Consider the following 72,089-nt stretch of genomic DNA (forward strand, 5'->3'; position numbering starts at 1 on the left):
ACGCCCCTACCTAACGTGGTGCACCACTCCTTGCGCCTGCTTCAAGCAGGCGTAAGGTTTTGTTGCAGCTGCCTCGGAAAAGTGACTCAGTGAAATCTTGTATATTTCACTGCATCACTTTTACAAGGCGTTCCTGCGACAGAACGCCCACCCTGCGACAGAACACCCACATGAAACCTAACGCAGGTTTCATGTGGCACAGGGCATTACAACGTGACGCATCTCCCCAGATGCTTCACGTTGTAAATAAGGCACAACGTGGCTCATGGTTTACACCGCCGTTGTGTCACAGAAGTGACGCAACGGCAGCGTAAATCTGTCACAAGGGGCATGTAAACCTGCCCCACCAAGTCCTGCTGGGGTCTACCCGCGCACTGGCCAGAGGCGGCTGTCAGGGTTTCGTTATCTGGCAACTAGGTGGCGCTTATTAGGCCCTGTGGTCTCTTCTGTTGCCAACCCTTGCTCCGATCCTGTCCTGTGGTGGTACTCAGTTTTGTATCAAGGTTCCTGACTCCTACATGTTCATACATGCCAACATTTTAAAGGAAAGAAAGTGGGAGATTTAAAAATAATAATTGGGGGAATGTATTTCCCCATTGACTTCTATTGAAGCGAACGCAATTTCAGCCGGGAGACAGACAAAATAAGACAATTTTTAGCTTTACAAATCTGGAGACTCCCGTCTGAATCGGGTCTATTGACATGTGTGCATATTTACTGACTCTTTGCAGGCTTTCAGCCTCTACTTGTCCTACTCTCATATCCATTCTGCACTCCATTTCCATGTTCTCTGTTTCCATCTTTGTGCTTGCTGGCCAGTGCTTAATTTGAGCCAGTGGTTTTCGGTGCTCAGCACCGACACTTAGGGCCCGATTTACAGAACTAACTTAAGACAAAATCCTAAACTTACTACCATTTTGCTATTCACAGAAGGCACTTACTCATTTTGGTATTCACAGAAGGCACTTACTCATTTCGGTATTCACAGAAGTTAGGAGTCCTAACTTTAGGACTCCTAAATTCCTTCTGTGAATACCGAAAGTCTTACAGTTAGGATTTTTCTCAATTTAGTAGTAGTACAGTTAGGACTCCTAACTTTCGGACTCCTAAATGCCTTCTGTGAATACCGAAAGTCTTAAAATTAGAATTTTTCTCAGTTTAGTAGTAGTAAAGTTAGGACTCCTAACTTTAGGACTCCTAAATGCCTTATGTGAATACAGAAAGTCTTAAAATTAGGATTTTTCTCAACTTTACTACTACTAAACTGAGAAAAATCCTAATTTTAAGACTTTCGGTATTCACATAAGGCATTTAGGAGTCCTAAAGTTAGGAGTCCTAACTTTACTACTACTAAATTGAGAAAAATCCTAATTTTAAGACTTTCGGTATTCACAGAAGGCATTTAGGAGTCCTAAAGTTAGGAGTCCTAACTTCTGTGAATACTGAAATGAATAAGTGCCTTCTGAGAATACGAAAATGGTAGTAAGTTTAGGATTTTGTCTTAAGTTAGTTCTGTGAATCGGGCCCTTAATCATCAACACCAGTGCTTTTCATGAGCATCAGTTGAGGACACTTTCATTTACGGGGAGACAAAGTGATTTGCCGAAAATCACAAGATATTGAGCTGATGCCAAGACTTGAATCTTGTTCCCCAGCTACGAAGTCGGCATCCTCTCTCCACTTTCCTGGTGAGTATTTGGTTCTGTTTTAAGCAGCACTAACAGGAGGAATGGGCTTGTGCGAGCAGCCTTCGGACAAGAACCCCAGCACTTATTTTTGTATAAATTAACCACTGCTGCTGGCACCCATTGCCTTCCATTCCTAAAGTTGCTGTGTAGCATTCCAGTGAAGCTGTAACAATTTTAGGAGAGAGGGTGGTAACACCAATGTTACAGCAGTGATATAGTGCATGTGAAAAATCCAAGCATCACACAAAAAACAAATGTAGCAAATCATTATTGCCATTCAGCAAGAGAATGGAAAGGGTGTAGTTTGTCGCCAGTGCGGACTTTTGGAGCGCACTAACACAAATATATTATTCAAGTATGGTGTGGTAGCACACTGTAATTTACAGACAGCTCATTCCCATTGAAATTACCACTAAATTTGCACAGACCTGCAATTTTACTGACAAAGCTATATAGCCCCCCTCAATGATAATGTGTGAAAATTGTGTTTTAGTGAATGTTTATCCTTTGTGCATCATCAAGTAAAGTGTCTTGGAGGCATATCATTAAGGAGGTGCAATAAAATTATTGCCGATTTTGTGTCCGTTTTCAGGCGAAAAGCAGCGATAATTTTATCGCCTTATCAGCAAAGACACGCTATCGCGTGTTTTGCTGTCTTAGCGCCAATTACATCAACGCCCAGCTTTGCATCGTTACTCCTATTATCAACCTGCATTCTAACCTGTGCAGCGATGATAAAAGGAGTGTGAACAGCGCTCTTCGCAGGTTTCTTTACGCCTGCTTTTCCTTTGACTACGCAATGTTAGCCAATGGGTGGTGGATTATAGGGTTGAGACCACCCAGCCTTGTCAACAAGATATTGCCTGTCCCTGTGCGTTTATCGCTGGATTTCCAGGTATAATCACACCTTTTTGCAACTATGGCTGGTTTATTTATCGCAATCGAGATAAGCGCTGCGGATAGCACGCTATCTCGGCGTTATATAAGCCAGCGATAGCCGGCGATAATTATCCTTGCACTAAGTGCGCTTAGCGATAATTATCGCCGGCTGTTGCAGATATGCCCCTTGGTTTGTTTGGATCCTATTCAAATCTCTGGGCCTGATTCGTCAAGAGTACGCTAATTGCATTACTTTGGTGGTGGTGACATGTAACATTCGCTTTTTTAGTATTTTACACTCACATTTTGTCAATATTTACAATAATAAACTTACTACAAAGTGTAAACGGGCTCAAAAGTGTAACTTACCTTTATGAATCAGGCTCTTTGTTTCCATCACACTTCAGATTTACAAAGTAAAGTGCTGCTGTACTGCTGATATATTCATAAATATTTGTACATTTCATTTACAGGTATCTAAATGTAGTTAAAAAAAGTACTTCATGCAGCCTTTCCTTTCGCATTGTCTGTACCCCAGCAACATTGTCACATATCTCACTTCACAAAATCCTCTCAATTTGCAGTCAGAGAAAGAAAAATAATCATGAAGCTTCGTTTTAAAAGAATACGCAGCATTTTGTCGGGACATAGTCTATTTGACACCTATCTTTGAGGGTACAGCAAATGTGACAAAATACAAACAAAATGTAAAGGCATGTTTGTTGTTCATTCACCTTTGAACTGAAGCATGAATATTTTGGGGGTACCACAGTACCACCCGCACACCAACTTCCAGCACATATGTAGCATTCCTTTCATTGGTGGTTCCTGGATTTCCTGCACCTGGTTGATGACTCACTCTCTCCTCTCTCTCCAGGTCTCACCTGTTCCGTTTCCTTGGTGTTGTTGTCTGTCTGTCCCTCCTTTTCCCACTGGTTTTAGTTGTGTCTGCACACTCCCTGTCCTGCCCTTGTTGGTGTGCAGAATATTTACCTTGTTTTTTACCATCTGTTCCTTCTTCTAGTTCAGGCCCTTTTTAAAGCTTCCCTTTCTTGGATTTCAGTGTTCCTACTTCTGCAGTCTGTGTGATCAGACCTGTTCTTAGAATCTGGTGCAGCCTGGTTCCTGTTTTCAGTGGGTTTTTTTTTTGCTCTAGTCCCTTTTATACTCTCTTGTGGCTGTGTTGTTATCTTGATTATTAATGCAAAGGGTGCCAGTTGGATACTGAGGCTTGGCACCGCTTGCACAGTGACACACCCAGCTCTCTCCTTCCATAACAGCAGCTGGGTGTCACGCCAGACTGTGTTAGAGTAATTGCTCCTTGTCTTTTCTATGATATTTTCCACTAACAGAGAGATTCCTTTACGAAGGCCAAACAACTATTATGTATGACAGTTTGTGCATCTTGCCACTGTTTGCACCATCATCTTCCCTTCCCATTGTTTATAGTTCTGTATATATCTTGTCTGCATGGTTTTCTCTTTGCAGGCTTTACACAGTTCTGTTCCACGGTCCAAACCTTTTCTAATCCACAGATGCTGTCTTGTTCTTTTCTTTCCAAACCTTCAGCTATTGTCTTGTTTACTGAACCCCTCCTCCAGAATTGCATTATTCTTCCTGCGGTCAGACTCGCCCCATTTGTCAAGTTTAGCCCCAATCTCCGCAGAGTCTCTGACAGATTGCGAGCCCCACCCGATCAATTCTCAAGGAGATGTTGAGTGCACTAAGATCCAAGAAGCCTATGCATGTGGTCAAGAGTTGACCGATAAAGCATAGCAGTAGTTTATAGACTGACAGAACGACACATGATGGGAAAGAATTTAAATTTATGCGCTGAATATTTTTTTCCGCAGGTGACTGACCCTTCCATGCTAGACTTAGATTTTGTTTGTAACCCTGATCCACACTTGACGTCAACTACTGAAGTACGAGATGAAAAGGAACTTTTGCAAACTCTGTTAGCAGCAGCAAGGGAGAATGGTTGTCCATACAGTGGTGCAGTCAAGTTTGGCCCTCCGAAAAAAAACAGGATAAAGCTATTGAATTCCCTAAAGACTATCATCAGTCAGTTCATATAGGGTCATGGAATCAATCCTGTACATCCCCCCCAGTTGTGGAAACTGCTGTCACTATACCTTTGTTGTAAACTCATGATCATCAGGACCTGTCTCCTAGCTGAACATTTTCCCTTTGGCTCAGCAAGGTTGGTTAGGGCCTTCAGTCATCAGGCTTATCTATTTGCCAGCTCCTTCAATTCAAGGGCAAGCAATAATAAGGCTCCCAATCTCCTAGGGGTTATTCAGTCATGTCTGGGGTCCAGTTCAAAGATGATTCCATTTTAAAAGAGTCATGGGATACATTTCCTCTGACTGATTCCTGTTTCTCTGAACCAGAGATTCTCACCTTGAACATTAGTGCTCAGGGGTGTAGCTTGGCTAGTTAGACGGGGTGAAGGGAGCAACGGGGGGATGATGGGGGAGGGCGAGCTTCCGATTTTCCAACAATCACGCTGGCAGATCATGTTAATCATTTTTGAGATGCAGCGCAAGAGGACGGCTTTAGGGTCAGTGGTAAGGGAAAGGAGTGTGGCTTGTGAGGAGTGCTTAAAACATAATGGGGCATATTAGCAAGAACCTCTTTAACCTAGACATCTAACCTGGGCTTCTATTGGAATTCTGTAACGCATATTAGCAAGCCCATTATTGCCATTTTAGCAGCAGTTCCCTGCCGCTAAAACAGCGATAATTGTATCGGGGTTCTTGCTAATATGCCCCCGTATTTTGTAAAATAATCATGTTTTAAGACATTTAAACAGAGATGAGAGAGTGCGTGTATGTTTTTGTCCGAGTGGGTATTTCAAACTCCCGGGTTAAATCCGACAAACACTTAACCATACCCGACTGAAAACTCATGTACTGACCTATGTATCAAAAAATACATTTATTAGGGTGGTGTAACACCCCAAACACGCCTCACCCGAAGTTACGCCCCTGTTTGTACTATTATCACTTCAGCTGAGCTCGACAAGCTGAAGCGAGAATTCATCAAACAGGAAAAAGAGCTTGCCTGTCAGTTTCAGAATGAGTTGGAACCCTCTTCTATCCTTGCTCTGGACCAGCAGGCAGTCTTGTTTTGAAGAAGCTCCAGAGACAAGATACAAAAATCCTGAATCCATAAAAGCTGATGAACCAAGAAACCACAGCTTCACATACTCTGCCATAATCTTGGATGTGAGGCTAAACAAAGCAAGATGTCAAGGGAAAAACTGTGTCAGAGAGTGAAACTGATAAAAACTATTAAAAACTAACAACATCAAAAAGTGTCAGAGAGGGCACTCCTGAGTCTACTAAAACTATTCCTGTTGCCAGTGCCCTAGCTACTGTTTCAATAACAGCTCAGCAGTCTGATGGAGACAATATAAGCCCCTTGGTCAAGTCAGATTGTGAGCACAAAGGCGTGTCTCCGATGCCAAAGCATCAAGAAGCCAGTGATAAAGCCCTGCCTCTTGCTGACCCAGATAACAGGGACATTTACACCACATATGCTCCAGACAGTATGTCCTAGACTAGCCAGTAAACCCATGTTGACATGACTCTAGGTCATTCCTGTCAAGAATCAACCATGCATCTTCGTAAAATAAGAACCCTGAGACTGAAAGCAGTTGCATGTCTTCCTTCAAGGAAGACCTGGGGGGGGGGGATATTTACAATAAGATGTCAGAGAGCGGTGTTACTCCAAAATTTGTTAAATACGGTGCACTCCTGCGTGAACTCTAGTGCTGGCTCAAAAGAAGCTTGTTATTGTGCAGGAAGGGACAGCTTCCCGCTCATAAACAATCTTTAAAGGCTATTTGCTGTTTTCATGTGTGCTGCAGAAAGCAGCAAAACAAAAAAATAGCAAAATAGGTGGAGAAATTAACAATTTCTCCTCATATCGCCATCCTAAGACCAGATTTTACCAAGCCTTCGTTTTTTTGCGCTGCCCTATCCTAGTAAATATGGGGCAGCATCAAAAAGCAATGGGCGTTGCACTAAAACGCCCACTGCAACACCCATTGCACTCCCCTCTCATGCTAAGTGAAGTGTGAAAGAGGGCTTTCTTTACAAGGCGGCGTTAAGCCACGCTAAGTGGCTTAACTTTGCTTTGTCAAAAAGTAGAAGGGGATATCGCCACCAGAACGTCACTAAAAGTGACATTCTGGTAGCGATATCCCCTTAAGTGACATTCTGGTAGCGATATCCCCTTAAGTGACATTCTGGTGGCGATATCCCCTTTTAAATATGCCCCCTGCTCTCTAACTCTGTGCGGCAGGACTTGGGGATGAGCACTGTACTTAGCATCATGCTGCTTGAAATAGGGGATCTGCCTATGGATGTTCCTGATTAAACCACTGAAGAAGTGACATCTGCCAATGGTGGTGAAGAAACGTATCTATTGTTTAATTGAAAATTGTAAAAGAGTCACCTGTAGGGTGTTTACATGAGATGATTTCTGCTATGGAACCCTCCCAAGTGCTAGCAAATTAAAGTGCTGAGCACAGAGACCCTGTAACCACGAGAGAGCCTTGCAGATGCAGAAGCAAAAGAGACTAGGAAGAATAAAGAAACTGCCTCTTGATAGAGACTGGACCATCTGTGCCATCTGATATGATAGAAAGCAGTACTAATCTCAAAGAAAATCATCTTGCTCTATCTTGTCTTTCAGACTTCCCAGCTAAGTTGGGAGAGGAGTTGGCCTAACGACTAGCCCCCAGATGCATCAAGCATCCATTTTGCGATTCCTTATTAGCGAAAAATAAGGTATCGCTAATAAGGAATAGCAAAACGCTATGCAAGAAGAACTCGCTCAAAAAATAGCGATTTCTTAAAATTCCTTAATTGCGACTGGCAAATTAAGGAATACCTCCCCATTCATTCCTATGGGCCTAGAGACCCATAGGAATGAATGGGAAGACATTCTCAATTTGCAAATCGCAATTTGCGAATCGCAAATTGAGAATGCAATCCAAAGGACACCCTGTTGCACCCCTGAAATTGATCTGTGCACATATGTTGCGCACACACATGCCCTTAGGGCATGTGTGTGCGCAACATGAAACTTTGAAAAATACATAAAAGTGCATTTCTCAAAGTTTTTGCAAATTACCATGAAGTTGAACTTCATGGTAATTTGCTACTCCTATTAGCGAAATCGCTAATTTTTTAACTTTGATGCATTGCATTTAAGGAATCTCAATTTGAGATTCCTTAAATGCAAGTAATCGCAACGTAGCGAATTCTTAATTTGCGATTTTTGCATTTGGGATGATGCATCTCAAATGCAAAAATACCGGTCGCAAAGGACAGATTGTGAGAATCTGCCCCTTTGCGAGCAGATTTTACCTTGATGCATCTGGGCCTAGGGCAGTTGACCTCAAATCTGGGAACCGGGTTCGAGTCTCGGCAATGACACTGAACATCCTGTGATTCTGGGCAAATCAGTTAATCTCCCCGTGCCTAACAAAAATGAATGTGTCCTCATGTAACACAACTGGTGCTATGTAAAGCGCTCTGATACCCGATACCGGCTTAAGTTTGCGCTATATAAAACTCCATAAAATAAAATAACTAGGAGGCAGTCCTCGCTATTTTGCAGGGGAATTCGTTACGAGTCGAGCAGGGTAACCAATCAATCAATCAATGACAGCTGAAGGAGAGGTGGTCTTGGGTCAGGCGCAGGTCGGTCGGCAGGGAGTTCCAGGTCTTGGCAGCCAGGTAGGAGAAGGACCTTCCTCCTGTAGTCGCTCTTCGGATGCGGGGGACGGCGGCGAGGGCGTGGTTGGCTGATCGGAGGTGGCGTTTGGGAGCGTAGAAGTTGACTCGGCTGTTGAGGTAGCTCGGGCCTTGGTCGTGTAGGGCTTTGTGTGCGTGGGTGAGGAGGCGGAAGGTGATTCTTTTGTTGACGGGGAGCCAGTGAAGGTCTCTCAGATGTCCGGAGATGTGATTGGTTCGTGGGATGTCGAGGATGAGTCTGGCTGAGGCGTTCTGGATCCGCTGGAGTCTCTTCTGGAGCTTGGCGGTGGTACCGGCGTAGAGGGCGTTGCCGTAGTCCAGTCGGCTGGTGACGAGGGCCTGGGTGACGATCTTCCTGGTCTCGGTGGGGATCCACCAGAAGATCTTCCGTAGCATGCGTAGGATGTTGAAGCACGCCGAGGAGACGTTGTTGACTTGCCTGGTCATGGAGAGGGAGGAGTCCAGGATGAAGCCCAGGTTGCGTGCATGGTCTGTCGGTTTGGGTGCGGTGCCCAGGGCGGGAGGCCACCAGGAGTCGTCCCAGGCGGAGGGTGAGGGGCCCAGGATGAGGACCTCCGTCTTGTCCGAGTTCAGTTTCAGGCGGCTGGTCGTCATCCACTCGGCTACCTCTTTCATCCCTTCGTGCAGGTTGGCTCTGGCGGCGGTGGGGTCGTTGGTCAGGGAGAGGATCAGCTGGGTGTCGTCGGCGTAGGAGATTATGCTGAGGTTGTGTTTGCGTACGATGGCCGCGAGGGGGCTCATGTAGACGTTGAAGAGGGTGGGGCTCAGAGATGATCCTTGAGGGACGCCACAGATGACTTCGGAGGCCTCTGACTTGTACGGTGGTAGGCGGACTCTCTGTGTTCTTCCGTCGAGGAAGGAGATGATCCATTCCAGCGCCTTGTCCTGGATTCCGATGTTGCTGAGGCGCCGTACTAGGGTGCGGTGGCAGACCGTGTCGAATGCCGCGGAGAGGTCTAGGAGGATGAGGGCCGCTGTTTCTCCATTGTCCATCAGGGCTCGGATGTCATCGGTGGCGGCGATGAGGGCGGTCTCGGTGCTGTGATTGGCTCGGAAGCCGGACTGTGAGGGGTCGAGGGATCCGTTCGTCTCGAGGAAGGCGGCCATCTGCTTGTTGACGGTCTTCTCGATGACTTTGGCTGGAAACGGGAGGAGTGAGATGGGGCGGTAGTTCTTGAGGTCGGTGGGGTCCGCTGTTGGTTTCTTGAGTAGAGCGCTGAGTTCGGCGTGTTTCCAGCTCTCAGGGAAGATGGTGGTGTCGAAGGATGTGTTGATGATGTCTCGCAGGTGGGGTGCGATGACAGCGTCGGCCTTGTTGAAGACGTGGTGCGGGCAGGGGTCGGTCGGTGATCCGGAGTGGATGGAGTTCATCGTGCGGATGGTGTCTTCGGTGCTGATCGGGGTCCAGGCGTGGAGGGTGGTGGTGGGGGGTGGTTGTTCGGTCATGGTGTGCGTTGGTTGGTTGTTGAAGCTGTTGTGTATGTCCGCGATCTTGTTGTGGAAGTATGAAGCCAGGGAGTTGCAGAGGTCTTGCGATGGGGTGATGTCGTTGTTTCCTGCGCTGGGGTTGGAAAGCTCTTTCACGATGTTGAAGAGTTCCTTGCAGTTGTGTGCGTTGTTGTCCAACCTGTCCTTGAATGCTGTTTTCTTGGCGGCGGCGGATCAGCAACAAGGAGGTAAGCGCACTAGGACCTGTCACCATCACTGAAGTCAGTATGGGCAACCAGAAGAAACGCCCTACCTTTAGGGCCCTTTTCTGAAGAAAGCCTGGAGATCGAGAGTTTACTTGAGGTGAAGCCTGTGAGCACAAAGAAAAGGCTCAGTTCAACTTCAGTGCTATCTTCCCAAGATCAGCTGATGCTGGTGCAAGGTTCCTTGCCTGCAGAGAGCCTAAGTACCATGGGCCTTATTTATGAAGGCCTTGCGCCGCCGGTGCGTCACTTTTAACATGGGAAAAAGTGACGCACCGGTGGCGCAAGGCCTTCATAAATAAGGCCCCATGTGGTCTCCAACTTCAAGGTCGGTACTCTTTCCAGAGCACAGTCTTGGCACAGACACACCCGCAAATCATGCTGAGAACAATCTGCTAGCCAGCCAGCTAGTCTTTCAAGACTCAGCACCAGATGTTCCAAGAAACAAAATCACCCAAGACATCTGAAAACCTAGCAACATCTGGGCATGCTGAAAAGAAAATAAGTCGATCATTCAGCCAACATTGCGTCCATGTTGCTGGCTCAAAGAATCTTTGCTGCGTTCCACTGAGTCCTTCAGAGTTGTGAAAAAGTGTGGATTGTACCTTCTGTTTAGACTCTGCTTTTGGGCTCCTATTTGGGTTGTTTTAAGAGGTGAATACTGTCAGGATTACATATTTTGGGCAGTAGATGGTGCTCATCTAGGCCTTCGGAGGTCCTGCCTTTATAAGTGTTCATGACAGCACTTTCCAAAGTACGCATTGCTCTCCATTACTTTTCAATCCATGTTTCCACTTCAGCATCCTGGTACATTGAGGTACATGCAGTCTCTTCTGTTGTCAAACCTTTCACGGATTATGTCCTGGTGGTGGTACTCAGTTTTGCATCCTGGTTCCTGACTTCCACAGATTCAATGATGCTTTCAGACATGCTTTCTTGACTTGTGTTGTTCTCAACTCCATTCTGCGCTCTTTTTCAGGTTTCCCTCTTTGTGTCTACTGGATTCCAAAGTCTTCCCTTCACCAAGTTCCTGTGTAGCATTCCCTTCATTGGTGGTTTCTGGATTCCCTGCACCTAATTCATGGCTCACACCTGGCACATGCTTGCAACTGCGTCCCTCCCCTGACCTATTTCATCCCAGTGAGTTCAGTGTGCATTGGCTCACAGCAGTCTTTTCTGCTGCAATCTCACAAGTTCACGTTTTGCCTTTCTGCTTTGATTCCAAGCGTGTTCCTTCATTCTAGGTACCTTGGTTTCCATTTGGTTCTTAATCCCTGCCCAGTGCTCTTCTCCCATAAAAGCTGTCGAGTGTCACCCTACAATGCCAGTAACTGCTTGCAGCTTTTTGTATACTCTTTTCCTCACAAGGAGCATGCAAAGCATCACTTATGGTGTTTGTCTCTCATGTTCATGTTCATATTGTTATCTTTCCTTCCTATTGCTCATTGTTCAGTTTATACCTTGGCCCAGATGGATGGAACCCTTGCGTTGCCGTTCCATCACGCAAGGCAGCGGAAGGCAATGCAAGGGCTTCAGTGAGATTTACAAAAGCCACCTTGGTGGCCCTGCGTGGCTCAGTAAATGTAGAGTAACACCATGCAGCGCACGTGGCTGCTTTAAGTTACTCTGCATTGGGAAGGCGTTCCATGGGTGGAGCGTGAGTGTTCCTCTTCCTCCACCCATGGACTTTGGTGCATTATCAGATTTACCAAGACTAGTAAACCTGGGAATGCGTAAAAATGTTACGCCTTCCCAACAGACGTGTAAGAAGAAGAAATACCTTTATTTATCCTCCTTTTTTCCTTAGTCCTTGTGTGCCGCATTCTGCAGCACAAATAGAGAGAGGATAATGCCTCTAAGGATTGTTTTTGTGCAGGAAGGTGTCCCTTTCTGTGCAAAATGAATCCTGTCTGTAATGTAGGCACCCTTGCATTACAGTGCAAGGATATCTGCTTTGGCTCTAAGCTGCACTGTTTGCGCCAGTGCAGAAAGAGAGCAGGAATGGGCCACATATTAGTAAATATGGCGCAACCCTGCTCTCTTCATTTGAATTGTGTTGTGTTGTATTGTGTTGTATGTTGTGCCAAATAATAGTAAATCTGGGCCTTTTAGTCAATACAGTTTTGTCTTTGCAGGCTTTATACAGTTCAGTTCCATGGTCCTGATTCCAGCCTGTTTCAGTCCACAGGTTCTGTGTTGTCCTTTTCCTTTCAAGCCTTCAAGTATAGTCCTGTATGCTGAACTTGTTTATGGTTTAATCCCGATCCCCGCTGAGTACGTCACGGTGGCAACACTCTTCAAAAATGCCAAACCCTGCTGGGATCTGTCCACTCCTTGGCAAGGTGTGCCATCCCCTCCTCAAACATACCAGGCCCTACTGGGATCTGTCCACTCCTTGGCAAGGTGTGCCATCCCCTCCTCAAACATACCAGGCCCTGCTGGGATCTGTCCACTCCTTGGCAAGGTGTGCCATCCCCTCCTCAAACATAATAGGCCCTGCTGGGATCTGTCCACGCCTTGGCAAGGTGTGCCCCCCTCCTCAAACATACCAGGCCCTGCTGGGATCTGTCGACTCCTTGGCAAGGTGTGCCATCCCCTCCTCAAACATACCAGGCCCTGCTGGGATCTGTCCACTCCTTGGCAAGGTGTGGCCCCCTCCTTAAACATACCAGGCCCTGCTGGGATCTGTCCACTCCTTGGCAAGGTGTGGCCCCCTCCTCAAACATACCAGGCCCTGCTGGGATCTGTCCACTCCTTAGCAAGGTGTGCCATCCCCTCCTCAAACATACCAGACCCTGCTGGGATCTGTCCACTCCTTGGCAAGGTGTGCCATCCCCTCCTCAAACATACCAGGCCCTGCTGGGATCTGTCCACTCCTTGGCAAGGTGTGGCCCCCTCCTTAAACATACCAGGCCCTGCTGGGATCTGTCCACTCATTGGCAAGGTGTGGCCCCCTCCTCAAACATACCAGGCCCTGCTGGGATCTGTCCACTCCTTGACAAGGTGTGCCATCCCCTCCTCAAACATACCAGGCCCTGCTGGGATCTGTCCACTCCTTGGCAAGGTGTGGCCCCCTCCTCAAACATACCAGGCCCTGCTGGGATCTGTCCACTCCTTGGCAAGGTGTGCCATCCCCTCCTCAAACATACCAGGCCCTGTTGGGATCTATCCACTCCTTGGCAAGGTGTGCCCTCCCCTCCTCAAACATACCAGGCCCTGCTGGGATCTGTCCACTCCTTGGCAAGGTGTGCCCTCCCCTCCTCAAACATTCCAGGCCCTGCTGGGATCTGTCCACTCCTTGGCAAGGTGTGGCCCCCTCCTCAAACATACCAGGCCCTGCTGGGATCTGTCCACTCCTTGGCAAGGTGTGCCCTCCCCTCCTCAAACATTCCAGGCCCTGCTGGGATCTGTCCACTCCTTGGCAAGGTGTGGCCCCCTCCTCAAACATACCAGGCCCTGCTGGGATCTGTCAACTCCTTGGCAAGGTGTGGCCCCCTCCTTAAACATACCAGGCCCTGCTGGGATCTGTCCACTCCTTGGCAAGGTGTGGCCCCCTCCTCAAACATTCCAGGCCCTGCTGGGATCTGTCCACTCCTTGGCAAGCTGTGCCATCCCCTCCTCAAACATACCAGGCCCTGCTGGGATCTGTCCACTCCTTGGCAAGGTGTGGCCCCCTCCTTAAACATACCAGGCCCTGCTGGGATCTGTCCACTCCTTGGCAAGGTGTGGCCCCCTCCTCAAACATACCAGGCCCTGCTGGGGTCTGTCCACTCCTTGGCAAGGTGTGCCATCCCCTCCTCAAACATACCAGGCCCTGCTGGGATCTGTCCACTCCTTGGCAAGGTGTGGCCCCCTCCTCAAACATACCAGGCCCTGCTGGGATCTGTCCACTCCTTGGCAAGGTGTGCCATCCCCTCCTCAAACATACCAGGCCCTGTTGGGATCTATCCACTCCTTGGCAAGGTGTGCCCTCCCCTCCTCAAACATACCAGGCCCTGCTGGGATCTGTCCACTCCTTGGCAAGGTGTGCCCTCCCCTCCTCAAACATACCAGGCCCTGCTGGGATCTGTCCACTCCTTGGCAAGGTGTGGCCCCCTCCTCAAACATACCAGGCCCTGCTGGGATCTGTCCACTCCTTGGCAAGGTGTGCCCTCCCCTCCTCAAACATTCCAGGCCCTGCTGGGATCTGTCCACTCCTTGGCAAGGTGTGGCCCCCTCCTCAAACATACCAGGCCCTGCTGGGATCTGTCCACTCCTTGGCAAGGTGTGCCCTCCCCTCCTCAAACATACCAGGCCCTGCTGGGATCTATCCACTCCTTGGCAAGGTGTGCCCTCCCCTCCTCAAACATACCAGGCCCTGCTGGGATCTGTCCACTCCTTGGCAAGGTGTGGCCCCCTCCTCAAACATACCAGGCCCTGCTGGGATCTGTCCACTCCTTGGCAAGGTGTGCCATCCCCTCCTCAAACATACCAGGCCCTGCTGGGATCTGTCCACTCCTTGGCAAGGTGTGCCCTCCCCTCCTCAAACATACCAGGCCCTGCTGGGATCTGTCCACTCCTTGGCAAGGTGTGGCCCCCTCCTTAAACATACCAGGCCCTGCTGGGATCTGTCCACTCATTGGCAAGGTGTGGCCCCCTCCTCAAACATACCAGGCCCTGCTGGGATCTGTCCACTCCTTGGCAAGGTGTGGCCCCCTCCTTAAACATACCAGGCCCTGCTGGGATGTATCCACTCCGTAGCAAGATGTGACAACAGTTTCAACAATGTCAAGCCCTGCTGGGATCTATCCACTCCTTGGCAAGGTGTGCCCTCCCCTCCTCAAACATACCAGGCCCTGCTGGGATCTGTCCACTCCTTGGCAAGGTGTGGCCCCCTCCTCAAACATACCAGGCCCTGCTGGGATCTGTCCACTCCTTGGCAAGGTGTGCCATCCCCTCCTCAAACATACCAGGCCCTGCTGGGATCTGTCCACTCCTTGGCAAGGTGTGCCCTCCCCTCCTCAAACATACCAGGCCCTGCTGGGATCTGTCCACTCCTTGGCAAGGTGTGGCCCCCTCCTTAAACATACCAGGCCCTGCTGGGATGTATCCACTCCGTAGCAAGATGTGGCAACAGTTTCAACAATGTCAAGCCCTGCTGGGATCCATCTACTCCTTGGTGAGAGGTGGCAACAATCTTCAAAAATACTAAGGGGCAAAAGTCACATTTGCGCCACGCAAAGGGGTGCAAAAGCAATACAACACAAATTCTTTTAGGCATCAGGGTTTACAAGCGAGTATTACAGTACAGATTAGTACTTTTGACATTGTACAGATAATGGATAAATGTTCTGACATGGTAACGTAAACAGCTGAAAACAATTTTGTCAGTACATACATATTCTTGCCAACAATGATGGCATTTGTGCTCTTACAAACGAACTTCCGTCTAATCGATTAACATCAACATATTTTAAAATACACTTTTAATCCCTCCTGTTAAACCCCATCCCACTATACGTCCCACCCAAAAACATCCCCATTAACTTTGCCGCTGTGTTCTAATATGTCATGTCCTACAGTATTGCCAGTTGGGGTAATAGTTCCGGCACAGGGGAGGGTGAGAGGGGGGTGTTGGGAGGGGGGATGGGATGGGACAAACACATATTCGTGCTTCGTGGTATAGTTATGAATCAAGCACTACATATAGGGTCATGTGGTGTGTTCTGATATTCCTCGGCCTCTTCGCCCGCCTCTGATCTAAATTGTTTTATCAGTTGGACCCAGTCCAAGGAGATCGGCTTTTTCCCCAGTCCTCTATATTCCTCGTGCTGTAGCGCCTCCCTTTCAGCAGGGGCCCATTTAATTACTTCCTCCCTCCACCTACCCTCACGTGGGGCTGTGCGGGATTTCCAACATTGTATGATTAGTCTTTTAGCAAGCATCAGGGCTAGTCCCGCAAAACGGCGCAGCAGGGCTGCCTTCCTTGGAAGAGGAAAAAGGCCCAAAAGACAGGCTTCTATGATGGCTCAAGGGGAGCATTCAGTAAATTGGGTGAGACCCCGGGTGACCTCAGACCAAGACATTCTCAAGGAGGGGCAAGCCCACAACATGTGAATAAAGTCAGCATCCGGACGAGAACATCTTGGACAGTCCGAAGAAGCAGTATGGTACAATTTCTGTATTGTCAACGGCGTGAGGTAGGCCCTATATAATATCAACAGCTGTATTGTTTTTTGTCAGAAATTACGGGAGACCCGCTTAGGATGTTCTTATACACTTACGCCCTTATGGACAGTCTGAGCTGAGGAAAGATATGTATGGCTAATCCAAGAAGGGACACAAAAGGATTTCTTGGATTAATTGTGTTTCTTGGAAAAAGATAACTTGAGGCCTGCATTCTGTTAGCCACATCATTGACTCTTTACTTTTCTGTGTGTTCCTCAGACCATGTACATTACATCATGTAATAGTAAAGAACCATTTTCAACATAAATTAGTCTTACATGTTTTAATTTGTTTTTCCTTGACATGTTTACCTTGAGTGAGCCCCTTTTAAATCCTTTTTTCATTGCATTTCTCACCTCTAGACCTGCCATTGCTACCCTCTAAGACCTCCCTATCAAAACCGCCTGCCTGCATCTGAGGGACTGCCTGTTCTGGTCCTCCAACAGATTTCCTCTTTGGATGCCAATAAATGGCACCTAGCTCATCCAACCCCTTCCGATAGATGTACGCACCCTATTTTCATATAATCTGCGTTTCACTACCCTGTGTTGTTTGAGTTCTCCAAAAACGTCTGTGCTGAGCCATGGTCTGCAAAAACTTGAGATTTGCCTCTGACTGGCACTTCTCAATTTAGTTTACTGGATGACAGTTACTTCAGCAACTTCTTTCTGGAGTAGTGAAATCAATATTTTCAAATGTATAGTTTGCTCGATAGTCATGTCAGAGAAGACTCGAAAGTCAAATCTGTCATTCTCTTTGAATACTCAAGATATGAATGCTTTATTCTGTAAACCACAAAATTCGCCTAAATTATGCGGGTATACTTATAATATTCAGGAACATAAGAGAATATACGATCTGCCAGCAGAATCATAAGGTTGCTAGTAACTTCCGGCCAAACATACTTCATAGGAGCCTCAAAAACTGTTATTGTATTTGAGTCATCTTCCTTATGTTCGGGAATCCCCACAACACGTAAATTAGTTCACCTCGATAGTTTTCAAAGTCAAGTAATTAGTCTAACTGTTGCATTGCTTTCTTTTTGCTTCAATTGGTTGCTTTTTACTTAGAGATTCTTCTTTGCACTACTTAGCCAGGGTTTCAGTCAATCAAGCAATACCAAAAAACCAAAATAGGCAAGAAGGGGCACATATGGCTGCCTTTTAACATAGGTTATGGTGACCAAGTTTGATGGGAGTGACTGAAATCAGGCAACTGCTTCTTTAGTGGTGGCAGTTCCTTCTACGGCTATGACCTTGACCTTTGAACTGTTTTTACACCCAGTGATTTCCTTTTGAAGTAGTGAAAATATACTCAGGGGTACGCACGTGTAGGGTGTCCTATGACCCTAATAGATTTCCCCACGATTGGCCATCTGGTCCAAGAATGCCACCTGGGTGTATCTGTGTCGTGCTTCCTCTCGAAAGTGTACTGCTCATAGCATACACTCATTCAATCTATCAAGTAATCATTTACACCACTCCCTCCAAAGCACCACGTGGCGGGAAACAGTGGGGATAAGTAACATGCACTGTGGCCGGATAGCTCTGTAACCAGCTGAAGCCCAAAAAGCTTTGACATATTAAAAGCTTGATTCTCTCTTATTTGTGCCAAGGGATATATTTATTTCAGTGCTTTTGGCATCAATGCTTTTCACACACGTAAAAAAAATACAGAGAATCGCAGTGGAAAATGAAAGAAAAGTATGTAGACTATAACAAAAATGCTAAATAGAGTGACAGAGTGAAATCCATATGGTACCATGTAGTATAAGTCACGTCATAGGATTGTCTTTGTGTGTACTTGCCAGGCAATCCTCATCTGGTGTCCATGCTGGTCAGTTCTTATTTCTGGTGTCCAGTACCTTTTCTCTGAAACTTTAGCTTTTTGTCAAAAATCTGCTCCTTTGTCTGGCCATTGTCTCTGAAATGTTGCTCAGTAGGCAGGAAGAACAATGGGGCATATTATGAAGGGATTTATCTCCGTTTTTTTGCTTTAAAAGCAAAGAAAGCGGAGACAAAATGATCTCCCTATCAGCAACAGGGTGCTAACATGCAAATTCGCATGTTAGCACCCTTTTTCACTACGTTTCCCCTTGCATCTCTAATGAGATGCAAAGGGGGCGTTCCAGAGAAAAATAATAGGAGAAATGTTGTTAAGCGACATTTCTCCTATTATCAAGGATTTCGCTAACCCTGTTAGTGATTAAAAAAAAAGCAGCGCTAACCGCGGTTAGCACTGCTTTTTTTACACCTGGTATTTTCCTGACTTAGCCATGATATCCTATGGAAGGTGGATATCATGGCTAAGTTTGTGAGCCCCTATCATCAAGCTAACTCCAAACTTCGAGAGACTATCGCTGGTTTTCCAGCGATAATCTCTCATTTGGCAGTTAGCGCGAGGATTTTTATCACTTCTGAGATAAACCTTGCTAATAGCAAGTTATCTCTGCGATAATTTCCGGCGATGCTTAGCGTTAAAAATTTTGTTGCTAAGCCTCGTTAGCGATAAATATCGCTAATCGTTGGTAATATGCCCCAATGTCTCTTCGTCCATCTCAGGCAACGCTTTGCAAAGACAGCTGGCAGAAGTGGCCTGTTTTCTTTAGGAGTTTACCTACCTGGAGAGCACCACTTCTCGCCATGGTCTCCTCTCTCTGGGATTGGTTAGAAGCATGAGATGTGACTGTGCATGATGGGAGGCGTCTGGTCGGGCCTGCTCGCGAGTGACAAGTCTTGCTTCATATTGGTGTTTGTCAAGTTAGGGGCACATAAATGAGGAAACTTGTGTCCCTCTTACACCAGGCAATGTGGTGCAAGCGTGATGCAATCCCAAAATGTGTTTTGTGAAGCCATGCAAGTATACCTTGTGTGGCCCTGAGTGGCTTCATGAATCTGGAGCAACGCAACGCAGCGCAAACCGCTGTGTTCCATCACTCTGGCCTGGAAAGGCGTTCCAAGGGCATTGAGTGGGTATTTCCTGCACAAAAACAATCCTGCATGCAACACAAGCACCCTCGCACCACAGTGCAAGGTGCCTGCGTTGGCGCTAGGCAGCCAAAACATCGCCAGCCCAGGAATGCACCGTATTCTTTGAAATACTTTGGAGCATATTTACAAGCCCCTTGTGCCATCGGTGCGTCATAAAAAGTGACGCACCAGCGCATTCCGTCCCTTTCCCTGTCAAGCAGCGCAGCAAGGTTAACCTTGCTGGGCTGCATGACTTTCACATAAATATGTCCCATGCTTTCTGATAATCATATTAATTCTTAAGGCCATAAAGATTGCTGAAATCCAGAATGAGCCAAACACTGCTTCAGAATGAGTACCAGAGTGAATTTTTATTTGATGCTCCTTGGAAAGAACCTCCGGGGCACGAACTGCCAAAATACCTTTTGTGAATGGAAAATGAAGAGAAGGAGAAAAAACAAGTCCCGTTATGCATTCAGTTTATTTTTTTTGTGAAGGGAAGGGCGGTGGAGTGGGAGAGGAGGACAAAAGCAGACATCATCCCTCATTATATATTTATGTTTTATAGCAGGAAGTTCGGAATGTGCTTAGAGCCTTCCATATTTCTGTTCCTACTTTCCAGCTGTTCCTCTTTAGCATGACAACTCTGACCCATATTTGGCAGATGTTTATAGATTTTACTTTGTTTTCTTCATTGGACCTTAGAACCTGCAGACTTAAATTCTAATCCAAGTTTTGTCATGTGAGCAAAGACCATGCACTTGAGGGCAGCCTACTGCATCTCCCCCTTCCTCAAATTGTACATTTGTGTAATTTAAAAAATATGTACCATATAAAAACTAACTGTAATCTGTGCAACTAACTGTACTCTTCTTTCAAATAATGTTGCAAAATCAAGTTACTGCCTCTCCCTTCCACTTGTTATTCAGTTTTTGGTTTTTGTAGTGAACTATCAACTTAATCACACAGACAGTAGCACCTCAATTTTGACATGCTTCTGCTGACATAAAATGCAAAGTACCTTGCTTTTCCTTGGAGTTTCTTTAATGCTATACTAAATACATAACATACAAATTCTTTTAGGGACAAACAAGCACACATTTGTGCAGTAGGTGCATTCACCCAACAAGCAACATTACAGGCTTAGGAGCCTGTAACCTGCTGGCATGCACTGCAGCACAGACTCAAGCTCCTGTGCTCTCTCACTTGGATAGGAGCCTGTAACTTACATGTAGCAATATCTATGTCACATGCCCCGCTCACCGATCAGTTTAGTGACAGTTTTTCTCATCCTCCACCTTTGCACCTGCCCTTCGCTTCAAGAATTCGGGAAAACTCTCAAGACATGGCTCTTCGACCAACGACGTTAGGACCTAGCGCCGGGATACCTCCCAGGGTGACAAGTCGCACTTGGCAAGAACCCTGTGATTGATTGATTGATTGATTGATTGATACAGAGCCTTCAATGACACTTCAGAGACTTGAAGAACTTCATGAAAATTCTTTACTTTTCAGAATATGGCCCACCCTTCCTCCAGTGCTGCTAACACCCTCCCAACTTTCCACTCTTCAAATACTGGCATCCACGCCCAATGCATATTTCTATTCTTCTTGGGTACATTAAAGTTAGGCTATCCTGTTTTAGGTTTAAACGTATATTAACTGATAAAACCCCACCAAAAGGAAAAATAGCCCTCAACAGTGTAAACATATAAACACTGAATGAAACACCTTTGCAACCACAAATTGAATGCCATTGAAAGAAAGGAAAAGATGAGTAAAAGAGTCATTTTTATCTCTTCCTAAAGGGGCCAATACAACGTAACATTGCTAGACAAGGCAACAGCATGAAAGACTGGGCTAACATTATTCTGCTTGAGTTTTGTTGTTTAGGAGTGTCACTAAAATATTGTTTCTTTTTTCTTTAGCTTTTTTCACTTTTGTGGTCTTTGGTCTAAAGATGCAGGGTTTAGAAGCATGTTTTAGATCTTATTTAATCATGTTATAGACTATAGAGAATCAGGAAATATCAAAATCATATTTAATATTTTGGCTATGTTTGATTCTTTCACTGATAGGTAAAATGTCTGGTTTCATAAGAATCTTTCCCAGTATGTACCATCACATTTACCCACAGACAGAGAATGGGTGAAACTCTTTGAAACATCAGCCCCCTATAGTGAGTCAGTATTGATAGTAGGTGAATTGCCAAACACCTCAGGCTTTAAACATTCAATGCAAGGTGTAGTGACTACTATATGTGAAAAGAGTGCTGTCACCAAGCATCTGGGATAGTGGTGAAAACATGACACCAGACGTTTGGAACACCCGGAACACAGTGTCACTTGGAATGCTGCTGCAAAATGTTTTTACCAAGTTCCACAAAGATTGGAGTGATATTGTTTGTATTTGCAGTAATTCAGCTACATATATGAAAAAGTTGTGAGGTTACCTGTCAAAATCAATACCTGAGCTAAAGTGATTCCTACTTGCTAGATGGTTTGCTGAAAGCATCTTTACAATCGTCAGAGTTAATGAAGAATACTATTGACTTTGTAGTCTGTTCTGATGCGCTGCTGCTTTATGCGCTGGAACTAAAACGCAAATATTTCTAATTTTCTGCTTTGTGTGGCATCAGAGAAAGAGTCTTCAAAACTGTGTCATGTAGCCGGAGATTCTCATTCCTAGAGGCTGTGAATGCTATATTATTATTGTGGTGACCGTTTACAGAATTTTTTCTTAGTGATGATGCCAAAGGCAAGAAATGTGAGGATTTTTGGAGGTCAACATGACTGCTGTAGTGGATATAATAAAAAAAACTACAGTCTGAAAACACCCGTCTACCAAGTGTTCCGCGTAATTGGTGTAGATGTGAAACATTTCCTTGAGGCTGACCAACAGTGTTAGAATTCTTGCCACTTGGTAAGCAAAGAAATGTTGAGGAGCAATTCATGACATTTTATTTTAAAGTGCATGAGAAATGGCTTGCAATGATGCATAGAAATGTCCCTTCACCAACCATGGCACTTGAAGTCAATTAAGCTTCACTGAGATACGCTGCACAAGCTCTAGATCCCTTCTGTAAAGGGAAATTTTCTCCAGACGTTAAAAAGTATTGCTTCCCTTTTGACCGTGTCAATAACTGAGAGCATATGCTCCCAGTTCAACACATGTTGCAGGACCTGTCCCAGAAAATCTCAGTTTTCAGGTGCACCAGTATTGGCATGGAAAGCTATGCAGGTGGCTAGAGTAAGCAAATTGTGCACTGAATGTTTAGTGTTGCCCATCTCAAGTGGCAATGCTGAGAGGGCCTTTTCCCAGATAAGTGTTTACATGGGAAGGAAAGAACGAGCACACATGACCAAAGACTCACTAAAAAAGTATTGTATGCTGCACTACAGTAAGATTGATTTGTAAAAATTTATTTGGACCTCATATATCCTGTAGGCACACTGTCTATACACATGCACTATCATTGCAGAAAGCAAGCAATAATAAAAGCAAAATATTCCTTACACACCGGAAAAACACAGGTTTTGTTGTTTATAATGGCACGAAAATGTGTAACTACTGATAACTACTGTTTTTTTAAAGTATTGAAAACACTGAAAAAACACCACCAGAATTTAACAAAAATGGAAACTAAACAGGAAAGCCTAATCATAGTGCTTGGCAGGGACGACTGGTGTTCATGGGCAAAAGGAGTGTTGCCCTGCCACCCTCCAGGGAGAGGCAAGAACAGGGGAATAAATACAGAGCAGCTGAAAATAAATCTCTTGGGTGAACTCTACTGAACATTGAAAGTATCTTACTGTGCAAGCGCCAGCCAGGCGAGATTTCCTTTGACCTGCAGTCACAAGCTACAGCAGTGACATCACAGGTAATTGAATAATGAATTAGAAAGCAAGTGATCAGGTTGCTTTTGGGGCACATAAACAGAGGCCCTGAGAGGAGGTATAAAACTCCATCCACTTAAATGGCTGGAGGGGAGCAGGCAGATGAGACAAGGAGGGAATAGGTGGCTACAATTTGTTGATCACTACAGAGGTGAAGGGTGCAGGGGACTGCTATCCTGGCAGTAACCCGTGTTTAGTACTGCATTTGGTTTCACTTTGGAAAAAAACTTATGGAGCTGAGAACGACAGAGTGCTCCTTTTCTCGACTATAGAGGCCCAAGAGAGGGAAGTAACCAGCTGCGGACAACAATTGCACTAGTGGACCAAGAAGTAAGTGTGCAGTTAAGCTTTTGCCTGAATCAACTTGGGCAGCTAGAGGGGGGGGGGTCTTGATGTGCCTCTTCTGTCTGCAGCTCGGCAGTCAAAGACTCATAATTATCTTGGGAGTGTGAGTGAGTGAAAGGAAGGATGGATGGATGGATGGGTGGATGGATGGATGGATGGATGGATGGATGAAATGGTGGATGGATAGATGCATGGATGATGAGTTAAAGGATGGATGTAAGAATGGAAGGCAGAGAGGGTGTATGAGTGGAAGAGAGGGTGGCTGGATGGATGGAGGTAAAATGGATTGATGGATGGAGTGAAAGTACTGATGGATGAGCAAAAGGAAGGATGCATGTAAAGATGGATGAGTAAAACAATGGATTGATGAGTGAAAGGCAGGGTGGATGGATGGATGGATGAGTGGAAGGGTAAATCAATGGATGAGTGAATACATGGATGGATGGAATGAAAGTACTGATGGATGAGCAAAAGGATGGATGAGTGAAAGGATGTATGTAAATATGGATGAATAAAACAATTGGTTGATGAGTGAAATGCAGGGTGGATGGATGGATGGATGGATGGATGAGTGGAAGGGTGAATTGTTGGATGGATAAATAGATGGCTAGATAGATGAGTGAGTGAAAGGATGGATGGATGGCTGGGTGAAAGGGTAAATGGATGGATGGATGGGACAAAGGGTGAATGGGTGTAATGCTGGGTGGCTGAGTAAAATGGTGGATAGATGGATGAGCCAAAGAGCGGATGATGGATGGATAGAGTGAAAGGATGGATAGAAGAGCAAAAGTATGGATGGATGATTGAATAAATGAATGAAAGGGGTGGATAAGTGAAAGGATGGATGTTTGAGTGGATTGATTGGTTCGATGGCTAGGTGCCCCTAGACCAGTGGCAGCTCTCTTTTATGGGCTCCAGAGCTAAACTACACCCTCCTTGTTTTGTGGTGCATTTTTATTATATCAAGGGTGAATAACTATTCACTGTTGATACAATAAAAATAAAATGCAGACATGCTTTGAGTCCAGCGACAAATTGAGACAACTAGTGACATTGTTTGATTGCTGACACAGGTGCATGAAGGTGCCTGTTCCATTCCAGCACTGTGAGCATGTATGTGCAGCTATGTGTGTGAGTTAAGTGAGAGAGAGCCAGTGAAGGAAAGAATCAGAGTGAGTGCAACTGAGTGACAGTAAGGACCAGTATGTGTGAGAATGAATGTGAGCGAGTTAGGGAGAATGACAGTGAGTGTAACTGAGTGTTACTGTGTGTGAGACTGAGTCAAAATAAGACTGAGTAATTCAGAATGAGTGGGACAGAGTGGGCCAGAGTGGAATGAGTGAGACTGTTTGAATCAGTGAGACCAAGTGAGACTGAGTGAGTCAGAGTGAGACAGTAAACGTAGTGAAAGAAAGTGTGAGAGAATCCTTCAGGAAAAAGCTCTTTGAAATTCAAGCCAAGGTTTACATCCACCACTTTTAAAGGTCACTGGCCGCCACTGGTGCTTGTCAGGAAATCTCAGATTCATGGCCTCCGATTCTCACTGACAAAAATAATCCGTTCTACTGATCCTACAGAAGTGGGATTCAAAGGCCTGTTTCGTTAAGCTGTTTACATGTTTAAAAAAGAAGAAAATACATATAGCTTTACAAAATGTATTAATGAATAAAAATAAATGTTAAAAGATAAAGTATAATACATTTGTTACACAAATGAAAATAAATCTTACATAAAACATATATTAATAGCATTTTATAATAAAGAAAAATGCAACATAAACATGTAATTATTAAAAACATATTTTACAATAATTAAACAATTATAAATAATATTTGAAAGTAACAAAAAAATTATTATTTTTCATACCTTAAAAAAGTAAATAGTAAATAACTTATAAAAGAAAAACAATTATAACAAAACAGATTAAAAAAATTCAGACAGATACACTATTCCAATTACAGTCTTATAAACACTGGGAAAAATGTATATAGCGTGGGGACTGGGAATCAAATTTACAACTCTAACTCCAGTCTAACAAAGATTGGGGAAAGTGCGTACACTGGGGTAGGGTTTTTTTATTAATCTAAATCTAATCTAACAAACATTTGGGAAGTGCATACTTTGGGGTGGGGGGCTTAGGAAAAATTGAAGTATTTGAAACACGGTTGCAAATACTTATAGTATTTCTTAATACATATTTATAATGATGCTTGTTTCTCTCTTCTTGTTTTGTCTCTCCTCTTCACTTGTATATAATGTTCATCTGCATTGATCTTATGCTTCTACTTAAATTATTTTCTTTATGTGACATATATATGTACATGAATGGAATTCCTGTAACTCTGTACCTAATAATATTTAAAAAGCCCAAGGACTGCGCGCCTTTGAGGGACAAAACACGTGTTGGTTGGTCTAAGTTCTCTGCTGCCTCACAAATAAATAGAGGCTTTCATTTGTTTTCAACTGCATTAAAATAAATATATGTGACAATTAATACATAATCTCTGACCACTATTTTACTCAAGAAATATCAAACGGCATGCTTAGTATTATTATTGAGAATTGCTTATTCTACCTTACATAAATATATTTCATAGTTGTGGGGATACGGATATTTCCTTCAGTGGGTAAGCAATCAGTACTGCCAACGAGTCAATACTAGTCAGCATAACTCCAGAACTATTGCTCCCCTTCATTGATAACAATAGCAAAGTGCTCACTGAGTCTGCAATAGTGAATGGTGATGTATGCACTCTCGCTTGCGAGAGATATTGTAAAAAAAGGGCTTGCAGCCCTCCCATTGCTTAACATTTGTTGGCTACATTGTCACTCTTATTTGTTGTCTTCTCGTTGACCAGTACATGCTGGCTTCACTTCCTCTTCTTTCGGTTGGAGCATGGACCAAGCACAGATTGCGCTGTGATTCCGGCACTACTTTTATTGTTTCTTCTTCCTTGTCATCCTTGTTAAGCCTCTTTCCATTTGTAGCTATGTTTTTCAAGGCCACATACACTTTAAAGAAGCCCTTTTATATTTGAAATGGATGTTTATTGTGACAACAGATGTTATCTGCTTCCAAATATTTTTTCATGAATATGGGCACAATGCTTTGTTTATATGATAGTATTTTTTGCCAAATGACATATGTTTATCTTTTTCACCCATAAGAAGATTAACTGATTTGTTTAGAAACACAGGGGTGTTGTGACAAGATCTAACAAGCATTGGCAACTCCAATAGGTCTCACCATGGTGGCTATTAGCTCTGCCATTGCCTTTTGTTCCTGCTGCACAGCATGGGCATTGCCAACTTTAGGAATGATTTGCAGCCTTGCTGCATATCAGCAGGGATTTTGTGGAACATTGCAAAAAATATTAATAACAAAAGGACTGTAATGCATCTAGCGCTAAGGCAATTATTAAAAATAGCACATTAGCCCTGGGTGCATGTTGGTGCTTATTAACATTAATTTTAGCCACAATGCAAATTATCCACTCTGCGGTACAGCAGGCTACAAAACATTCCCAAAGCCAATAGCTCTCATAGGTGAGCCCTGTTGGCTTTGCCAATGCTTGCTTATTATTTACGTGGCAGGTAAATTGATGGTAAAAACCTCCTAGCATCATGTGCTTCAAATGCATATGATGTGGGCTTGCCTCATACACGTTTGTGTTCCATCTAATGACAGAGCCACATTAGTTGCAAACAGTGCTACACTACAGCCTAAAAAGTGAACATCTAATGGCACAATGGAAGACTTCTGTTTCCCAGTGCCTATATCAAGCTCCTTACACAGGAAACAATAGCAAACAATATGGATGTTTTGGAGAATGGCTAGTGTAGCAAAAGCAAATCCAGACAGGTACATGTGTTTAGTTCTGTTTAGGCTTCTGGTAATCAATGGCTGATCTCTACAGCCATTCCTGATGTTATATATCGTGTCTTTGTTGTTCACTCGGTGATCTGCTCCTTCCTGGTTCCCCCTTAGTAATTGAGTATCACTGGCACAAATCACAGGTAAAGTCCGACCGCACAAGGGTGTAGATTTGAAACTTTATCTAATTCACAAAATCTTTTCAGGGTGCATCTGGAAATCTGAAAAAAACACAGGTTTTCTGACGTACTCCTGGAAAAACGTTGAGAATTCCATTTTCTAATGCGAAACTATATATTCATTTTTTTGTATTAGAACACTGGTTGTGGCTGTGCAGATGCTCTTGGTAACTATTTGAGTTCAACTGGGAAAATATGTTTCTCCTAAGAAGAAATAATAACTACAAAAGAAGTAGGTTGCCAAACTAAATATAAAGAGTACGGAAAATGTGGTTGACTAGAGAAGTATACTCACTGTAAGTCATGTGTAGTCTAAGACGGTCTAGGACACCTTCCTTAATGGAAGAGGATGCCTCACACACAGTATTGTGTCATACTTCATCATAGGCATTCTCTCCCCACCCTGGTAAGATGGTACTACCAGGATGGAGTCAACCTCCGCGAAGACCTTTGGCGGTGGGAGGGGGTTCTAACATAAAACTTGCAGGACAAAAGTGGGATCCAGTTAATTAAAAATAATTTCTGGTTTCGCGGTTATCACCTTTATTCGTGATGACCTGATGTACGGTAAAACCAAAATGGCGATGGATCCTTGATGTCTCCAGTCCATCTTTCAGTGAACCAACTTGTTTCTGCCGACACAAGGAGCCAAAAAGGTCTGGGGCATTCATCAGGGCTGTCGGATCCATAATATAGTGCGAATCGGATGTCCCCTAAGACCCTGTGATCTACGGTGGGGGAGTACACCTAAAGTGTTCCCCAGTGAATCTTACCTGGGATACCCTCATACGCAAAACTGCAAAGGAGAATAATAATAAACAAACAAGTAAAGGTGTGCCAGATACAATTAATCTCCAAATGCACACATTGGTGAGTAACATATATCCTCGCATGCTTTACAATCATCACCCAACACGTGCAAAAGATACAACATGAGTGTAAGTGGGAAATGAAACAACAAAAATCTATTTGTCAAGAGAGCATAACCTTAACTAATATTGGTAATGATGGGGAAACTCCTTCACTCCATCCAAAGACTAATATATCCTGGAACCATATTGCCTCTATGTAGGGATACTACACGGCATGGTTGACTATGTCCACTAAAACTACTAGTGTCCAAAGTCGAAAAACCTAACTCCTTACCCTAGACTTTAGAGGATACCAAAGATTTGGTCAGAAGGAAGGGAGGTGGCCTTTGTAGTCACACACTATAAAGAAGTACATAAAAGGGAAGGGCCACATTAGATAAACATGGATGAGTGTCCGAATGTCATACAAAGGATAAAAATGAGATAAGGACAAACACAGCAGTCAACAGTTCTCATTGTTGTTCGTGTACAAGTTCAACATGGCTGCTGAATACAAATGACAAAAGGACAGATACAGAAGCCAACAGTTCATGGATAAGTTCAATCTGGCTACTGAATACAGTGTTAAAAAAAGATCAATAATATTTATGAACATGAGTATAAGGAAGTAGCCTGGTTGTTGATTGTAAATCTCCTCAGAAGAACCCATTCCCTCAAACGCTCCCTAATGCAAGGGGTGCTCCCCTCTCCTTTTAACCCTGGAACGGCAGGAGTAAATTCCAAACATTTTCCTGAGTGAGAGGGGGTCAGAGACCAGTTTGTGAATACCCACAAACATGTATGTCGCTGCCCCTAATACCCACTACCACCCACTCCCCATCACTGCTCATACATTTACTCACACAAACATCTACGTGTGAGTAAACCCTTTGGGGAGGCCTGTTCACAGCGGCATCTTGGAGTACTCTTACATGCCTCTTTGAAGTAGCCCCAACACATCTAAAATGGGAATATAATTGGGCTATTCGAGAAATATTCATACACAATTATTACAAATTGAATAGACTGTGCCCCCTGTGCACTTTTAGTATTAGGGAGTTGGATGTTTTGGGGCCAATTCACAGATGCTGTAAGTGTACGTAAGTGCTACAGGAGTACGTTTTAGATAATCCAAAATGCAGTTGTAAAAAGGCCCCATAGTGTTCAAAACAAACTTTTCTGTGTTAGAAAATTGGTGTTCGTAAATAAGGCTATTTGCATGAGTAAGTGTGACTTACATATGTAGACAGCTTTGTGAATGGAGCTTAACACATCTGTGCTTTCCCTGCACAAATTCTTCTTTTCAAGGCCAAAGTTCTGGATTACTACCTCCAGATGGCTCTGGATTGGGATCAGCCCCTGTGCAATCCCTTTCCTTTAATACCATGGAAGCAGTGCATAAACTGGTTCTATAGTTCTTAAGATTTCATATCTCTTTACCAATGAATGATGCACTCCGTCTGTAGCCATTCACCGTCGCCCCTAAATTTGGCCACCCTGGGAGCCTAGACGCGGATGGCTGTGTACCATCACCATTTCAACCTTTGACACACAGGATGATTGCATCCTAAATCTCCTCCATTAATCTGCTACGGTCCCTTCTGCAGGGCTGCCTCGTCCCATTTATCAGAATACAGTAAATTACTTTGGGTGGGGGGGCTAGGCTGGATAAATGGCAATCTCAACCTTCTAACGGGGGCAGATGACAACTCATTTTAATGCAGTGCTGATATAAATTCCCTTCACTTAAGACAACACTGGAAAAAAACTGCAAGTAAGGAAGGTATGTCAATGAGAAAGTGAGATCTCTAGGGTTTCTTTCATAATTCAAGGGATTGCTGGCGATTTAAGAAGGCATAAAGTCACAGCCAGTGCTTAATTTGAGCCGGTGGTTTCTGGTGCTCAGCACTGGCACTTAATTCTCAACACTGGTGCTTGTGACAGTCTGCCATAGTGTGGCGCTGTCCGGCTTATTTAAAGATGACGACAACAACAGGTAATTATTAATTCAATATACATTAAAAATGACTATTACCTGCCACCCAAGCCATTCTTATCCCTTTGGAGGCCTGAAATAATCAGAATTGTTACACTTGTAGTAGTGTGATGGTTAGTAGTTGCATTGTTACTATCATTGGCAGCATGGGGGAATGTGTGGTGCAAGCTGCAGTGGCCTCCTGATGAGAGCCCTGGCACGTACTTTTTTTTTTAGAAATTAAGCACTTGTCAAAGGGCCATATTTATGAAAAGTCGCACATGCAGCAAAGGAAGTCACCTTGCTGTGCTGCATCACTGGGAAAAGGAAGGAATGTGTCATGTTTAAAGCAAGGCAGCGCATTCCTGTCCTTTTCCCTGCACTGGCGCAAAATAGGCTGCTTAGCGCCAATGCAGGCACCCATGCACCATGCATTGCACGCAGGATTGTTTTTGTGCACAAACACAATCCTGAGAACCTTTTCCTTTTTCTACGTGTGCTGCAGAACGCAGCCCATAGAAAGACGGAGAAACAAGGAGAAATATAGATATTTCTCCTTGTTACGCCTTTCCTGGCGTAGCGTATCTTTTTGAAGCATTCCCAGGTTTACCTGTTCTTGTAAATCATGAATGTTGTGCGGGAACACCCATGGAAATGGCTCCCTGGCACAGAGTAACGCAACGCAGCGATTTACGTTGCGTTACATTACTCGTGATTTATGAAGCCATGCGTGGCCACACAAAGTAGCCTTGCGTGGCTCATACATTTTTAAATTGCGTCGCTCTTGCACCACATTGCGTGGTGCAAGAGCGGCGCAGAGGGGATCATAAATATGCCCCACAATGTTTTAGGGAGCTAGTAGGAAATCCAGCAAAATCGCCATTAGCTTCCTCTGCAACTGCAATAAGCCTTGCGCTAGAAAACAACTCGTATGTGCCCTGGAAGGCTGGTGAAAGCAAAGTGATTTCAGAAAGGATGGAGCATTTCAACAAGAAGAAAAACATAGCCTAACATTTCACTGCACCTTCTTCCCTTGCAACAGGCAAGAATTGCTGGATATATGTTTAGGAAGAGATCTTTTTTGGCATTCGGGTCCAGAAAGAGGGAGCCCTGAGGATTTATTTGGAGTAGACAGAATTAGTAGTATAAATAGACGGTTGCCAAATTCGGGGTATACCCAGTCCAATTCAGAGGTACTTGGGTCCAACTTGTGGGCAGGGGCGTAACACCCCCTTCCCTCTCATCCCCTGCGGTGCGGGGTCCCCGAGCTTCAGGGGGCGCCCTCAGCACAGTACTTAGCCCTGAGCACTCCGTATTAAATCCGGAGCGGCGGTCCCTCCGTGTACATTGCAGGGGGGCCCCTTAAACTTTCATTACGTCACAGCGTGTGGGGTATGCTGCGCCAAGGCAGTGAAAATTTAAAATGACCCCCACACACATGCTGGGAGGAAACGACCTGCACATCAAAGCCATTGCTTTCCTGCTTTCGCAGAACAAAGCAGGACCAAACAAACATGGCGTCCCCGTGGTATACTGTTCTGGCATTTGATCATCTGCTGCATAGAAAGCAGTGAGATCCCAATCAGGCAGGCAGGTAATTTCAAATATTGCAACCCCACCTTCCCCCACTCTCCGCAGTGGAAGAAGTCACCAGGGCTTATGCTGCCCTGGCAGTCTTGTGGGCACCCGCAATTGCTTAAATGACCCCTTAAACTCAAAAAATGTCTGCCACAGTCTTCAGTATGTTTTGGTTGAGGATGAAAATACGACTGGGGTGGGCACGAATGCAAAGAGTTACTAATTCATTTTCTTGCCAAGGAATGCATGGACAGAATTTAAAATGTTATCCTAGCCCAAACTACAAAATCTCTTTTCTTAAGGATTGTAATGTGGCACATGGTCACGTTTTCTACTGTAGGAGGAACTCTATTCTATGGCCAGCATTCCTTGCTGAAAAACGATAGAGCTCCCAGGCTCAGGGTTTTAAGTGGGATGAAAAAACTTGGGGCCTTATTTATGAAAGCCTTGCGCCACCGGTGCGTCACTTTTTCCCATGTTAAAAGTGACGCACCGGCGGCGCAAGGCCTTCATAAATAAGGCCCCAGGGGGCTATAAACTGATAGGAACCACAGGGGGAGGAAGGGGTTTAAACAGGCCGCCCCCCACTCAATCAACTTTCAACACTGCTAGACCTGCCCCTATTTTTTGTGAAGTTACATGTCTTCCAAGAGAATTTACTAGATACCTACTTTAGGATATCCGCCCCGGTGGACAACTTTGTACAGCCGCTTATGTATACCACCAGGTCATAATTTACAATGTATAAAATCTGTATATGTGTGGAACTGTGATAACCTGTGTGCCCTAAGTACACGTGAAAACAACCCACCAATTCAAGAAAAAAGTGAGGGAAAGTTGGCAGTGCCTCACGGGAGCAACACCCGAGGAGGAACAAACAAACTGGTACTCGCCTGTGACCTCATGTTCTCATCATCAGCTACTGCCAACTGTAAACAACAAGCATTTACAATGCAATGGTTTTGCCTTTGTTAAAGTTAGAGCTATTGGCATTGCTCTTGACACTCTGAAGCTCCACTCTGAAGCTCCACTCTGAAGCTCCACTCTGAAGCTCCACTCTGCACTCTGAAGCTCCACTCTGAAGCTCCACTCTGCACTCTGAAGCTCCACTCTGAAGCTGCACTCTGAAGCTCCACTCTGAAGCTCCACTCTGCACTCTGAAGCTCCACTCTGAAGCTCCACTCTGAAGCTCCACTCTGAAGCTCCACTCTGAAGCTCCACTCTGAAGCTCCACTCTGCACTCTGAAGCTCCACTCTGCACTCTGAAGCTCCACTCTGCACTCTGAAGCTCCACTCTGCACTCTGAAGCTCCACTCTGCACTCTGAAGCTCCACTCTGAAGCTCCACTCTGAAGCTCCACTCTGAAGCTCCACTCTGAAGCTCCACTCTGCACTCTGAAGCTCCACTCTGCACTCTGAAGCTCCACTCTGCACTCTGAAGCTCCACTCTGCACTCTGAAGCTCCACTCTGCACTCTGAAGCTCCACTCTGCACTCTGAAGCTCCACTCTGAAGCTCCACTCTGCACTCTGAAGCTCCACTCTGAAGCTCCACTCTGCACTCTGAAGCTCCACTCTGAAGCTCCACTCTGCACTCTGAAGCTCCACTCTGAAGCTCCACTCTGCACTCTGAAGCTCCACTCTGAAGCTCCACTCTGCACTCTGAAGCTCCACTCTGAAGCTCCACTCTGAAGCTCCACTCTGCAGCTCCACTCTGCAGCTCCACTCTGCAGCTCCACTCTGCAGCTCCACTCTGAATCTGCAGCTCCACTCTGAATCTGCAGCTCCACTCTGAAGCTCCACTCTGAAGCTCCACTCTGAAGCTCCACTCTGAAGCTCCACTCTGAAGCTCCACTCTGAAGCTCCACTCTGCACTCTGAAGCTCCACTCTGCACTCTGAAGCTCCACTCTGCACTCTGAAGCTCCACTCTGCACTCTGAAGCTCCACTCTGCACTCTGAAGCTCCACTCTGCACTCTGAAGCTCCACTCTGCACTCTGAAGCTCCACTCTGAAGCTCCACTCTGCACTCTGAAGCTCCACTCTGAAGCTCCACTCTGCACTCTGAAGCTCCACTCTGAAGCTCCACTCTGCACTCTGAAGCTCCACTCTGAAGCTCCACTCTGAAGCTCCACTCTGAAGCTCCACTCTGAAGCTCCACTCTGAAGCTCCACTCTGCAGCTCCACTCTGCAGCTCCACTCTGCAGCTCCACTCTGAAGCTCCACTCTGAAGCTCCACTCTGAAGCTCCACTCTGAAGCTCCACTCTGAAGCTCCACTCTGCACTCTGAAGCTCCACTCTGCACTCTGAAGCTCCACTCTGCACTCTGAAGCTCCACTCTGAAGCTCCACTCTGCACTCTGAAGCTCCACTCTGAAGCTCCACTCTGAAGCTCCACTCTGCAGCTCCACTCTGCAGCTCCACTCTGCAGCTCCACTCTGCAGCTCCACTCTGCAGCTCCACTCTGCAGCTCCACTCTGAATCTGCAGCTCCACTCTGAATCTGCAGCTCCACTCTGAATCTGCAGCTCCACTCTGAATCTGCAGCTCCACTCTGAATCTGCAGCTCCACTCTGCACTCTGAAGCTCCACTCTGAAGCTCCACTCTGAAGCTCCACTCTGAAGCTCCACTCTGAAGCTCCACTCTGAAGCTCCACTCTGAAGCTCCACTCTGAAGCTCCACTCTTAAGGATTGTAATGTGGCACATGGTCACGTTTTCTACTGTAGGAGGAACTCTATTCTATGGCCAGCATTCCTTGCTGAAAAACGATAGAGCTCCCAGGCTCAGGGTTTTAAGTGGGATGAAAAAACTTGGGGCCTTATTTATGAAAGCCTTGCGCCACCGGTGCGTCACTTTTTCCCATGTTAAAAGTGACGCACCGGCGGCGCAAGGCCTTCATAAATAAGGCCCCAGGGGGCTATAAACTGATAGGAACCACAGGGGGAGGAAGGGGTTTAAACAGGCCGCCCCCCACTCAATCAACTTTCAACACTGCTAGACCTGCCCCTATTTTTTGTGAAGTTACATGTCTTCCAAGAGAATTTACTAGATACCTACTTTAGGATATCCGCCCCGGTGGACAACTTTGTACAGCCGCTTATGTATACCACCAGGTCATAATTTGCAATGTATAAAATCTGTATATGTGTGGAACTGTGATAACCTGTGTGCCCTAAGTACACGTGAAAACAACCCACCAATTCAAGAAAAAAGTGAGGGAAAGTTGGCAGTGCCTCACGGGAGCAACACCCGAGGAGGAACAAACAAACTGGTACTCGCCTGTGACCTCATGTTCTCATCATCAGCTACTGCCAACTGTAAACAACAAGCATTTACAATGCAATGGTTTTGCCTTTGTTAAAGTTAGAGCTATTGGCATTGCTCTTGACACTCTGAAGCTCCACTCTGAAGCTCCACTCTGAAGCTCCACTCTGAAGCTCCACTCTGAAGCTCCACTCTGCACTCTGAAGCTCCACTCTGAAGCTCCACTCTGCACTCTCAAGCTCCACTCTGAAGCTGCACTCTGAAGCTCCACTATGAAGCTCCACTCTGCACTCTGAAGCTCCACTCTGAAGCTCCACTCTGAAGCTCCACTCTGAAGCTCCACTCTCAAGCTCCACTCTGAAGCTCCACTCTGAAGCTCCACTCTGCACTCTGAAGCTCCACTCTGCACTCTGAAGCTCCACTCTGCACTCTGAAGCTCCACTCTGCACTCTGAAGCTCCACTCTGCACTCTGAAGCTCCACTCTGAAGCTCCACTTTGAAGCTCCACTCTGAAGCTCCACTCTGAAGCTCCACTCTGAAGCTCCACTCTGCACTCTGAAGCTCCACTCTGCACTCTGAAGCTCCACTCTGCACTCTGAAGCTCCACTCTGCACTCTGAAGCTCCACTCTGCACTCTGAAGCTCCACTCTGCACTCTGAAGCTCCACTCTGAAGCTCCACTCTGCACTCTGAAGCTCCACTCTGAAGCTCCACTCTGCACTCTGAAGCTCCACTCTGAAGCTCCACTCTGCACTCTGAAGCTCCACTCTGAAGCTCCACTCTGCACTCTGAAGCTCCACTCTGAAGCTCCACTCTGCACTCTGAAGCTCCACTCTGAAGCTCCACTCTGAAGCTCCACTCTGCAGCTCCACTCTGCAGCTCCACTCTGCAGCTCCACTCTGCAGCTCCACTCTGAATCTGCAGCTCCACTCTGAATCTGCAGCTCCACTCTGAATCTGCAGCTCCACTCTGAATCTGCAGCTCCACTCTGAAGCTCCACTCTAAAGCTCCACTCTGAAGCTCCACTCTGAAGCTCCACTCTGAAGCTCCACTCTGAAGCTCCACTCTGAAGCTCCACTCTGAAGCTCCACTCTGCACTCTGAAGCTCCACTCTGCACTCTGAAGCTCCACTCTGCACTCTGAAGCTCCACTCTGCACTCTGAAGCTCCACTCTGCACTCTGAAGCTCCACTCTGAAGCTCCACTCTGCACTCTGAAGCTCCACTCTGAAGCTCCACTCTGCACTCTGAAGCTCCACTCTGAAGCTCCACTCTGCACTCTGAAGCTCCACTCTGAAGCTCCACTCTGAAGCTCCACTCTGAAGCTCCACTCTGAAGCTCCACTCTGAAGCTCCACTCTGAAGCTCCACTCTGAAGCTCCACTCTGTAGCTCCACTCTGAAGCTCCACTCTGCAGCTCCACTCTGCAGCTCCACTCTGCAGCTCCACTCTGCAGCTCCACTCTGCAGCTCCACTCTGAAGCTCCACTCTGAAGCTCCACTCTGAAGCTCCACTCTGAAGCTCCACTCTGAAGCTCCACTCTGAAGCTCCACTCTGCACTCTGAAGCTCCACTCTGCACTCTGAAGCTCCACTCTGCACTCTGAAGCTCCACTCTGAAGCTCCACTCTGCACTCTGAAGCTCCACTCTGAAGCTCCACTCTGAAGCTCCACTCTGAAGCTCCACTCTGCAGCTCCACTCTGCAGCTCCACTCTGCAGCTCCACTCTGCAGCTCCACTCTGCAGCTCCACTCTGCAGCTCCACTCTGAATCTGCAGCTCCACTCTGAATCTGCAGCTCCACTCTGAATCTGCAGCTCCACTCTGAATCTGCAGCTCCACTCTGAATCTGCAGCTCCACTCTGCACTCTGAAGCTCCACTCTGAAGCTCCACTCTGAAGCTCCACTCTGAAGCTCCACTCTGAAGCTCCACTCTGCACTCTGAAGCTCCACTCTGAAGCTCCACTCTGCACTCTGAAGCTCCACTCTGAAGCTCCACTCTGCACTCTGAAGCTCCACTCTGAAGCTCCACTCTGCACTCTGAAGCTCCACTCTGAAGCTCCACTCTGCACTCTGAAGCTCCACTCTGAAGCTCCACTCTGAAGCTCCACTCTGAAGCTTCACTCTGAAGCTCCACTCTGAAGCTCCACTCTGAAGCTCCACTCTGAAGCTCCACTCTGAAGCTCCACTCTGAAGCTCCACTCTGCACTCTGAAGCTCCACTCTGCACTCTGAAGCTCCACTCTGAAGCTCCACTCTGCACTCTGAAGCTCCACTCTGAAGCTCCACTCTGAAGCTCCACTCTGAAGCTCCACTCTGAAGCTCCACTCTGAAGCTCCACTCTGAAGCTCCACTCTGAAGCTCCACTCTGAAGCTCCACTCTGAAGTGCCACTCTGCAGCTCCACTCTGCAGCTCCACTCTGCAGCTCCACTCTGCAGCTCCACTCTGAATCTGCAGCTCCACTCTGAATCTGCAGCTCCACTCTGCACTCTGAAACTCCACTCTGAAGCTCCACTCTGAAGCTCCACTCTGAATCTCCACTCTGAAGCTCCACTCTGAAGCTCCACTCTGAAGCTCCACTCTGAAGCTCCACTCTGAAGCTCCACTCTGCACTCTGAAGCTCCACTCTGCACTCTGAAGCTCCACTCTGCACTCTGAAGCTCCACTCTGCACTCTGAAGCTCCACTCTGAAGCTCCACTCTGCACTCTGAAGCTCCACTCTGCAGCTCCACTCTGCACTCTGAAGCTCCACTCTGAAGCTCCACTCTGAAGCTCTACTCTGAAGCTCCACTCTGCAGCTCCACTCTGCAGCTCCACTCTGAATCTGCAGCTCCACTCTGAATCTGCAGCTCCACTCTGAATCTGCAGCTCCACTCTGAATCTGCAGCTCCACTCTGAATCTGCAGCTCCACTCTGAATCTGCAGCTCCACTCTGAAGCTCCACTCTGAAGCTCCACTCTGAAGCTCCACTCTGAAGCTCCACTCTGCACTCTGAAGCTCCACTCTGCACTCTGAAGCTCCACTCTGCACTCTGAAGCTCCACTCTGCACTCTGAAGCTCCACTCTGCACTCTGAAGCTCCACTCTGAAGCTCCACTCTGAAGCTCCACTCTGCACTCTGAAGCTCCACTCTGAAGCTCCACTCTGCACTCTGAAGCTCCACTCTGAAGCTCCACTCTGCACTCTGAAGCTCCACTCTGAAGCTCCACTCTGCACTCTGAAGCTCCACTCTGAAGCTCCACTCTGCACTCTGAAGCTGCACTCTGAAGCTCCACTCTGCACTCTGAAGCTCCACTCTGCACTCTGAAGCTCCACTCTGCACTCTGAAGCTCCACTCTGAAGCTCCACTCTGAAGCTCCACTCTGAAGCTCCACTCTGAAGCTCCACTCTGCACTCTGAAGCTCCACTCTGAAGCTCCACTCTGCACTCTGAAGCTCCACTCTGAAGCTCCACTCTGCACTCTGAAGCTCCACTCTGAAGCTCCACTCTGCACTCTGAAGCTCCACTCTGCACTCTGAAGCTCCACTCTGAAGCTCCACTCTGCACTCTGAAGCTCCACTCTGCACTCTGAAGCTCCACTCTGCACTCTGAAGCTCCACTCTGCACTCTGAAGCTCCACTCTGAAGCTCCACTCTGAAGCTCCACTCTGAAGCTCCACTCTGAAGCTCCACTCTGAAGCTCCACTCTGCACTCTGAAGCTCCACTCTGCACTCTGAAGCTCCACTCTGAAGCTCCACTCTGCACTCTGAAGCTCCACTCTGAAGCTCCACTCTGCACTCTGAAGCTCCACTCTGAAGCTCCACTCTGCACTCTGAAGCTCCACTCTGAAGCTCCACTCTGAAGCTCCACTCTGCAGCTCCACTCTGAAGCTCCACTCTGAAGCTCCACTCTGCACTCTGAAGCTCCACTCTGAAGCTCCACTCTGCACTCTGAAGCTCCACTCTGAAGCTCCACTCTGAAGCTCCACTCTGAAGCTCCACTCTGAAGCTCCACTCTGAAGCTCCACTCTGCACTCTGAAGCTCCACTCTGAAGCTCCACTCTGAAGCTCCACTCTGAAGCTCCACTCTGAAGCTCCACTCTGAAGCTCCACTCTGAAGCTCCACTCTGCACTCTGAAGCTCCACTCTGCACTCTGAAGCTCCACTCTGAAGCTCCACTCTGAAGCTCCACTCTGAAGCTCCATTCTGAAGCTCCACTCTGAAGCTCCATTCTGAAGCTCCACTCTGAAGCTCCACTCTGAAGCTCCACTCTGAAGCTCCACTCTGAAGCTCCACTCTGAAGCTCCACTCTGAAGCTCCACTCTGAAGCTCCACTCTGCACTCTGAAGCTCCACTCTGAAGCTCCACTCTGAAGCTCCACTCTGAAGCTCCACTCTGCACTCTGAAGCTCCACTCTGCACTCTGAAGCTCCACTCTGAAGCTCCACTCTAGCTGAACATAACAGTCTGCAGTTTCACACGTTACATTTGTGTTAGCTGCATTACGTCATAATTTATTGTCAAAGGCTGGTTCAAATATGTTCTTTCAATGTTTCAAGTCACTAGTCAGCCCACTACCGAGCAGACTGACCCGGACCCAGCCCAGTCCATCCAGGGCTTTCAGTGGCATTCATCACAGTGTCTCACCGGAAGGCGGGCATCAGAGAGAAGCGGGAGGGGGCGGGAAAGGGGGTGGAGAGACGCTGACGACGGCCGGCCGGAGCACGAAGGCGGGCACCAGGAAACAAGCGGGAGGGGGAGCAAGGGAGGTGCCGGCAATGCCGGAACAGAATCGGGGGCGTTCCCGGCGTCGCGTGACGTCGGCAAAAGCCAAAGAATGTCGGGAACGCCCCCGTGTCTGGTCCGGCATTGACGGACAGGCCCCTCGTCCAATGGCAAGGCTCCATTTACGGAGCCAGCCAATGAATGAGGAGGGCCGACCCAAAGCACACTACAATTCTCATCAGGTTTTCGCCTGCGCGAAAAAGATGCGCAGAGCGCATCTTTTTGGCGAGGCAAAACCTAAAAAGGGGGATAGGTAAAAAATAGTGCAAATAAAGCAAAAATTACATCCGTGCTTATGTGCTAGTGACCCAAAAGGTGTGCCAAACTCTGTACATGGGATTTGGAGCACATATCAATTAAAAAAAGCTAGGCTACACTGGCTGTAATACTTTTATTCCTTGCTGTGAGCCCGCTATGTTAAAACCAACATGTTTCATTGCCTGTTTGAATTTACCGGCAACTTCATCAGGGTTTGGGTCTGCCTCTTGTCTGCACCTTATTTTCTCCTATATTGTACCAGGTAGCTGCTGTTCATACGTATACCAGCGCCCCCGTAGAAGAAATTAAAACTCCAGTGTTCGTAGCTATCTTAGTTCATACCGGAAACTGCCTTAGGTCGGTCTCTCTGTGCAGGTCTATGGCCTCCGCTCATCCCCCTGTGTGTTTCTGTCATTGCACCAGATATATAATACAACAAGTAACATTACATCTACAGCAAGCCAGAGCTATTGGCTTAGCCAATGCCTGTTAGGTGCATAAGATAAATAAGCAAACACAAGGAAATGATACACCGAACGCTAAAACTTTTCAGACACTCACCCCCAGTCACAGATCTGGGCTGAATCCATCATCATTCTTTAGCTCACTTCACCACCCCAGTTCAGGCCAAGCCATATGCAAATCAGTCCTGACTCTGTTCCTCATGGGAACAGGCCAGCCCGAACTGCCAAGCCAAGTGTTCCCTGGACCGGAAACAAGAATCCTGGGACCGGTTTCGGGGTAAAGATAAATAAGCAACAACTATGGCTTTGTTGTATATAATATTGAAAAAAATTGAGGGGCATATTACCAAGGGCCTTAGCGCGCTTTAGCGGGAATTTTTCCCGCTAAAGCAGCAAAAATGTTATCGCCCTCTTACCTAGCTGTCGCTAACACCAGTTAGCGACAGCTAGTAGGAGATAGCGATCATCTTGGGGCCCACTTTGCATGTCAGCGATATTTAGCGCTAATGACATGCAAAGTGGGCGTGCCAAGATGTTAGCGACTGGAAACAGTCGCTAACATCGCTATCTCCTATTACCTACTTTTGGAAATAATCACGCTAAGCGCGATTATCTCCAAAAGCTAACGCCTGCCCAGAGCATTTTTTAGCCATGTTATCCAATGGTAGGTGGATCACATGGCTAAGAGCATTTGCTCGGTAATGCATGAATATCGCTGATTTTTCAGCGATATTCATGCATTTCGCAGGATTTTTACCGCTTTTGAGATAAACCTTGATAATATCAAGGTATCTCAGCGGTAAAAATCGTCAGAGCGCGGCAATATGATTTTAGCCGCTAACCATGCATAGCGATAATTATCGCTATTGCTTGGTAATATGCCCCTCAGTTTTTAAATGTTGAAACTGTGAAAGAACAATAGTGACTCTCTTTGAAGTGTCAAAGGCAGTGAAGGGTGGTATTGCTGCTGAGTTGATTTATTTTTTTCACCCTGAATGCAAAAATGGAGAGTCCGATAGGGACCTGTCTCAGCACTTGCTTTTTAGAACTTCCGGTGCTCAGCACTGGCAGGACCCAGCCCACTTAAAGCCTTGCCCAGGCTACTCCGGCATTGTTTGTTTCATTCTCCGCTCATTCAATGTTGGGAAGCAGCACCGGGAAACTGGTTCATGCCACTCAGCCTGCTGCTGAGGCCTGGTTCCTCCCTACTCTACAGTGGAGGGGGTGTGGTGGGTGGATTGGCAGATTTCCTCAACAGAGCTGACCAGAGGCATCTACACTTATATATTTTGTTTTTATAAAAACCTTTAACAAAATAAAAACCCTGCATCAGCTACCTGCCAAGAGCCTGTATGTGAGCAGGACCATAAACTGATCGAGGAGCAGCTACAGGCCTAGGTCTACCTTAGACTTTGTTCCCAAGGGACTGTGGAAGGATTCACAGCTGAGCCCAAAATCCAGGGTACAGTCTGACATCATCCCACCAAAGTGAGGTTTTGAGTTTAGGCCAGGAAACCTGTTCCAAAGAATGGTTAAAAATAATTCTATACCCTGGTTTAGACAGTAAACCCAAAGAAAAACGGCCTTCCAAGCATGAATAGTAAACCCAAGGATCCGAGTGTAAATCAAATCTGAAAAAATTTGGGGCCATATTATCAAGAAAGGGCAATACATTATCGCCGCTTTTATCGGCAGGAAACTGCCGCTAAAGCGGCGATAATGGGCTTGATAATATGCTCTTGTGAATTCCCATAGCAGCCCAGGTTCTGGTGTTAACCTGGGCTTCAATGGGAATTCACAAGGGCATATTATCAAGCCCATTATCGCCGCTTTAGCGGCAGTTTCCTGCCGATAAAAGCAGCGATAATGTATCGCCCTTTCTTGATAATATGGCCCTTGCTTTTTCCTTGACCACCTTCCATTGGAATTGAACTTTACTGACCCTGGTACAATAACATCATCATCTGAATATGGGACAAGTAGATAGGAAACACCAACCACAACAAAAGGATTTTATCATTCGGTGCATTTACTTGTTCCAAAACCTTTACACGTGAAGTCGTAGAACATTTCCCCTTCCACCTCCTAACTTTTTGAAGATGACTGCAGGGGTCGTGGGAAAGAAAGTGTCAGGGAAACTGAGGCACAACTAAAGAAATACAAACAACCACCACACTCTCAAACCATGCCTCAAGCTGCAAGCCCTCACCTCCCCCAACCTTGGACTTTTTAAAACCATCAACGACCGACGGCATCCCAAAGGAATTCAACAATGTTTTTTACGCTTTTCCTCTCTTTCTTGATTTCTTCCAATACAGCAAAGGCAGCGACTATTTGGAGAAAAATATACACTTTACCTAGTGTGAACCCCGCAGTCTTTCAGGGTTCTATAAAACGTTTGCTCGAGTTCATCTGTGCTGTTGAAAGGACCGAGAAACATCAGAGAATTGAATGATTGTGCTGCCCTTGAAGGCCAACACTTTCTTCCTGGAAGCACAATGCGAGGTTTTCTTCTTTTGTGAGTCAGCACAAGCTGTACTCTTAACTGTATTAGTGTAATCAGGGTTTTATCACCTTTTGTAGTTCTTGTGCCCTTAGAAAAAGAAATGTCATACTCTCAGGGACAATTGTTCTTCCCACCCTTCCCGAGGACAACTTTCTTAGTTTTGTGAGACCTTTTCAACTCTTCAGTGCTGTACCACGGAGTCCCACCCAATGATGTGGGTAATTGCTCAAGGAGGTAATATTGAGGCAAACTCTTAGAGGCACATTTGCTAACAATCCACGCAAAACCGCGCACATGGAGGCCTCGTGCCACTGCATTGCATTTTTACAAATATATGGAGCATTTCTGTTCTCTCCTTGCACTGGCACACTGTGTGCTGCCTAGCGCCAACACAGACACTCTTGCACCTAAGTGCCAGGGAGCCTGTGTTACAGGCAGAATTGTTCTTATAAACAAACGTTAGAGGCATATTCCTCTTTCTGTGTGTGCTGCAGAATGCAGCACATATGGAAAGAGGAAGTACAGAGGAAAAATAAAGATATGTCTCAGTGTACCTCTGGCAGATAAGTACAATATTTTGGCGCAACCCCAAGTTTGTAAGTCTTTCTAAATCTGGCTTAGCATCAAAATACAACATTGGAAGCTAAAGAAACGTCCATGCTCCACCCATATAAGGCCTACCAGGCGCAAAGTAATGCAAGGCAGCTCTACTAAACCACGCAAAGTGACTTTGCGTGGCTTAGTAAATGCCAAAAAAGATTTTGCATCAGGGATGAAGAATAAAAGTAACCCACCCAGACTAAAAATTATAGTAAATCTGAGCCTTAGCGTTAGTTTGGTGTGCCTCCACTTTGTTGATTTTCCAGGTATGGGGGCATTCAGAGAGGCTCTTTCTAGATAAACCTCCTTAAAAAGAGGATTTGAAGAACAGGAAGCAGTCACGTTAAATTAAAACATAAACATCCTTTACTGGACACTCAGTGCCACTGCTTAAATGAGAACTACTTTAAACAATACATATGCAAAATGTACAATTGAAAAAACATTAGAGAAAAGGTTCATGACGCAGGTGCATGCAGCTCCTACCCAGGGCCGGACTGGCCATAGCGGGCACCGGGCAATCCCCCAGTGGGCCGCACAGGTGGGGGCCGGTTTTGGGCCCCTGGGGACCGTTTTTTGTTACAGGGCCGTTTATGCAGCATAGCTGCAAAATCGTCCCTGTACCAAAATCGGCCGAAAACCAGCCCCGGCAAAGAGCTTGGCGGCACCTCCAACCCCCCGAGTGGGGAGGGGGGGCCGGCCGAGCACTTTGCCATGGCCGGTTCACTGGCCTAACGAAAATTGAGGGGGCCTCCCTACAAGGTATGTAGAGGGGCCCCCTGTGGACTCAATTAGGAGCTCTCCAGACAGAGTGCAGTGCCGAGGGGGCCCCCTGGAGCTTCGGGCCCTCCCGCACCGCGTGGGCTGCGGGGGCCTGTGTTACGCCCCTGGGCCGGTTGTGGTTCCCAGTCCGGCCCTGCTCCTACCATGAGACTCTCGAGGCACTTCAGAGCCCTATATGACCATTTATATTTCTACAGAGATGACGGGAAGCCTGGGTTGTCTCTGTAGTAAACGCCGTTATAGTGTGCTCCTCCCACCACACAGTTGTTTTGAGGTTATTAACACTCTTGCAAGCCCAGCAGCCAGTGGCTCTTCTGTTCCACCATCATGCTTGGCACTCAGGGTTAATCCCAAAGCCTTTGGTCCTGGCAGCACAATGAGCCTGTTGCCAGTTTGGACCTCATCCTCGTGGAGTTTGGGGCGGTTTATCTTGACCAGTCCATCCAAATGTTGTCTTTCAGCCTCATCACTGTGGCCAGCAGGTGCAGGACACAGGCAAACTTGGCAACAGAAGCTCTATACAGGTGGGCGGCTTTGACCTCTGACACCGCCTTGCTCCAGTGGGGGATTAACCATTTGTTTAACTTCTAACTTTGCTCTCTTGAGAGACTGTTAAATTGGACTCTGTTCATGTCCATTTACAGCCAGTTCAGCTCTACTATTGGCATATTCCTGTCCCCCACTCATCCTCTCCTTGCTAACAGTCCCCATTTACCTTCAGCTGTAATGTCTTCTGGGAAAGGACATGACTTAATAAGTAGGTCAGCGGTCTAGTTGTCTCTGACAGGAACTGGATAAAAGGAGATTCCCATGAGGAGACAGGACTTAGAGTAATGGGTCTCTCTGGAGGAAAAAGACGAAGGAAGAGGATGTGTGGAGAGTAGCTCCATAGGAGTAAGCCAGTTGTAACACATATAGAAAGAAAGGGTCCCAGAACAAGAGAACAAAAGAACAATTTTCTGAAAATATGCAAAATACTCTATTTGTCATTTGAAGACACCATGTTATTTAATCACATAGTATTGCGAACATTTTACTGTACATGTTATTTAGTAAGTCATTTTGAATTGAAGTGCCCAGATATAGGTAAGGGGAAAAGTAGTGAAGTGGTTGGAGGTGGTGAGAATAAAGGAGTGTGACATTGTCAAACATACAATCTCGGTATGCGGAGCATAATTACTGCTGGCTTCGCCGGGGAGCCAGATGGGAATATATCATATGCTGCATTGATTTACATGGCCATACTTCTGTTAATCAGTGTTAGAAATCACACTTGTATTTAGAAGGTAGCGTTAGGGTAGTAGTCTACGTTTCGACCCAAAATCAGTAGTACTTCAATTCAAAATGATTTACTAAATAACATGTACAGTAAAATGTTCGCAACACTACGTGATTAAATAACATGGTGTCTCCAAATGACAAATAGAGTATTTTGCATATTTTCAAAAAATTGTTCTTTTGTTCTCTTGTTCTGGGACCCTTTCTTCCTATAACAATTTACACCCAGGTCCCAGTGACTCCTTGGGTAGACCCCCTCCTTTGTACTATAGTTGAGTAAAGATAAGTGACCAGCCTTCTGCCTGACTCCGCCCTTTGATCAGAGCGCTCTACCAGTCAACGCCCCAAGGACTAAACCCAAAACATAACACTGGCGATGAGGACCTAAAACGTAACAACGACCTGTGACACTCGGATGGTGCTGTACCGGGCAGCATGCCAGCATAATTTTCCAATCTCGAGATTAGGCATGTGGGAGAAATTTGCATCAGCTACAGAAGCCACAAACCTCTTCGCCGAGTGTTTGTGGCAGCCACAGAGGCAGCATCCCCCCTAGACCTCTCGTTTCAGCCCAAAGAACCTGTTGACAGACCTCAGGCACCACATGGCAGGGATGACTTTTCTCATGCCAGAGGTTTAAGGCACAGCATCTCGCCTAGACCCCGTACGCTCCTCCCCCATTCACAACGTTCTAACTCTAAATCCATCTAAGATGGTGGCCTTATCAGCCAATCAAAAGTCTAAATTCTGGCACTCCGTGTTCTGCCCAGAAATAGTGGACCCTGACTGGCACCTGTGACACTAGTGTGCATTCCCAGGGCCCTGAGTGTCACTGAAAGTTGCTGTTTCGAACTGAGGGCCATATTAGCAAGTACTTGCGATGATTACCGCAAAGCGCGCTTAGCGCTATATGTTTTATCGCCGGCTATCGCTGGTTTATATCGCGGAGATAACACGTTATTATCAACATTTTTATCTCCAAGGCGATAATAAACCAGCTATAGCTGCGATTCTCCAGCAATACCGCGGGAATTCCAGCAATGAATTCCCATCGCTAAGGAAAAGGTTGCTAGTAGGCAGGTGAGGATTCAGCCGTAGAGTCCACCTCCCATAGAAAACAATGGCTAAGTCAGGATTGTAGCAGGTGTTATAATCCAGCAATAAACGCGGTTAGCGTGCATTTTTTATCGCTTCGCGGGCCTTGGGAATAGGCGGAAGGTGTGTTAGCGACTGCTTTCAGTCGCTTTCAAGTTGGGAACGCCTCCTTTGCATATTATTAGCGATAAATATCGCTGACATGCAAAGCTGCACTCCAAGCGGTCGCTTTCGCCATAAAGCTGTTGCTAACAGTTGTTAGCGACAACTTGCTAATAGGGCGATTAAAATATCGCCGCTTTAGCGGCAAAAAGTGCCGCTAAAGCGGTGATACTGCCCTTGCTAATGTGCCCCTGAGTATTGTTTTCGACCATCAAATCGCTCCTTGGATTGCAATTGTAGGTAGGGTCTTCATTACAACTCAAGCATTAGTGCGGAAGGGTCAGTGGCACTGGGGTTCAAGGTTGTGAGGGCCCCACTGCACCCCTATTATGGCCGTCATTTACTACCCAACTAGGGTGCAGGAAGGCCCAAGGCACTTGCTTGCATTAGATCCAATGGCACCCTTGCCGCTTATGATTTAACACTTTATTTAGGACTCACAGAGATGGATGTAAAAAATATCAAATAGCAATTGAGTATTCAAATAGTGCACATTTTCCAAATATAAGAAGTCCACACGTCTGTATGACTGTATGTCCATTTTATTGGTAGCAGAAAGAAGTATTTTAAAGCACTGTGTGTATTGCGTGGTGACTACTATTGAATCGAAACAAAATTCGTGAGATATAAAGTGAGCCACTCCTTTCCACCAATCCAGGATCCATCGCGAAATATCAAATAATTGTGTCTTAAATCAAACTTGTCAAGCCTGGGGTAAGTTTTTATTCCGCCTTGCTGCACATAAATGGAATTTACTTCTCCTTCAAATCGGGAAAATAGAAAAACATTTACATTTCAAAAATATGCTAAAACCTGTTCTCCACTTAATTTACCTGTCTCTCAAATATACTGTTTTAATCTGACTCCCTGGGTACTACGATGCCATTAGTCAAACAGAAAAAAATGAATTAATATAGTGCATGAATACATACCTGCCAACTTGAACAAAAATCTCACCGTGTGGGCAGGGGGGTAGGTGCCTTGGAGGGGGCAGGTTCGTGTGCTGAGAAATATCTGAAAGGCACTTTTTCCCCCACCTATACCGCTAAGCGCCCTCCTCTGAAAACAAAAGCAAAACGGCTTGCTGCGGCTGGTGCTGATATCCTGGGGTGTTTTCACACCCCTTAATGGACGTTGGCAGTTCAAAGCATCGAAAGAGAGCCTGGACATCCACTATTTACAGTGGTTTTTAGCTGGTTTTTCCTATCACCCTGTGGTGTCGGCAATTCGCCAGGTGACCGTGTGATGGGAGCTGATATCGTGTGTCACAGGCAGGGCTCGAGTTGGGGGTACATGCGGGTGGAGGGCGTCCCCCACTCTTTTCACAGGGTGGACGCTGTCCCCCCTGCCAAGAAGGTGGGCCCTACAGAAATAAGCTGAAAGTGTAATTTTCAGACACCAGGACACGTTCAGCACGTGATGTCATGAGGTCATTTACATATTGTCAGTCCCCCCACTTCTTTTTAGAGGACTTGTGCCCCTTTCACAGGGTAGAACCGTGTGAGTTGGCAGGTCTGTGACTATGCCTTGTCTCGGTCTACTTGTGTTCTCTAACACTACTCATGGCGTGTATTTGTCCAAGTGTGAGTTTATTGCTGTACCTGTGTGAGGATTCCCCTGACGCGTGCACGGTGACTCCCTACCCCAGTGTTAGTCCACCCGTCAGCTTGGAGTTGTGCCAGGTACAGCCACCATGATGTCTAGGTCTACCACAGTATGCCCATGAGGACCACCCTATGTCAGGAGCTCTATAATACCCACTGTATTTCAAGGAGGGCCCTCATAATGCCTATAATGCCTACAGTATTCCAGAAGGTGCCACCAAAATTACTCACCCACATCTCCCTCAGTTCACTCTCGTCTCAGTCTCCCATACCCCTCTCATGCTCACCTTTCTCTCATTTGAACACCTCCATTTTTCCAGCTTCTCCCTCATCTGAGTCCTCTCTCTCTGTCTAACCTCTTGCTGCTTATGTCCATCTTGTCACCATCAAACTACTGTTTTCTTCCCTGAGTGTCTTTGCCTTTCTTTGTATTCTTCTCATTGCTCTCCTATCTTAGTCTTTCTTCCTTCTATCACTTTATTTCCCTTCTCATTGGCCTCACAGTCTCTTTCCTCTTTCATTCTGTCTTCCCACTCCTATTGCAATGGACCTTTTCACCTCTTTGATTGCCTGTATGTCTTCCTTGACTTCTAATCAGATATTGTCTGTTTTCTGTCTTATTCCCCTTCCTATGTCTTACCTTTGTGCTTTTGCTTCCTTTATTCTTAATTTTTTCTAGACTAATGTCTTACCTCTGTATTCCTTTCCTTTCCTTCTCTTTGCTTTCTTTCACCTTACTCTTTCATTCTTTCTCCTTGCCTTTCCAACATATTGCTTCATTTTCTTTCTTCTCACTCACCTTACCTTCTTATTCTTTCTTGGCAGCCTTCATTTCTTTCTAGACTTTCCCTCTTTCTTCCTTTCACTCCTATACCTTAGTATCTTTTCTTCATTCTCATTCTTTCCCTTTCGTTCTTCCTCTTTTCCCTTTTCCTGCCTATTGTCTTCCTTTCCCTTCCCTTAAATTCCTCTCAGTTTCTTTCTTTCACTTACTTCTTTTTTATACTTTCTGCCCAAAACCTTTCATATACTCCATCATTCTATTGTTGCCTTCATTGGTTTGTTCCTTCTCTCCTGTCTCTTTCTCTATATTTATCACCATTTGATTTTCACAAATTGTTCTTTGATTTTTTTTTATCGTTTCTCGTTTCTGTCACTGTCTTTGCTTCTTTGTGACCCCACATCATATTTATGTGATGCTGTTGTTTTGCAGGTGTTATGTATCACTGTTGGCTTCTGCCTGGAGACTTGTGACAGATCAGAGTTAATCGGGCTCATACACATAACGGGGCTTACCTACAAGCCCCTTGCGCCACCCGTATGTCACCTTTCCCATGTTAAAAATGACGCTAAAGTGGCACAAGGAGCTTGTAAATAAGCCCCATCATTTTTAGGGGTAGGATGACCAGTGGCAACCCTACGTCAGAAGCAGTAGCCGAGGGGAGAGAGGGAGGAGGTGTATTAAAGCTGTACAAGTGTCTCTGAACCAGTGCCCCTTTCTCCTGTTCCTAGTATGGCTGTCCAGTGCCACAATTACTTCCTGTGTGCTTGAATTCCCATGGGGCTGTTTCAGGGTGTCCCCTCTCGTGTAATATATATGTGCCCCTAAGTATCACTTCCTCAGTGTACATGCTGTCCTCACTCAGTGTTATGGTCTTCTGGTCCCAGTGTGGATGTGGTTGTCTTCCTATTCCAATGCTGGTGTCAGTCTCCCACTGTCCAACGTTTTATTTTCCTGCAATATCCGAATAGGTCAATTCTGCATTAATGCGGGGATACCGGCAGACCAGGGTCTGTGAGAGGAAATGCTGTGTCCCATGGTCCATACCTCGCAGAGTCTGTGTCAGATATGCAAACATTTGGAAAGCGGGAGATTTTGAAAACTAATCGAGGGAATTTATTTTCTCCACTGCATTCAAGTGGAGGCAATGTTAGGCAGGGGTAAGCTAACATAAAGCTTTTTTTGGCTTTATAAATGAGGATAAATGACAGATTTACAAGAAAGTGACGCATCTATAGAGATGCGTCACTTTCCTTCCGCCACCCTAAAAAAGGCTTGTGCCACCATGGATGCGCTGTATTTACAACACTGTGAAACAGTGAAGGTATCGGATCCTACATCTGACCAACCCGGATCTCAACAATGGGAAAAAACAGAACAAGGTGGCTGGACAGGATTATTCACAAAACCATTCCCCAATCACACAGTCAATATGTACCATGTGACCACTGGATTTATATTCCAAACGAATTTATTTTCTTTTTCATATAATTACCACACAATATTTTAGAAAAACAGGCACAAACAGAACCACTGTCAGATCAAAAGGTTCATATATACAGTATCTACAAACGTACACATTTACAAATTTGCAACAATGAATCAAGCAAAAATGGTTTAACACACCAAAAAACAATGACCTATATGATAGTCCAATTAAATTGCAATTATATACAGTGCAAAAATTAGTACATAAGCAAAAAACGGGCACCAGTCCTAGGAACTAAAAAACCAAACGACAGGCGGGATTGAGATCGAAAATCCAAGCCTGCCTGTCTACAAGAGCCTGTGGTATAGTGTTTTTATAGGGTTGCAAGGCTAGGATACAGAGTGGTAATATAATTTACATCCTAGCGGCACCCTTTATTGTAGCCACAGGGTGGTAGTGTCGACGCGTTTCGAACCTCAATGTTCTAGGTTCTCTTCAGGACGGGGACTGGGAGAAAGATTCTGCAAAAGAGTACAGAGTTGGTGTCAGAAGAGTACATCATAGTACTGCAAAGAGCCTACTCAGACTCCAGGGAAAGTAAAGAATAATTACCTGCACGGGGGCACAAAGATTGCCGTAGTGTAGGTATAGCGTGATTCGCAGTCACACCTAGAAAACATATGCAGAGGTGCTCAGTGCGGGAATGATAATTGGGTCACGCTCGTGTGGCGCAGGGTCTAGTCTATGTATAAATCATACCTGCAGTTTACGCAGAGCAGGACTTTGGGCGTGGTGTCTGGCTTCGAGAGCGTTCAAGGATGGAAACAGCTCACATTTTTTAGCGCGTTGGTATAGGACTGGATAAATGATAAAAAATATATAAAATATATATTAGCGTAAATCCAAGGTGTGTCACACCCCCAACTCGCCAAGAACATATGGCGCAGGGTTCCTACCTGAGTCTGAAACACGCAGAGCAGAGAGCGACCGGTCACTGAACCCAATTCAGGCCGGCAGGCGAAGTTGGCCCGCTATAAAAGAAACGAGTTTGTATGAATGCCAAGGTCAGAAAGCAACATAGAAGCTGGTGAAAAAACCACTGCGCACGGGACACTTACTTGTGTGAAGGAATTAATCCAGCCTCAAATCAATCGGTGTTGCTCACTCTCTCCAAATGACAAGTAGTCTGTAGGAGAAGCGCCAGGTCACCGTTGAGTATTTGAAAACCCGGGTCAGAGTATCAGGGGGTGTGGTCAAAACGAAGTGAGCCCCTATGGAATGCTGGTATCTGTAGTTTACTGGCATTCATAGGGAACCTGGAGTTCTAGCATGTCAGATGATTTAATACTTGAAACACCCACCAGGAAAATGATAATCTGGCAATTCTACAAATTGTTAAACAGATTTAAATAAAATTAATCCCAGCGCGGGGGCATATTCACAAAGCCAATATAATGAAAACATTTAGCATGGTATGAGTGAAAAACATTTTCACTAAAATAGTACATGTCATCGTACTCATCACAACACGAAATATCTAAATTCATTATACAGTCTGATAGATGGAAGTTTCTTTTCTGAATCACCTGGCTGGATTGTCACAGAAATTGCATTGCCTAACGATGGTGGCACTTCAAGTCCGTTATAATTATAGACGAAACCATGGCTCAGTGCACAGGGCAACTCAATACACCAGTCCATTGCTGTGGCCCATCGTTAATTAACTATCCCTTACTAAGAATACCTGACCCCATTGTCTCATGGCCGATTAATAGACCTGTGGGACCCAACGAAAAAGGGAGCAGTGTTTAGAGTTGAAAAGCGCAGACTGAAAAGTGAAGAGTGAGTGAACAATAAAAGTTATGATAATGCAGCACAGCCAAACTCAACAACATAGTTCAAGGACGAGTTCATAAATTGACAGTTTCGGACATCTCGTTCAAACCAGAATTGGATGTATCAAACTTCAGTAGAAGATACGCCTCTTTTTGAGAAAGGCGAAGATCAGGATCTCCGCTGCCACCCCTGATAACCGCCAAGACAGTCCATCTTATATCCTGACTTGAATGTTTCTGTTGCAGGAAATGGGAGACAAGAGGAGCAGTCAAGTTCTTATTATTGATTCGTGAACGGTGTTGAATAATTCTTTGGCGGACCTCCTGCGTGGTTTTGCCAATATACAGTTTTTTACACGGGCATTGGATTGCGTACACAGTGTATTTTGTCTTACAGTTCGTATGTTCGTTGTGGCGCCAGAACTTGTTGCCATCCGTAAACAGGGATCCTTCTATTGTTAGGTCACAGATGGAGCATGTCCCACACTTCCGATGCCCCATGACTGGGTTGGCTCCAAAGATCGTACTTTGTAAGTCCTTTTTTGGAGACGGGCGAGTAGATGTAATCATCTGGCCAATACTCCTGTTCTTTTTTAGGGCAAAGAGTGGTGCACCTATCTCTGGGAGTATTTCCTGGACCAAGTGCCAACTTTTTCTGATAATTTTTTGGAGCTGGTTGGTGTGGGGACCAAAAGTGGACACGCAAACCATCCTTTCCGTCGTTGGTCTGAGTCTCTTCTCAAGGAGATGTTCCCTTGGTGTCCATCTCGCTCTCTTCATAGAGTGTTTTAAGAGCTTATGAGGATATCCTCGTTCTTGTAATTTTGCGGTCAATCCTTGTCCATGCAACTCAAACTGTTGAATAGTGGTGCAATTCCGTCTCACCCGGAGATATTGTCCGTAAGGGAGATTATCCCTTAAACTTCGCGGGTGGTAGCTCTTATAATGCAAAGCATTATTCTTGTCTGTTTTCTTCTGATATAGTGAACATGAAAGCACATCATTTCTCACTGATATCTCAACATCCAGAAATGGTAAGGATTTTTCATGGTAGGTCAGGCTGAATTTTATGTCTGGGCTCCTGTCGTTCAACCACACGTGGAATTCTTCAAGTTGTGTCGATGTTCCGTTCCACACACACCACACGTCGTCTATAAAACGAAGCCATTGTGCAATGTGGCCTCTGTAGGGGTTGTTATTCAGAACATATTTCTCCTCGAATTGGCCCATAAACAGAATTGCCATTTCAGGGGCAAATGGACAGCCCATTGCCGAGCCTTTGATTTGTAAGAACATCTCGTCCTCAAAGGTGAAGAAATTCTTCTTCAAAGCCAAGGTTGCAAAAGAAATTATAAGTTCAGTGGGCACCCTATGTGGACGTGGTCGGTTCTCCAAGTATAATTCCATGACATCCAGGCCATCTTGCTGGGGAATCTGTGTGTATAAAGATGACACATCCATGGTGGCTAGCAATTGGCACGTGGGATCGAATGGCAGCCCTTCCACCTTGTTTATAAAATCCATGGTATCTCTGAGATAGGATGACACCTGAACCACAAGGGGTTTCAAGAATACATCCACAAATTTGGAAATGGGTTCAAACACTGAATCGCACCCGGACACTATCGGGCGTCCTGGAGGTATTAAGGGGTCCTTATGTACTTTGGGGAGAAAGTACAGATGGGGGTCCGTGGATGTCGCTTAACAAGGTATTCTGATTCTTTCGGTCCAAGTATCCCTGCTTCTTTGGCGGTATTGACAAGTCTTCTAATTTCGTCCTGGATCTGTGCAGTTGGATCATGAGTGATCCGTCAGTACCACTCCTGATTGTACACATGATTTCGCCCTTCAGTTCGATACAAGTTTTTTGACCAGAGAACCACTGCACCCCCTTTGTCTGCTTGCCTAATAACTGCTTCCTGTTGAGTCTTAAGTTCTTGAATGGCTTCTCTGTGTTTTTTCGTGATGTTTCTAGGAACGAAAGGACGTTTCTTCTCCAACGTGTTCAAAGAAGACATGACTGAGCGTTCAAAAGCTATGATGTTTTTGGAAACATTGTGGTTGGGTGGACAAAAGGAAGATTTGTTCCTCAAGCCGGAGGCTTCTGTAGGGACTTGATCAATAGAATCCTTGAAGAACCATCGCAAGCGGACTTTACGGAAGAATTCCGTGACCTCAAGTTTGATTTTGGTGAAATCCATGGCAACCCCAGGTACAAACGAAAGGCCCATTTCCAAAACTTCTTGTTCAGCTCTTGTCAGTACTTTTTCAGAGATGTTAATGATAGCAGATGGTTTCACGAGTTGTAGTGTTTCTTGCGAGTGGTCATCTCCCATTGGGGTTTGAATCTCGTCCGCTTCTGCTGTTGGCCCTGTCCTAAAAAAGGCCTCTTTGGAGTATTTCTGTTTTGTTGGTTCCTATTCGAAGTGCCTTCTCCCGCATCAGAGTCCTCCATTGATTCAGACGAGGATGTCTCAGAGAATGTAGTAAATCTCCTCTTAGATCTCCCCTGATTGGTATTCAGGTATCTAATGGAGTCAGATCTACTATAGAAATCATCTTTCAAATAGGGATACACAGTCTCAATGTTAAAGTTTTTTTGATCTTTCTCAAACTTTGAGGTTTTTAAATTGATGGTATTATCCCTGAATGTCACCAACTCTTTTTCAATCTTTTCTAAAAGAGCTTTTGCCTCAGTTTCTGTGTGGTTATCTCTGATGGCTTGGAGTTGTTCTTCGATTTCCTCCTCCTCTTTTTTGAGGATTCTCTGGGCGGTTTCAACTGTGTGTACCATCAGATCCCTACTACATTTAGTACTAATGAAGCTGAACCCTTTGCGATAAACCGGATCGTCAGTAAAGATGACAGGAACATTCTTGATTTGGAGACCCCATGGAATGGTTCCGGCTCTGAGGTTGGCAAGTAAGAAGTGACCATGAAGCTCCGTACGGACATGTTTTTTCCGAAGTCTCGTCAATTTGTCCGCAAAGTTGAGTTGCTTGGCTGTGCTGCTGAGTTTGACGGAAGAGAAAAGGGTGGAGTCAGAGAGGAGTTTTTTAATGTGATCCTCACTGAACGACAGAGTGTCCTGTTCGGCCATGTCTATTTGACAGGAGGGCGCACTCCCCTCTTAACAATAAATGTACAAAATCGACCAAAGATTTATAAGTCGAAATAAAGTGAAACACCATACGAGCAACCGCCCGCTCTACCAGACTGTGAAACAGTGAAGGTATCGGATCCTACATCTGACCAACCCGGATCTCAACAATGGGAAAAAACAGAACAAGGTGGCTGGACAGGATTATTCACAAAACCATTCCCCAATCACACAGTCAATATGTACCATGTGACCACTGGATTTATATTCCAAACGAATTTATTTTCTTTTTCATATAATTAAATTACCGGTTTATCGCAAAGGGTTCAGCTTCATTAGTACTAAATGTAGTAGGGATCTGATGGTACACACAGTTGAAACCGCCCAGAGAATCCTCAAAAAAGAGGAGGAGGAAATCGAAGAACAACTCCAAGCCATCAGAGATAACCACACAGAAACTGAGGCAAAAGCTCTTTTAGAAAAGATTGAAAAAGAGTTGGTGACATTCAGGGATAATACCATCAATTTAAAAACCTCAAAGTTTGAGAAAGATCCAAAAAACTTTAACATTGAGACTGTGTATCCCTATTTGAAAGATGATTTCTATAGTAGATCTGACTCCATTAGATATCTGAATACCAATCAGGGGAGATCTCAGAGGAGATTTACTACATTCTCTGAGACATCCTCGTCTGAATCAATGGAGGACTCTGATGCGGGAGAAGGCACTTCGAATAGGAACCAACAAAACAGAAATACTCCAAAGAGGCCTTTTTTAGGACAGGGCCAACAGCAGAAGCGGACGAGATTCAAACCCCAATGGGAGATGACCACTCGCAAGAAACACTACAACTCGTGAAACCATCTGCTATCATCAACATCTCTGAAAAAGTACTGACAAGAGCTGAACAAGAAGTTTTGGAAATGGGCCTTTCGTTTGTACCTGGGGTTGCCATGGATTTCACCAAAATCAAACTTGAGGTCACGGAATTCTTCCGTAAAGTCCGCTTGCGATGGTTCTTCAAGGATTCTATTGATCAAGTCCCTACAGAAGCCTCCGGCTTGAGGAACAAATCTTCCTTTTGTCCACCCAACCACAATGTTTCCAAAAACATCATAGCTTTTGAACGCTCAGTCATGTCTTCTTTGAACACGTTGGAGAAGAAACGTCCTTTCGTTCCTAGAAACATCACGAGAAAACACAGAGAAGCCATTCAAGAACTTAAGACTCAACAGGAAGCAGTTATTAGGCAAGCAGACAAAGGGGGTGCAGTGGTTCTCTGGTCAAAAAACTTGTATCGAACTGAAGGGCGAAATCATGTGTACAATCAGGAGTGGTACTGACGGATCACTCATGATCCAACTGCACAGATCCAGGACGAAATTAGAAGACTTGTCAATACCGCCAAAGAAGCAGGGATACTTGGACCGAAAGAATCAGAATACCTTGTTAAGCGACATCCACGGACCCCCCCATCTGTACTTTCTCCCCAAAGTACATAAGGACCCCTTAATACCTCCAGGACGCCCGATAGTGTCCGGGTGCGATTCAGTGTTTGAACCCATTTCCAAATTTGTGGATGTATTCTTGAAAACCCTTGTGGTTCAGGTGTCATCCTATCTCAGAGATACCATGGATTTTATAAACAAGGTGGAAGGGCTGCCATTCGATCCCACGTGCCAATTGCTAGCCACCATGGATGTGTCATCTTTATACACACAGATTCCCCAGCAAGATGGCCTGGATGTCATGGAATTATACTTGGAGAACCGACCACGTCCACATAGGGTGCCCACTGAACTTATAATTTCTTTTGCAACCTTGGCTTTGAAGAAGAATTTCTTCACCTTTGAGGACGAGATGTTCTTACAAATCAAAGGCTCGGCAATGGGCTGTCCATTTGCTTCTGAAATGGCAATTCTGTTTATGGGCCAATTCGAGGAGAAATATGTTCTGAATAACAACCCCTACAGAGGCCACATTGCACAATGGCTTCGTTTTATAGACGACGTGTGGTGTGTGTGGAACGGAACATCGACACAACTTGAAGAATTCCACGTGTGGTTGAACGACAGGAGCCCAGACATAAAATTCAGCCTGACCTACCATGAAAAATCCTTACCATTTCTGGATGTTGAGATATCAGTGAGAAATGATGTGCTTTCATGTTCACTATATCAGAAGAAAACAGACAAGAATAATGCTTTGCATTATAAGAGCTACCACCCGCGAAGTTTAAGGGATAATCTCCCTTACGGACAATATCTCCGGGTGAGACGGAATTGCACCACTATTCAACAGTTTGAGTTGCATGGACAAGGATTGACCGCAAAATTACAAGAACGAGGATATCCTCATAAGCTCTTAAAACACTCTATGAAGAGAGCGAGATGGACACCAAGGGAACATCTCCTTGAGAAGAGACTCAGACCAACGACGGAAAGGATGGTTTGCGTGTCCACTTTTGGTCCCCACACCAACCAGCTCCAAAAAATTATCAGAAAAAGTTGGCACTTGGTCCAGGAAATACTCCCAGAGATAGGTGCACCACTCTTTGCCCTAAAAAAGAACAGGAGTATTGGCCAGATGATTACATCTACTCGCCCGTCTCCAAAAAAGGACTTACAAAGTACGATCTTTGGAGCCAACCCAGTCATGGGGCATCGGAAGTGTGGGACATGCTCCGTCTGTGACCTAACAATAGAAGGATCCCTGTTTACGGATGGCAACAAGTTCTGGCGCCACAACGAACATACGAACTGTAAGACAAAATACACTGTGTACGCAATCCAATGCCCGTGTAAAAAACTGTATATTGGCAAAACCACGCAGGAGGTCCGCCAAAGAATTATTCAACACCGTTCACGAATCAATAATAAGAACTTGACTGCTCCTCTTGTCTCCCATTTCCTGCAACAGAAACATTCAAGTCAGGATATAAGATGGACTGTCTTGGCGGTTATCAGGGGTGGCAGCGGAGATCCTGATCTTCGCCTTTCTCAAAAAGAGGCGTATCTTATACTGAAGTTTGATACATCCAATTCTGGTTTGAACGACATGTCCGAAACTGTCAATTTATGAACTCGTCCTTGAACTATGTTGTTGAGTTTGGCTGTGCTGCATTATCATAACTTTTATTGTTCACTCACTCTTCACTTTTCAGTCTGCGCTTTTCAACTCTAAACACTGCTCCCTTTTTCGTTGGGTCCCACAGGTCTATTAATCGGCCATGAGACAATGGGGTCAGGTATTCTTAGTAAGGGATAGTTAATTAACGATGGGCCACAGCAATGGACTGGTGTATTGAGTTGCCCTGTGCACTGAGCCATGGTTTCGTCTATAATTATAACGGACTTGAAGTGCCACCATCGTTAGGCAATGCAATTTCTGTGACAATCCAGCCAGGTGATTCAGAAAAGAAACTTCCATCTATCAGACTGTATAATGAATTTAGATATTTCGTGTTGTGATGAGTACGATGACATGTACTATTTTAGTGAAAATGTTTCTCACTCATACCATGCTAAATGTTTTCATTATATTGGCTTTGTGAATATGCCCCCGCGCTGGGATTAATTTTATTTAAATCTGTTTAACAATTTGTAGAATTGCCAGATTATCATTTTCCTGGTGGGTGTTTCAAGTATTAAATCATCTGACATGCTAGAACTCCAGGTTCCCTATGAATGCCAGTAAACTACAGATACCAGCATTCCATAGGGGCTCACTTCGTTTTGACCACACCCCCTGATACTCTGACCCGGGTTTTCAAATACTCAACGGTGACCTGGCGCTTCTCCTACAGACTACTTGTCATTTGGAGAGAGTGAGCAACACCGATTGATTTGAGGCTGGATTAATTCCTTCACACAAGTAAGTGTCCCGTGCGCAGTGGTTTTTTCACCAGCTTCTATGTTGCTTTCTGACCTTGGCATTCATACAAACTCGTTTCTTTTATAGCGGGCCAACTTCGCCTGCCGGCCTGAATTGGGTTCAGTGACCGGTCGCTCTCTGCTCTGCGTGTTTCAGACTCAGGTAGGAACCCTGCGCCATATGTTCTTGGCGAGTTGGGGGTGTGACACACCTTGGATTTACGCTAATATATATTTTATATATTTTTTTATCATTTATCCAGTCCTATACCAACGCGCAAAAAAATGTGAGCTGTTTCCATCCTTGAACGCTCTCGAAGCCAGACACCACGCCCAAAGTCCTGCTCTGCGTAAACTGCAGGTATGATTTATACATAGACTAGACCCTGCGCCACACGAGCGTGACCCAATTATCATTCCCGCACTGAGCACCTCTGCATATGTTTTCTAGGTGTGACTGCGAATCACGCTATACCTACACTACGGCAATCTTTGTGCCCCCGTGCAGGTAATTATTCTTTACTTTCCCTGGAGTCTGAGTAGGCTCTTTGCAGTACTATGATGTACTCTTCTGACACCAACTCTGTACTCTTTTGCAGAATCTTTCTCCCAGTCCCCGTCCTGAAGAGAACCTAGAACATTGAGGTTCGAAACGCGTCGACACTACCACCCTGTGGCTACAATAAAGGGTGCCGCTAGGATGTAAATTATATTACCACTCTGTATCCTAGCCTTGCAACCCTATAAAAACACTATACCACAGGCTCTTGTAGACAGGCAGGCTTGGCTTTTCGATCTCAATCCCGCCTGTCGTTTGGTTTTTTAGTTCCTAGGACTGGTGCCCGTTTTTTGCTTATGTACTAATTTTTGCACTGTATATAATTGCAATTTAATTGGACTATCATATAGGTCATTGTTTTCTGGTGTGTTAAACCATTTTTGCTTGATTCATTGTTGCAAATTTGTAAATGTGTACGTTTGTAGATACTGTATATATGAACCTTTTGATCTGACAGTGGTTCTGTTTGTGCCTGTTTTTCTAAAATATTGTGTGGTAATTATATGAAAAAGAAAATAAATTCGTTTGGAATATAAATCCAGTGGTCACATGGTACATATTGACTGTGTGATTGGGGAATGGTTTTGTGAATAATCCTGTCCAGCCACCTTGTTCTGTATTTACAACACGGCGCACCATGGAGGAAGGATTGACAGATGCGTCAGAAATTCTGATACGTCTGTGTGGGCAAAAGTCACGCATTGCTGGAGTCATGTCGCAAGCACAACGAAACTCCAGCAATGCATTTTGTGGCCTATTCCCACTGCACTGTGTCAATCCTTACGCCTGCTTCAAGTGTCTTGTAGATTGAAATCTTGTAGATTTCACTGCATCACTTGTCTCCCTAGATGTGTCACGTTGTAAATAGGGCGCATTGTTTGTGCTGCTGTTGCGTCAAAAAAAGTGGTGCAATGGCGGCACAAAGAGGCGCAAGGGGCTTGTAAATCTGCCCCTCAGTTTCCATGAGGACCTATTGATGTTCTACGTAATTAATGTATTCCAGTCACCACACACCACCCTCCTTTGCAAACAACAGGATATTCTGCAACAATAATCAACAAACAAATAAAATAAAACAACAAAAAAGTTAAGTTAAATACTAGCAGTTGAATATGAGGATTCACGAAATAGTGTGGATTACCACTAAAACAGGTAAAGTAGTGATACTATATTAGGCACTTAAACGACATTGACATAATGAGAAACCTAGCTCATAAATCACCAAAAAGGCAAATACTAGTCCATGAAATTCTGTGGTGGACGGCACACACGATTACTAAGGCATGTTGCATCACTCGTCACAATGCAGTCACACAAAGCTGAAGTTGAGGTATTTCGGGGCATATTATCAAGAACGGCATTAAAATTATCGCCGCTTTAGCAGCAGAAAACTGGCGCTAAAGTGGCGATAATGGGCTTGATAATATGCTCTTGTGAATTCCCATGGAAGCCCATGTTCTTGTGTGAACGTGGGCTTCTATGGGAATTCACAAGGGCATATTATCAAACCCATTATCGTCGCTTTAGCACCAGGTTTCTGCCGCTAAAGCGGCAATAATTTTAACGCCGTTCTTGATAATATGTCCCTTCTAGATGATTTTTCTATATCGTGATTTTGAGGTGAAGACACAGGGGCAGATTTACAAGGCCCTTGCGCCACTTTTGCATCACTTTTCCCATGTTAAAAATTACGCAAAAGTGGCGCAAGGGCCTTGCAAATAAGCCCCTCAGTTTCCATCTTGGCAACACATGGATAGTCCCTTTTGACCGTAGCTTACTACAGTGACATCACTGTTCTCCTTAAATGTTTACACTAGTGCCACAGACCTCCAATACTCTTACAGGGTCACAGTACCTCGGCAACTCCTTTAAAAAAAATATATATATATGATCTTTGATTCTCACTAGCTCACCTATAGTAAACCGGGATAGCCTTGCTCTTTATTCTTACGGTCAAACTTACTGCGATTTTCATTGGCTTCCTTAGCATTTCCCCACTCTTTGGGAATGGTAAGTTCCTTTGAAAGGCATGTATGTAGCCATGTTGCTTTCCTACCACACATTAATTCAAAAGGTGACCAGCAGTGGAAATACATTGAGCGGTTCAGTAGGCCAATAACAATTCACGCACAGCGACCACTATGTCTTTATTACACCTGATGGCACTCTGGATGCATTACATCAACTCACGGTTAAACCTTTGAACCAAGTCAAGTCAAGTCAAAACCACTTTATTCGATTAATTAAAATCATAAAAGTATACTAAACATTAATAAAACTATCTAAAACATGTTTAAAAGGTCAATTAATACGATTTCAGTCAAAATGACAGTTAAAACCCATTAAAAAAATAAAAATAATTACACAATTTCATTTCCATTCAAGCCCAACAATCCATTATTTGAATACATGATACAGAATAGTTAGCTTCCAGTGTTAAGAGTCCAATCTTGATCTCCTAATTCTTATAGATGCAGCCAGAAAACTGGCGATACAGTACATAATTACGGGGGTTTCCATCATTTGCAGAAATAGCAATGCGGCTTATATTGCGAAAATCTCATCTCTTTCAGCATTGGTTTTACAAACCGATTCCGGGGTTCGGAATACCAGGGGCAAAAAAACAAAAAGTGTGCAGTGTCCTGGACGGACTGATCATCACATTTACATGGAGTAGAATCCTCAAGCCTACACCATCCTTTCACATCCCAAAGAACCATATGGATTTGATTGAAACGGAATTTTGTTAGTAACCATCTATGAAAAAATGTTGTCACCACTGACAAATAAGGAGCCAACTCAAGAGATGTGGTTACCATTACATGTGCCCTCACTGAGGGTTTATCTAGCTCATCCGCTTCACGCTCGGCAACACAGAGCCCAGTGAAGTTATTCTTCACCCATTCTAGATCTGCTTTACACAGGGATTCTGGTCTAGCAAAAATCTCAGGGCGTCCTAGCTTCACAGCCAAGGTCTCTACATAGGACAACCACTGAATATCCCTCCTGTGATCTAATTTGAGACAATCCTTAATGATTTTATGATTAAGACTAAGGTTCGGATTTAGCCAGAGCTTAATCCATAACAGGATCGGTGCTAGTTTTAACATGTCTGTGATATATTCCAGTCCTAGCTCAAGGTGTAGGGAGTAAGTCGCTGTTGACTGAGGTAGGCCCAGCAAAGACCGCAAAAATTTGTTTTCCTCCATTTGGATGCGGTCAGGTTTTACAAACCCCCAGATCGCTGCCCCATATCTTGCAATGGAGAGTGTTTTGGCTTTGTAAATAGCCAGGATTGCCTCTGTGGGTTTCCCCCTAGTCTTTTAGCGAACCCCAAAACTGCGGAAGCAGAACTTCTCACCGCATTCGCCTTGGATGTTAGCTGTGGTGTCCAAGTACCCCTATGATCAAATACTACCCCCAAGTAGGTGAAGACCTTTACGCTAGAGATAACCTCACTGCCACAGAAAAAGATTTTATCTTTAATTTTAGAGCAACCCACTGACATTGTATGGGATTTACCACTATTTATCACCAAATCTAGACTAGACATAAAAGTTCCAAAGGAATCAAGCAGCTTCTGTAGGGCAATCGGGGTCCTGGCTATCAGCATCGCGTCGTCGGCATAGAGGAGCACCGGAATTGGTGTACCCCCCATGCACGGAATATCCTGAGTGACAGCTGTTAGGTTAGTCTCCAATGAATTCACGTATAACGTGAATAACATGGGGGCCAAAATACAGCCTTGGCGTACCCCTCTACAGGACCTAAAGCTCGCTGTACATTTCCCCTCTGTTGTCATTCTAATGGAGGCATTTAGATCTTTATGCAACTCCGCCAGGAAATGCACCAATGAGCAGTCAAGGCCCATTTTCAAGAGCATAGTCCACAGCCTTGATCTATTGACTAGATCAAAGGCTGTGGATAGGTCCATGAAGCCTAGGAATATGGATCCCTTTTTTGCCCTCGTGTACTTAGATATTATGAGGTGAAGATTGAGGCATTGGTCCTCCGTGCTCCTCCCCACTCTAAAACCGTACTGTACATCTGTCAGAATATTATTCCCATTTACCCAAGATGTTATTCTAGCCAGGACAACCTTCCCTAAGATTTTAATAGAGGAGTCCAACAATGATATAGGCCTATAGCATCTTGGGTCTCCCCTCTGGCCTTTTTTAAACACGGGGATTATAGTAGCTCTGGACCAAGATTTAGGAAATCCCACAGTCACTGAGGCATTAAAAACTTTAGTTAAAATATCAGCCCAGTACAAAGAGTTTGCCTTAAACATATCAGCGGGAACCCCATCAGGGCCCACGGCCTTTCGACCCGCGGTACCCTCGATTGCTTTAATGACTTCAACTGTATCAAATCTAACTGGTGCCAAGGGGAGTTCGGACGCAGGAACCTCAAAGGATTCCTGCTCCATGTTGCTACCGTATATTTTTTCAAAATGGCTAAGCCAGTCTTCCTCAGGGATATTAAGTTCCAACACCGCATTTTGGTCGCGGGAGAACAGTGGGGTATTAATAATTGACCAGAACTTGGCACTATTTCTTAAAGTAGCTTTGTCCATGAGCTCAGCCCAAGCTTCACGCTTTAATTCATTTGTACGTGCTTGGATAGCCCTGGAATAATCCTTTCTGCGCTGCCCCACTAAGACTTTATCCCTCGGGCGAGCATTAAGTGCTTTTTTAAGGAGGTTATGGGCTTTACTGCAGTTTTTGTCAAACCAGCCCATTACCGGTCTATTTTTATCTCCCTGGACTTTAGCTGATAAATTCAAGGCCACTGTCCGACAGACACCTTCAAAAGAAGTTAGAACCTCCTCACTCTTAGAGAGAGGGTTAGCACAAATATTTAAATCTTCTGCAGCCATTAACGTTATGTTAAGGAAAAAATCATCTGGAACTACCTGTCCCCATTTGATCCTCCTCCCCTGATCTTTCGCTTTAACTGGTAATACAACCTGTGGAGTAGCAGATGAATTTAGGAGTGAAAAACCATTAGCTAACTCCAACCCCACGGGGTTGTGATCACTTGATGACATGGGTAATGCATTATATGAAATCACATATTTAAGAAGGCCTAACGATAGAAAAATGTAATCAATTATCGATTCACATTCCCTTCCAGTATATGTGGCTACACGTGAACTTTTATCATAAAATTCTGCCTCGTACAGATCATTACTAGCTAGTAGGTTTTCAAGAACCTCCCCCTTCTGGTTATGTTCAAAATGCGGAGGGGAAATACTGTCGGGGACATCTGAGTCAATTAGGTCACAATTTGAACACAAATGAACATTAAAATCACCCAACAAAATAAAATGACAATAAGTGGTTTGCTTTTCCTTGTAGACAGTTAAAAAATATGTTAGCCACAGTAAATGCTCATTAGCAGGGTAGCCATGTGGGGAGTTATAACAGTTTGCGAAGAGTATTTTGCTACCATCAACCAAAGTTACCTCTATAACAAGGAAGTTATGCGTGGCGCAATCAACCTTTATAATTTTACCCTTTACATTCACCGAGACCAGCATCAGAAGACCCCCTCTGTTCCTTCCCGCTGGAGAGGGCAGAGCAGGTACAAAAAATGAAGTAAAACCATCCAACCAAAAATCGCATTCCATATCCCAAGTCTCCTGCATAGCGACAATGTCATATAGCTTTACAAAATTTAACCAGTTTGGGTCTCCTCTCTTGGACCGTAGGCCGGCAATATTCCAACTTAACAGCCTAACCTTATCCCCCTTATCAGGGGTACCCATTACCGGATTATATCCAACGGTAGCAGAAGAAGGTATAGGAGCCATAGGGGCAGGGTCCACTATAGCTTCGTCAACCATACCCTCTCCGGCCCCCCGTCAATCGCACAGCTCAAGTCCTGAGAGTGCGTCAAACCTATTATGTGTTGCGATCTGAGGACCAAATCTAAAGAAATTTTCCCTGCCTAGTCCCTGACTTGGACAAGTGGACCGTGGACCAGACGATATAAAGGGACTCAATCCTAGGCTAGGGGTGGGGGCTCCTGGGAGACGATTGTAAAAATATCCCAGTGGACGCACACAAATACTGTTGTCATCGTTAGTCATCGAAGCTGCCCTTAGCAGGACTGTGGCCACATGTTGAGGGTATTTAAAATTTACTATCACGCAATCACCACTGCAGGTTTTGCGTGTGGTACCAATCCAATTTACCCTCCTTGTTGTGATAATTTCTCCTGCATATTTTGCAGGAAAACCACAATTTGAGCTCAACCAGGATACAACTTTATTTTTGAGGGAATGATGTGACTCCTCAGGTGACTCAACCGAGAGCGAGTTTTGAGGCGGGACATTTGCCAATACAATTACGTAGGGGGCACACTCCGGGGGGAGATTAATAAAATGACTTCTCCTACTTGGGGCGGCAGTCGGATTGGTAACAGGCCCTGGCTTTGGGTGTACTACTGACCTAACAGGTGGAAATGGGGATGGGACAGAAGGACCAGGGGATTCTAGATCAACTCTGGTAGACTGTTGTGAGGCATGCGTTTTTTTAGCCACCTTGGCTACCTCCTTCCCACCACTCTCAAGGGGATCTATTCTAGTTGGGGGGAGTGGAGGGTTAAACTTATCTATATGGGCTAGCTGTTTCTCTAACAAACCTTCTAGTCTTTTTACCTCAGCGGTAACATTATCCAGTTTGCACACTAGAGGTTGGAGAGATTCCGCTAGTTTTGATTTGAATTTGGCTTCCAAGGTACGAATTAACAAGCCAAACTGATCTGGGCTCAGAGTTATGTTTGTCTCGTTCTTACCCTCCAAAGTCGCAGTTGACTCAGGGGAGGTATGGTTATCTGGCAGATGGATATCTGCCCTTCTTTTATAAGTGTACCTTCCCCCCCTTTTGGTTTGCTGCTTCCTGCAGGTTCTAACAGGTCTAGTGTATATGTGGGCACGTACCACCTCCTCCTCCGAATCCGAGGGAGACTTGTCAAGAACTTCTATATCTGGAGCCCGGTGAATCAATGCTTCTACTGCGTTGGTTACCTCGGGTCCGATATCGGTGACAATGTCAGTCTCAGCAAAAACCTCCGGGGGGGAAAGGCCCTCCATGGATTGATCTGAAAGATTACCTCTACCCAGGGAAGCCCTTCTGTCATTATTGATCTTGTTTACCATTTTTACTAAAAAGTTGTCAATGGATCCCGCCCCCACAATAGCCTTGTCCTTCTTTGACCCCGGCATGAATACTAGTATACTGTAATGAGAGCTAACCTATGCGCAGTCTAAGTCAATGGACTAAACACCCAATGTTAATGGCGCAGCAGTTACAATTAGTCATTCAGCAGTTCCAGTCACTTTACCGGGGAAATGGAGGTCACCGGATAATTTGCACAGGGTCTCTGGCCCTGCCCTGCCTCCTCCTGCCCCTGACGACCACAGACGGCCCGCCCTTTGCCCGGGCTTAGCCCCGGGCGCTCCCACGGGCGCGACTCGCGGGGCGAGAGGGCGCGAGATGTTAAATATCACCTCCTGGCGCTCTGCACCCGTCGCAGGTGCGCCATCGTCCCCGAGGCTTCTGGGGGATGTAGTGCCGTTCCCCTCACGGCTGCCCGATGGCGTAGAGGCAACCCGCAACCGGGTCGAGGTTCAGGGAGTCTCCCAGTGCTCCCTAACTGCCAAAATCACGATGGCTTGGTGAGTCTTTGCATGCGGCCCCCACAGCGCTCGCTGCCGCGGGATGTTAAATATCGCCTCCTGGCGCTCTGCACCCGTCACAGGTGCGCCGCCGTCCCCAAGGCTTCTGGGGGATGTAGTGCCGTTCCCCTCATGGCTGCCCGATGGCGTAGAGGCAACCCGCAACCGGGTCGAGGTTCAGGGAGTCTCCCAGTGCTCCCTAACTGCCAAAATCACCGCCGTTTCCCTCACGGCTGCCCGATGGCTTGGTGAGTCTTTGCATGCGGCCCCCTTTGAACCATTCCATTGCTATGGGGCCGGTATAAAGGAGTACTGAAATATTTCACACCACTTTTTTTTAGAAAATCAGACATATATATAGAGACGTGAATTGTACCCCATTATCAGCTAGTAAACATTCTGTGAGGCCTTCATTAACAAAAATATCATACAGGAAAGAAATGACTGAATCAGAGTTACGTTCACGTGAAAATTTGACTTCTACACGTCTTCACAAATGATCAACAAGCTCAAGCGCATACCTTCATTGCAGCAGAAAAACCAGAAAGGACCCCAGGAAACCTAAATCTACCCTTTGCTAGGTGTAGATATCATAAATTCAGAAGGTGTTACTATTACCCACAAACCATTTATCAATCACTCAGCATTTGTAAAGCGCAACTCCGTAACCCCTAGGGGTATAAGGGCGCTGTGTCTCTGTCGAAGAGCCAGGCCTTGAGTCTCTTTCTGAAGTCTGCCAGCAAGGGAGCCATACGAAGCTGGAAGGGGAAGGTCGTTCCAGGTCTTGGCTGCGATGTAGGTGAAGGAGCAGCCGCCACTGTGGGTGCGGCAGATGCAGGGGGTGTGAAGGCGAGTGAAGAGGAGCATAGGTGTTATCACTCACAAAACACTGAGAGCAGTCATTAACAAGTCTCTCTCACTGTCCATTTTAAGCCACCAGTATTCTACTCTAACTCCCCTTTTGGTTAAAGTTCAGTCATGATGACAATTGTGTGCAATTTCCAAAACCTTTTCTGTAAAAGACATATAAGGGACCAACTATTCACCAGGGAAAGGACACCATTGATCTCTGATAGCTCGTGATTCAATTTCCAGAATGGTTGCACATCTTATGGGGCAGCATTCTTTTTGGGGCTTCCATTCACTAGATGGTTCAGAACTTGTAAAAATGGATCACATCTGAAATCTAACTTCCACTGTTCCTCGCTATGACAAATTACTTCAATAAACTCACAAGAAGCAATTAAACATTCCTCAGTGTCACAGACCAACTCATCATTTTCCCTTTTGATTGGCAACCCAGACAAATAGCCTGCTCGTACATTTTAAGAACCAGGTATATATACTATTTTCAAATTGTATTCCAGCAACTTTGTTTCAAATCTAACGAGCTTAGTTGTAGTTATATTTACTTCCATACCCAATAATATGTCAACAAGTGGGCAATGATCAGAGTTTGTTGCAAAAGGTCTCCCCCATACATATGCCTTAAACTTGTAAACACTTCACTCACATACCAACATTTCTTTCTCTATAACAGAGCATCAACGCTCAGTGGGACCCAGACTCCAAGAGGCAAAACCTATGGGTGCTCTTTACAACCATTCACTTGACTCAGCACAGTACCTATGCCATAAGCACTAGTGTCAACTCTGATATGACACATGCCTTTTACCGTAAATGGATGAAGTGCTGGAGCAGTGGAGATTTTCCTTTTCAAGTCAACAAAAGCTATAACTCTCCTCTCTCCATTCAAAGATTTTGGGGCATATTATCAAGGGGGTTTATCTCCGCTTTTTTGGCTTTAAAAGCCAAGAAAGCGGAGATAAAATTATCTCCCTATTACCTAGCTGTCGCTAACACCAGTTAGCGACAGCTAGTAGGAGATAGCGACCATCTTGGGCCCCACTTTGCATGTCAGTGATATTTATCACTAATGACATGCAAAGTGGGCGTGCCAAGATGTTAGCGACTGGAAACAGTCGCTAACATCGCTATCTCCTATTACCAACTTATGGAGATATTCGCGCTAAGCGCGAATATCTCCAAAAGCTAACACCTGCCCTGAGCCGTTCTTAGCCATGTTATCCAATGGGAGGTGGATAACATGGCTAAGAGCATTAGCTCGATAAAGCATGAATATCGCTGACTTTTCAGCGATATTCATGCTTTGCGGCGATTTTTATCGCATTTGCGATAAACCTTGGTAATACCAAGGTTTATTTGCGATAAAAATCTCCGCAGCTTTGCGGTAAATTTTTGTCTCTAACCAAGCAATAGCGATAATTATCGCTATTGCTTGGTAATATGCCCCAATTTGTTTTTAACTATGGCCAGAAAACCTCTGCATCATTGGTAAAACCATTTATAAATTTAGCATGAAATTCACACATCTCTAGGAAAGATAATAATTGGTCTTTATCTGAGGGTCATGATGCCTTGAATATAGATTCCATCTCACCGGAACTTAATTTGATCCTTTCAAACAACAAAACATGACCCAAATGCTCAGTTTGTTTACTCTAAAGATTCATTTGTCTCTTCCTAAGACAACACCGTTTTCACATAGAAGTTGCAAAACATTTTTAACAGTCTTACCATGTTGCTATATTCCTTCAGCAAAAATTACAAGTGCATGTTTGACCTGCTCTAAGATTCTTGAAATAACCATTTGAAAAGTAGACACAGCTGACGCTAGCCCAAAAGGAATGCAACAAAACTGATATGTATCCTTGTGGGTTATAAAAGCTGTGAAGTTCCTGGAGTTAGAATCTAATACTAATTGGTGGGATGCCGCCCTCAAATCTATGTTAGTGTACCATGATACAGGTCTGGTGATACTTAAAAGATCCTCAATGCGGGGTAGTGGAAACATTCTACCCATCTAGCCTCATTGAGTCACCTGAGATCTATGCATACCGGTACATCCACTGTCTTCTTGCATGCTAAAGCTAATGGGGAAAGTCAGAGTGTAGTTTCTACAGATTCTATGATGCCTTGGTGCAACATCTCAATTTGCTTCTCAAAATAAGCATTTATGTTGAATGGCATGTTACATAAGTTGTGTTTCACTGGAAGATGATTATGTTTGATTTTAATAACATGTTCATACCCCTAGATTTTGCCTGATTTAATGCTTAAAACCTCATTGAATCTATGATACCATGATTGAATTACATCATCCTCAACCAATGAGACTTGTACTTTTTAACCCTGGGGCCCAAACCATTTTGAAGTCTGCCTGATGCCACCACTCGAGTATGTTAATTTCTTTCTCAGCTATATACACTTTGCCCTGAATACTATGATCTTTGATGGAAATACTAGCCCAGAAGAAGCCTATTAATTCAATTTTGCTCCCCTCAAATGCCACTGTGGTTACATCTAGAGAAAGCAAATTTTAGTGTTTCTATTGACATTCATAATTCTCAATGGGAATTATTGTGATCCTAGCACTCAATCCACGAATAAATTAATAGGTTTGTTGTCAGACAGTAAATTTTTAAGTGACTTTTCACATCCTTTGACTGTACCATTACAGCAATGCTATGTCTACAATCAGAGCTAATGTTGCTAAATGCATTCTGTACTGATTATTTTGTTGGCATTTCACACACAGCACACCTCGGCTTTCAATCCAGTTTTGCGTACTTTGCTGAAATGTCCTGATTTACTGAAATTATGATAAACATGTCCTAATGTGGGGGCAATTACGATAATTTGCAATAGGAAAAGTAGGACCACATTTGTAGCAAGAGCCTGTGTTAATGGCGCTCCGTTTAGTAGACCCTCTGGATCTGTTTGCCCTCCAGATTTATTTGCAGGTCCTATGTGATTGACAGTACAAGGAAGACATTGAGTAGGTTGAACTGGATGATTTGTCTGTATTCGACTACACTCGTTATAGTTTGCCGAAGAGACAACAACGTGAGAAGTGGCATCCCAGTGTCATTATATTCTCTGCCACTCTGTGTGTGTCTTTGTCCTAGTCGCTTAGTGGTCCTGATTTCTTGTTGTGTAAGTGTGTGTGTCTTGGGACTACATATCTGTGTCTCAGCCCTGTATCTATGCATTTGTCCACAAAATGGAATGTGCTTTACTCCACTATTTGTGTGACTGTAAGTATTTGTGCAGGTGTTGC

Source organism: Lissotriton helveticus, chromosome 1_2, assembly GCF_964261635.1.
Source record: "Lissotriton helveticus chromosome 1_2, aLisHel1.1, whole genome shotgun sequence".
Classification (NCBI taxonomy): domain Eukaryota; kingdom Metazoa; phylum Chordata; class Amphibia; order Caudata; family Salamandridae; genus Lissotriton; species Lissotriton helveticus.